The sequence below is a fragment of the Ovis aries genome, chromosome 1 (assembly GCF_016772045.2).
Source record: "Ovis aries strain OAR_USU_Benz2616 breed Rambouillet chromosome 1, ARS-UI_Ramb_v3.0, whole genome shotgun sequence".
Lineage (NCBI taxonomy): Eukaryota > Metazoa > Chordata > Mammalia > Artiodactyla > Bovidae > Ovis > Ovis aries.
Genome location: NC_056054.1, coordinates 233,071,014 through 233,143,102, shown reverse-complemented (window position 1 = coordinate 233,143,102; position 72,089 = coordinate 233,071,014). Strand labels below are relative to the sequence as shown.

Genomic DNA, 72,089 nt, shown 5'->3' with positions numbered 1-72,089 from the left:
TTCTACTGTAACATATTTTCCCTTTGACTCTGTGGAGTTCTTAAGGCTTTTGGTCTTCAGTGCTATAAGATGCAAATAATAAGAGAGAGAGAGACAAAGCATACTTTTTGTTATCAGTGGGTGTCTTGGAGGAAAAAAAAATGAAGTTTTAGAAAGGATTGATTATGAGCAGAGGATATAAAGGGGATTCAGGAGAGACCTCAGAGAGAGAGAGCAGGAATAAAGAGTGCTTGTGTGTGCCTGCATCTTCGAATTTGGAGGAAGTGGTAGGAGGCAATTCTAGAAAGGAATTAGAAAACATTTCCTCCTCCTCTTTCCCCACACAACTACTTCATGATTCTGCGACAAGCTAGCACTGCCTCTAAGGTCTCTAGTGACTTGTCCACCTTCCACATTATTCAATTTATAAATGCAGATGAAGACCTAAGATAACTGCTCCTGGCACAAACCAAAGAAGAGAAATTGAGAAGAGTAAACAAGGAAGCCAAGCCTAAGTGACTCAATGTTTTTTTTTTTTTTTTTTTAATTTTTTTTGTTTTTTATTTTTTAAATTTTAAAATCTTTAGGGGCAAAGAATAATGGATTGGTTCCAAAAAAATGCCACACCACTCAAATGAGGCCACAAGCTGCCTGTTTCCAGGACATTCTTGGGGGTCAATTACTCCCAGGAAGGGACTCTGTTGCATGCAATCCTTTGAAAAGCCAAGCATGCCTCCCTGATGAAACAGCAGATCAGCATGCCAGCAGATTAAGATATTGTTCTGGGACAAAGGGGACATATGTAGGCTATTCTGAGAAGGCTAAAATGTCCTGATTGCCCCACAGATTGGCCCAGACAATTTCATCAGCCTTCAGGGCATTGCAGAAGAAAAATTTTTATTAACATAATTTTCCTTTTTATTTAATACAAGTGTTAATTCTTTTCTAATTATCATAAGTTGATTCAACAAAGAGCAGAAGAAGAAATATTTGCTTTTGATTATATGCAGTGTTGTTTTCTTGGGAAAAGAGATGAGTGGCGGGGGGGGGGGTGAATATTGAAAAGAAGGAACCAGAAGGCATAAATAAGACCATATTCTTGGCTCCCACTTAGAAGGAAGCAGAATATTTGGAGCAATAGCACAGACATCTGCTGAACAGCCATGCTCCTTAGTCTACCACAAATTGGCTCTTTCCAGATTATAAATATATATGTTTTTCCAAAAGAGGAGCATCGATACTATTGCTTATTCATACTATTTTTTTTATGTTAAGTTTCACCAGACATACAATATTTTGAGGAATCTTTTTCAAGTCTTGCCTATTTTTCCTTCTTAGAAAAAGTTGAGGTTGTTGGTGTGAGATTCTTGTGAAACTTATTTTTGAGGCAATTTCTATAAATAAACTAAAACATTGTTTTGTGGACATTTTCTCTCTCAACTAAGACAGTTTACATCAGTTGACATTGGCAGGAAAATATCCATCTATTTCATCTTGATCGATTATTTCCATCAACTAAAAAAAAAAAAAAAAACTTTCAAAGATAATTATGTCCCAGGAGATAGTTAAGCAAAAGGGTAAAATATACAAAAAGAATACCATCTTGTGAGCTGCACTGCTAGAATTACAATAAAACCTCACCCTAGAAAGTAATGCTATGGTGTCTAAGCATGTGCCCTCATGTTGTAATATGAGCCACTGAGTTGTTGGCCCACACTGAGAGGACCACATCCTTTCCCTACATGGATCCAGACATTGTCTTGTCCTTGGGTCCCAAAGGGAATGACTTTTTTAACTCTGTAACCTAGAACCAGATACCCTGGAAAAGCAAATGATTTGGAGAGACTTACCAAGGATTCTAATCTATTTTGGGCAATGCCACTGGGTGTGATATTGAGTGGTTTAGGAAGCCAAAGAAAATTGACTGCATAATGACAAAGGAAAAGCCCAAGGGATTTCAGGTGTTTGCTTCTTGGTTTTAACAAACTTACCCCAAATCTTGAAAATATCAGCTAGGGAATACCAGCTAAAATGTATGAATTGTTCTGAGTCAAGTGGAAGAAGATGTAAACTCAGTAAGCATTTATTATTTTAAAATGCTGATTCACAGTTTAAGGAAGGGTTTAGATAAATTCATCATATAATATACTTCCACAAAACAGAGGCTTAGTTTGAGATGCAAAAGCCTGAAATGTCATGTAGTTTATTCTCTTAATTATGCTAGAGGGAGAAAATATGGTCAAGAGAGGCTAAGTGATTCAGATAAGATTACACAGCCAATTTGTGACTCTCAACCGGATGCCCAACCTGAGGAGCCCAACTTTATTGAGACTATTAAAAACAATGTTGTTAGAGATATATACATATGTATACATATATAATCATTAGAGATTCAAAGTGTGCATTATCATATAAAAATTCCAAGTAATCATATAGTAAAGAAATCTGTTCAGCTTTACTAAACTCAACTTTTCTAAACTCACTTGACCACAAAGCCCTTTTGGACATGCAACAATTATTAAGATCTTACGAAACTAAATCATGAAAATTCTGTGTGAAAACTTCATTTGCATCCATAGTTCTATTGGTTTGCTGGCTCATTTTTTCACCTACTTAATTCAAGCTAGAAATCTGGGCAACACAATAAAATAGATTCCTAAATAAAACCCCACACAATTTTTCACTCATTCAGGTCATTAAAGTAACATTGAAATTCCAAGGTTATGCCTATGCAGATCTGCTGCATGGCTAGAACCAATGGCGGCCTCTGTATTTTTTTTACACACTTGCCAACTAATGCAGCATTGGTTCACTTTTTTAAAGGCAGATAGCCATAGCATCACACATGTACCGACTGATTTGAAGAGAATAGTCTTCAAAACTTATAGGTATTTTGTGTTATAGAGCAAAGTAGTTCATACAACAGAGCCATGTTTGCAGACCTTTAATGTATTGTTGAGAGTATATTTAGTTTGAGCTATATCCTTATCTCTGAACTAAACAAAAAGGAGCTTAACGCCTTATACTAGAGATTTATAAAAGCTTCATTCTATTTTAAAGCCTACTCATCAGTTCCTGTAGCCTTGTCATTTCATCTCTGTGAAGTGAGAATATAAGACTGTCAAATGGTATAGAAATTCTTATATTCTTAAGTGGTTGTGTGATTTTCTGGCTCAAGGAAAACAGATGTTGAGAGGTAGCATTCACTGCTGCCAAATGCTGCAGAACTCTGTTAGGTACAGTAACACTGCTCATTTCATCCTTCATGGCAGAATGATTTCTAGTAGAATCATGCCTAACCAGCCAGGGTTAATGTCAACTGAATTCCTTTGAGATGAGCATACTTCACACACACACACACACACACACCCCAAACTCAAAAATGCCTGGAAAGTACTAACATTCCCTTGGGCTTAAATGTACCCAGCACTAATACTTGACTTAGAGGTTTTAGGAGTTTTAAATGCCTCTCTAGTCAATATTCTGCCCAAATGTCACCTGTAAGCAGGCTCTATTCATGTTGATTCCCTGTAGACTGCTCGTCTTGAAATAAATGCTAAATTAAATTGAAAAGTACCAAAATACTCATATGATTATCATAGTCTAATACTGCTAAACTGAAACTTATGCAATTCAATTTAAGAGGAAATTACATTTATATCTCCAATCAATGAACCAATGTTATGACACATTTGGTAACTAGCACTTCTTTTGACTTTGCCCATCCCTACTCTTGAATGGATATTTTTAGACTGAAGTGGAAAGGATTATTTGTTGTAATCTTGCCCTTAATACTGCTTTGAGTATGTTTCTATATACATAATTGACTCTATGAGAATTGGAGGGTAATAAAATCGTTAAGGAGAACTAAAACCTCTATAGTTGCATAGAAAATGTAAGTTTCAAAGCATTTCTAGAACCTGAAGTAATTTGAAGAGAGGTTTATTTGAAGAGCAGTTTTTCTCTAGAAGAGTTAAAATTGAAGAGTGGTTTTTCTCTAGAAGAGTTAAAATAGAAGAGTTAAAATCAACTCTGATTTCTTTGTAGGTCTGGTAAGTTGAGTAACTGGCTGCCCTGTATTTTAGTTCTTCCAAGACTGCTTGCAAGCCAAAAAGTGAAAAAAAAAAAAATACAGCAAGTAGAACCAGAGTTTAGCTATCTGGGTTAAATCATGAATATAAGCTTGGTGATGTTTTCATTCCCGTTTCTTCTAGAAGCTGTTAATACAGGTACGAATTTCTATTGAGACCAAGAAGACGCTTCATTTGATGTTGCCATTTTAAGATGGTATCCTTACATTTTTAATAGCCAATACCCAATATTCTTCCTTCAGTTCAATTCAGTCGCTCAGTCATCTCCGACTCTTTGTGACCCCATAAATTGCAGCACATCAAGCCTCCCTGTCCATCACCAAATATTCTTCCTACTGGTATCCATTTTAAAATTGTGCATCTATCATAAAACAATCTTTCCAAGAAAGCAGTATTCCTTTTTCAGTTCAGTTGCTTGGTTTGTGTCTGACTCTATGCGACCCCATAGACTGCAGCACACCAGGCCTCCCTGTCCATCACCAACTCCCTAAGTTTACTCAAACTCATGTCCATTAAGTCGGTGATGCCAGCCAACCATCTCATCCTCCGTCGTCGCCTTCTCCTCCTACCTTCAATATTTCCCAACATCAGGTTTTTTTTCCAGTGAGTCAGTTCTTTGCATCAGGTGGTCAAAGTATTGGAGCTTCAGCTTCAGCATCAGTCCTTCCAATGAATATTCAGAACTGATTTCCTTTAGGATTGACTGATTTGATCTCCCTGCAGTCCAAGGGACTCTCAAGAGTCTTCTCCAACACCACAGTTCAAAAGCATCAATTCTTCTGCACTCAGCTTTCTTTACAGTCCAGCTCTCACATCCATGCATGACTACTGGAAGAACCGTAGCTTTGACTAGACAGACTTTTGCGGGCAAAGTAATGTTTCAGCTTTTTAATATGCTGTCCAGTTTGAACATAGCTTGTCTTCCAAGGAGCAAGTGTCTTTTAATTTCATGGCTGCAGTCACCATTTGCAGTGATTTTGGAGCCCCCCAAAATAAAGTCTCTTACTGTTTCCATTGTTTCCCCATCTTATTTGCCATGAAGTGATGGGACCAGATGACATGATCTTAGTTTCCTGAATATTGAGTATTAAGCCAACTTTTTCTCTCTCCCCTTTCACTTTCATCAGGAGGCTCATAAGCTCTTTGTTTTCTGCCATAAGGGTGGTGTCATCTGCATATCTGAGGTTATTGATATTTCTCTTGGCAATCTTGATCTCAGCTTGTGCTTCATCAAGCCTGGCATGTCACATGATGTACTCTGCATATGAGTTAAATAAGCAGGATAATAATATACCGCCGTGACATACTCCTTTCCCAATTTGGAACTGGTCTTTTGTTCCATGTCCAGTTCTAACTGTTGCTTCTTGATCCACATAGAGATTTATCAGGAGGCAGGTAACTGATATTCCTATCTCTTGAAGAATTTTCCATAGTTTGTTGTGATCCACATAGTCAAAAGCTTTGGTGTAGTCAATAAGGCAGAAGTAGATGTTTTTCTGGAACTCTCTTGCTTTATCGATGATCCAATGGATGTTGGCAATTTGATCTCTGGTTCCTTTGCCTTTTCTAAATCCAGTTTAAACATCTGGAAGTTCACAGTTCATGTACTGTTGAAGCCTGGCTTAGAGGATTTTGAGCATTACTTTGTTAGTGTGTGAGATGAGTGCAATTGTGCAGTAGTTTGAGCATTCTTTGGCATTGCCTTTCTTTGGGATTGGAATGAAAACTGACCTTTTCCAGTCCTGTGGCCACTGCTGAGTTTTCCAAATTTGCTGGCATATTGAGTGCAGTACTTTCACAGTATCATCTTTTAGGATTTGAAATAGATCAACTGGAATTCCATCACCTCCACTAGCTTTGTTCATAGTGATGCTTCCTAAGGCCCACTTGACTTCACATTCCAGAATGTTTGGCTCTAGGTGAGTGATCACACCATCATAATTATCTGAGTCATGAAGATCTTTTTTGTATAGTTCTGTGTATTCTTGCCACCTCTTCTTAATATCTTCTGCTTCTGTTAGGTCCATACAATATCTGTCCTTTATTGAGCCCATCTTTGCATGAAATGTTCCCTTGGTATCTCTAATTTTTTTGAAAAGATCTCTAGTCTTTCCCATTCTATTGTTTTCTTTTATTATTTCCTTTATTATTAGTTTCATTGATCACTGAGGAAGGCTTTCTTATCTCTCCTTGCTATTCCTTAGAACTCTGCATTCAAATGGGTATATCTTTCCTTTTCTCCTTTGCATGTAGCTTCTTTTATTTTCTCAGCTATCTGTAAGGCCTCCTCAGACAACCATTTTGCCTTGCTGCATTTTTTTTTCTTGGGGATGGTCTTGATCACTGTCTCCTGTACAATGTCAGGAACCTCCATCCATAGTTCTTCAGGCACTTTATCTATCAGATCTGATCTAATCCCTTAAATCTGTTTGTCACTTCCACTGTATAAGTGTAAGGGATTTAATTTATGATAAATAAATGCATTTATTGATGGCAGAGTAGAAGGACATGTACTCATCTTCTCCTGCGAGAACTCCAAGATTACAGCTTGCTGCTGAACAAGCATCAAGAGAATGTTGGATCCCACCAAATAAATATACCCCATGTCAAAGGGCAAAGGTGAAGCCCCAGAAAGATGGTTGCTGCTGCTGCTGCTAAGTCACTTCAGTCGTGTCTGACTCTGTGTGACCCCAGAGACGGCAGCCCACCAGGCTCCCCCATCCCTGGGATTCTCCAGGCAAGAACACTGGAATGGGTGTTCTTCTCCAATGCATGAAAGTGAAAGTGAAAGTGAAGTCACTCAGTTGTGTCCGACTCCTACTGACCCTATGGACTGCAGCCTACCTACCAGGCTCCTCCATCCATGGGATTTTCCAGGCAAGAGTACTGGAGTGGGGTGCCATTGCCTTCTCGAGCAAGATGGTAGGAGGGGCAAAATCACATTTAGAATCAAACCCATACCCACCTGAGACACTCAGAAGGTTCAAACAAAACCTTCTGCACACCCGGGAAACTCTCCAGAGACTGAGCCAGACCAGCCTTTGAGGGTTTGAGTGTTGCCTATGGAGGTACAGGTCAGAAGTGGCCTGCTGCAGGGGAACGGTTTCTGGGTGCAAGAGACTTGGGTATGGCATAAGCCCTCTTGGAGGAGGTCACCATTAACCCTACCATAGAGCTGCCAGAACTTACACAGGACTGGAAAACAGACTCTCGGAGGGCACAAATAAAACTTGTGCACACCCAGACCGAGGAGAAAGGAGCAGTGACCACATAAGAGACTGACCCAGACTTGCCCGTGAGTGTCCAGGAGTCTCCTGCAGAGATGTGGGTTGGTGTGGCTTGCTGCAGGCTTAGGTCTGCTCAGTGCAACAGTTTATGCATGGGACCTTTAGAAAGAGGTCACCATTATCTTCATTACCTCCATAATAGTTTGATCTCAGGTCAAATAACAGGGAACACAGCCCCACCCATCAACATAAAGTTGGATTAAAGATTTATTGAGCATCCCCCCCAACCCCGAATTTCCACTTCAGTGAGTCTCTCCCATCAGGAAGCTTCCATAAGCCTCTTATCCTTATCGATCAGAGGGCAAACAGAATGAAAATCACAGTCACAGAAAACTAACCGATCTGATCACATGGACCACAGCCTCATCTAACTCAATGAAACTATGAGCCATGCCCTGTAGGGCCACCCAAGATGGACGGGTCATGGTGGAGAGTTCTGACAAAATGTGCTCCACTGGAGAAGGGAACGGCAAACCACTTCAGCATTCTTGCCTTGAGAACTCCATGAACAGTATGAAAAGGCAAAAAGATAGGACACTGAAAGATGAACTCCTCAGGTCAGTAGGTGCCCAGTATGCTACTGGAGATCAGTGGAGAAATCACTCCAGAAAGAATGAAGAGATGGAGCCAAAGCAAATACAAGACCCAATGGTGGATGTGACTGGTGTTCAAAGTAAAGTCCAATGCTGTAAAGAAAAATATTGTATAGGAACCTGGAATGTTATATCCATGAATCAACATAAATTGGAAGTGGTCAAATAGGAGATGGCAAGAGTGAACATGGACATTTTAGGAATCAGTGAACTAAAATGGACCAGAATGGGTGAATTTAACTCAGATGACCATTATATCTATTACAGTGAGCAAGAATCACTTAGAAGAAATGAAGTAGCCTTCATAGTCAACAAACGAATCTGAAATGCAGTATTTGGATGCAATCTCAAAATGACAGAATGAACTCTGTTCATTTCCAAGACAAACCTTTCAGTATCACAGTCATCCAAGTCTATGTCCCCAAAAGTAATGCTGAAAAAGCTGAAGTTGAACAGTTCTATGAAGACCTACAAGACTTTCTGGAACACCCCCAAAAAATGTCCTTTTCATTATAGGGGACTGGAATGCAAAAGTAGGAAGTCAAGAAGTATGTGGAGTAACAGGCAAATTTGGCCTTGGAGTACAGAGCAAGGCAGGTCAAAGGCTAACAAAGTTTAGCCAAGAAAACGCACTGCTCATAGCAAACACCCTCTTCCAACAACACAAGAGAAGACTCTACACATGAACATCACCAGATGGTCAACACTAAAATCAGATTGATTATATTGTTTGCAGCCAAAGATGGAGAAGCTCTATACAGTCAGCAAAAACAAGACTGGGAGCTGACTGTGGCTCAGGTCATGAGTTCCTTATTGCCAAATTCAGACTTATATTGATCACTTAAGAAGACTTTTATCTCTTCTAATATTTTCTCAGGACTTTTCTCCCTCTCTCTTCTCCTTTAGGACTCCTTAAATGCAAATATTAAGGTGCTTGATGTTGTCCCAGAGATCTCTTAAATTGTCCTTATTTCTTTTCACTCAAATTTTTTTGTTTTTTTCCTGTTCAGTGGCAGTGATTTACACTACTGTTTTCCAGCTGACCCATTTTTTCTTCTATAGCATTTAATGTTAGATTCCTTCTAGTGTATTTTTTCATTTATGTATTTTTCTTCTCTGGTAGTTCTTATATTTTCTTACTCTTTGTTAAGAAACTAATTTCTCTCGATGCATCTATCCTTCTAAATTCTTTGATCATCTTTACAATCATTACTCTGAACTCTCACTTAGTTCTTCTTGTGTTTGCTTGTTTTTTTTTTTTTAATATTTATTTACTTGGTTGCACTGGCTCTTAGTTGCAGGCTGCAGAATCTTTGATCTTCATTTCAGCATGCAGACTCCTTAGTTGCAGCTTGTAAGTTCTTAGCTGCGGCATCTGGGATCTAGTTACCTGATCAGGGATTGAACCCAGGCCCCATGCATTGGGAGTAAGTCTTAGCCACTGAACCATCAGGGAAGTCCCTTCTTCTGGGGTTTTTATCTTGTTCCCTCATCTGGAATATATTTCTCTGCTGCCTCATTTAGTTTAAGTTGCTATGTGTGTTTTTATGTATTTGGTAGGTTAGTTATATTTCTTGATTTTAGAGAAGTGGCCTTCTGTAGGAAATGTCCTTTGCATCCAAGCAGTGTTCTACCTTCTCATCACCCAAGCTAAATGCTCTAGGTTTTGCCCCTAAGAGGGCTGTGTGTGTCCTCCTGTTATCATAGACTGACTAGGTAAGCTGTCTGGTAGGCTTGGTTGGCTCCTAATTTGGTTGGTTGTCATGCCCTGCCTTGCATAGATGCTGCTGACTGCTCTTTAGCAGGACTTGGTCATGAGATGGATATTTGTAGAGCCCTAGGGTTCCCTGGGGAGAAGGCAATGGCAACCCACTCCAGTACTCTTGCCTGGCAAATCCCATGGACCGAGGAGCCTGGTAGGTTGCAGTCCATGGGGTTGCTAAGAGTCGGACACGACTGAGCGACTTCAATTTCACTTTTCACTTTCATGCATTGGAGAAGGCAATGGCAACCGACTCCGTGTTCTTGCCTGGAGAATCCCAGGGATGGGAGAGCCAGGTGGGCTGTCATCTATGGGGTCACACAGAGTCGGACATGACTGAAGCAACTTAGCAGCAGCAGCAGCAGCAGTAGCAGCAGCAGGGTTCCCTGGAGCTAGTGCTGGCTCACTGATGGGTGGAGTCAAGGTCCACCAACTGTCAGATGAACAGGTAAAGACAGATCCTGGGGTGCGTGCCTGACTGTTTGCAGGCAAAGCTTGTTTCTAGAGTCTGATTGCAGGGCCCAGGGATCCCAGGGCTTGTTTTAAATCATTGATGGAGGGGGGGAGTTCTTGATACAGTTGAGTTTGTGGTCAATATGCCCCAAAGTTTGCACTGTCTTGCTAATAGGAAAGGCCAGGGCCCAGCTTGTCCTAGGGTATGGTCTGACTTTTTGTTGGCAGTCTCATTCTGTAGGCTGTAGGATCATAGTTTTCTTGCTTCTGGTGTCTATGCTCTGGTAGGTGAGGCTGGTCTAGAGGCCTGTGCAGGCCTTCTGGCTAGAAGGGCTGGCGCCTGCCTACTGATGGGTAGAGCCAGGTCTCAAACCCTCTGGTGGGCAGGACCATGTCTAGGCAACTCTGGGCTCAAGAAATCTTTAGGCAGACTGCTGATGGGTGGGATTGTATCTTAACTCAGTTGTTTGGTCTGAGGAATGGGTGTGTCCAATCTTGGCTCTAATAATGCAACATGGCAGCTGCCAGGAATATTCATGGAACTAAATGTTCACACACATATCTACCACCAGTGTCTATGTTCCCAGTGTGAGCATCAGCCACCCCAATGTCTCCAGCAGACTCTCTAGGACCAGCAGGTAGGTTTGGCCCAGGCTCCTATCAAATTACTGCTCTTGCCCTGGTGTACATGAGATTTTATGTGCACCCTTTAAAGATGAAGTCTCTATTCCTCCCAGTCCTGAGGGCTCCTGCAATTAAGCCTATTGACTTTTAACGTGAAATGCTCTGGGTGCTCATCCTCCCTGTGCCATACGCCTGGGCTGGGGAGACTGGTGTGGAGTCAGAACTGCCACTCCTGTGGGACAACCTCTGCTCTAATTATTCTCCAGTTTGTGGGTTGCCCACCTGGAGGTTATGAGGTTTGATTATATCCCATCTCTGACCCTCGTACCCATCTTGCTGTGGTTCCTTCTCCCAGTCTTTTTCACAAAGGGTGGTTCTGCACATAGTTGTGATTCTTGGTATGCTTGTGAGAGGAAGTGAGCTCAGGTTCTTAATACTCTGCCTTCTTGGTCGCTCCTTCCCTATGCCCATCCTTTCCAGTTTTTACTCTTAAAGTCTTCCTTCACTCCTGTCTTTGTGGAGGTCTCTCCTCCAGTGCTTTGCCTGAGTAAACTTTTCACTAGTTTCTGGTTTTCCTAAGTGGACTTTTCTTTCTTTGTGCTTCATATTTTTTCAGATTTTGAATATTTTTCAGATTTTGAGCTGAAGGAGATGAGGGGAATATATGCTAACAAGAAAATCAATATTGTCTCTTGAAAGGACGGAGAGGGGGGAACCCAGAAATGTAATTTTCTTTTCCAAACCTTCACTAGATGAAAGAAAATTAGTAACGCTTGGTTTACTTATATTAACTTTTTATCCAAAAACCCAAGAGTCCAGTATAAGTGGTGATCTTAGATCAAAAACGTATATCTTACATTAGTGTCTCTGCCTCCCCATACTGTGATTTCTTTCAAGTTGCAGCTGTCTTGTATTTGCTCTTGCATATATTTCTTAATGCTAAGTGAAATCAGATGTGGAAATAATATCACGTCATTGCAAAAAAGATCTCAAAATTTCACAAGTCTTTAAAATTTATAGACCCTACTTTGGTTTCCCAAAGTCTAACACAAAGCAAAGAAATTTACTGTACTATACATTTTTACTTTATTCACTCTGATATGTATATTGTGTGTATATATTATATATTAATATAAGTAATTCCAACAGCAATCAGAATTAAAATCACTATTTATAAATTCTTCAGAGAAGATTTTAAATAGATTTTTTTTGTTTGTTATATTGACTTCAGTGTAAACCAAGGTTGTAGAAAGATGTTTTCTAAAGGCAATATTCTTTTAAATATATATTTTAGTGAACTTGAGCAGGAAGGAGCAAAGCCTCCATTTGTTAACAAAGTTGTTAGTATTTTCTGCTTTTTTACGTTGGTTTTCCATCTCTCTTACCTCTGCTATCTTGCTGTCCCCAAAGGCATATGTGTTGGGGACCCATGAATTATCAATGTGTATATTATAATAACATAGAATTCACCATGACTAAATTAGTGCCAGATTCAGAAAGAGAGCAAAAACATGTAATCTTTGTGTAATCTTTAATTTAAAAAGAAATTCATGGATTTCAAAGAAATAGCCTGTGTTAGTATTTTTGACGTATGTCCAAGCTGAGGTGATATTTTTAGGAAAGTTGGAGAGATGGCTTGGAGACAGTGATTCTCAGACTTGAGCAACTGTACATTAGATTCACCTGGAAATCTTGTCAAAACACTGATTGCTGGGCCTACCCTCAAAGTTTCTGATTCAGTAGCCCTGGAGTCCAACCAAGTATTTTCTAACAGGTTTCCAAATGATGATGATACTACTTGTTAAGGGACAAAATTTTGAAAACTACTAGAATAAGAAATACCCAGAGACTTGGTATAGTTTTATTGTTTTTGTGTTGGTTACTACAAGTGAAATGACACAGAACATACAAGACACACAAGAGACAGACAGGACACCACTCTGGCCAGAGGAACAGAACTGGGCAAACTAATTGCCGTTTATTATTATAAAGCCCTCCTTAGGCAGAATTCCAGACTGTAAGAATAAGCCTTTTCAGTACAGTGCAGGTGCATACATGTTATCGTACAGCAAAGGGGAGTGAAATCTCTGTCTACTGCAGAGTCTGCACAAAGCCCTCATCTCCCTCTTATCTCAAGAAGGGAATGCTCCCTCGTTTGCAAGGGACCATTAAACTCAAGGCTGTATCCAGACTCTTTGGCAGAACGCCTCGTATGCAAGGATGCTCAGCCTGAGCAGAGAGACCCGTTTGCAGGCACATCTCTGCTACCCTATTAACCCTTCATTTTGTTTTTTGGGGTTTTTTTTTTTTTTGGTAGAATTGTATCTGAATTTTTTTTTAAACTGGAAGATAATTGCTTTACAATTCTGTAAATCAATACAACAACATGAGTCAGTCATATTTCTGTTTATATGTATCCCCTCCGTCTTGAGCCTCCTTCCACCTTATTCCACCACTCTAGGTTGTCACAGAGTGCCAGGCTGGGCTCCCAGTGATATACAGCAGCTTCCCACTAGTTACCTATCTTACACATGATAGTATATATATATATATATATATATATATATATATATATATATATACATACATACATATATATATATATGTCAATGCTACTCTCTCAATTTATTCTACCCTCTCCTTCCCCTATTGTGTCCATGAGTTTGTTCTCTACATCTGCATCTCTATCCCTACCCTTCAAATATGCTCATCAGTACCATTTTTCTAGATTCTATGTATATGCATTAATATATGATATTTGTTTTTCCCTTTCTGACTTACTTCACTCTGTGACAGGCTCTAACTAGGTTCATCCACCTCAGTTGAACTGACTCAAATCCATTCCTTTTTATATCGGAGTAATAGTCCATTGTATATATGTACCACAACTTCTGTATCATTCAACTGTCAGTGGACATCTAGGTTGCTTCCATGTCCTAGCTATTGTAAATAGTGCTGCAATGAACATTGGGGTACATGATTCTTTCTGAATTGTGGTTTTCTCAGGGTATATGCCCAGTAGTGGGATTGCTGGGTCATATGGTAGTTTTACTGTTCGTTTGTTAAGGAATCTGTGTGTGTGTGTGTGTGTGTGTGTGTGTGTGTGTGTCTGCATGCTCAGTCATGTCCAACTCTTTGTGACTCCATAGACTGTAGCCCATCAGGCTCCTCTGTTCATGGAATTTTCCAGGCAAGAATACTGGAGCCAGTTGCTGTTTCCTTTCCCAGGGGACCTTCCCAACCCAGAGATCAAACCCACATCACTTGCATCTCCTGCATTGACAGATGGATTCTTTCCATACTCTTCTCTATAGTGGCTTTATCAGTTTACATACCCACCAACAGTGCAGTAGGGTTCTCTATAACCCACATCCTCTCCAGGATTTATTGTTTGCAGTTTTTTATTGATAGCCATTCTGATTGGTGTGAGGTGATATCTCACTGTATTTTTGAGTTGCATTTCTCTAGTAATGAGCAGTGTTGAGCATCTTTGTATGTGTTTATTGATCATCTGTAAATCTTCTTTGGAGAAATGTCTGGTTAGGTCTTCTGCCCATTATTTGATTGGATTGTTTTTCTGATATTGAGCTGTATGAGCTGCTTATATATTTGGGAGATTAATCCTTTGTCAGTTGCTTCACTTGCAATTATTTTCTCCCATTCTGATGGTTGTCTTTTAATCTTGTTTATTGTTTCCTTTGCTGTACAAAACTTTTAAGTTTAATTAAGTCCCACTTTTTTATGTTTCTTTTATTGTCATTACTTTAGGAGGTAAATCAGGCTTCCCTGATAGCTAGTTGGTAAAGAATCCACCTGCAACGCAGGAGACCCTGGTTTGATTCCTGGGTGGGAAAGACCCACTGGAGAAGGGATAGGCTACCCACTCCAGTATTCTTGGGCTTTCCTTGTGGCTTAGCTCATAAAGAAACCGCCTGCAATGCAAGAGACCTGGGCTCAATCCCTGAGTTGGGAAGATCCCCTGGAGAAGGGAAAGGCTACCCACTCCAGTATTCTGGCCTGGAGAATTCCATGGACTGTATAGTCCATGGGTCACAAAAAGTCAGACATGACTGAACGACTTTCACTTTAGGAGGTAGGCCAAAGAAGATCTTGCTGTGATTTATGTCAGAGTGTACTGCTTATGTTTTCCTCTAAGAGTTTTACAGTTTCTAGCCTTACATTTAAGTCTCTAATCCATTTTGAGTTTACTTTTGTATATGGCATTCATAAATGTTCTAATTTCATTCTTTTATGTGTAGCTGTCCAGTTTTCCCAGCACCATATTGAAGAGACTGTATTTTTTCTCCATTGTATATTATTGCCTCCTTTGTCAAAAATAAGGTGTCCATAGATGCATAAGTTTATCTCTGGGCTTTCTATCTTGCTTCATTGGTCTATATTTCTGTTTTTTTGTGCCACTATCATACTGTCATCATGACTGTAGCTTTGAGTCAGGAAGGTTGATTCCTCCAGCTGTGTTTTTCTTTCTCAAGATTGCTTTGGCTCTTCAGGGTCTTCTGTGTTTCCATACAAATTGTGAAATTTTTTGTTGTAGTTCTGTGAAAAATACCATTGGTAGTTTCATAGGGATTGCATTGAATCTGTACATTGCTTTGGATAGTATATTCATATTTACAATATTGATTCTTCCAATCCAAGAACCTGGAATATCTTTCCATGTGTTGTCTGATTTCTTTCATCAGTGTCTTATAGTTCCTGGCATACAGGTCTTTTGTCTCTTTCAGTTCAGTTCACTTCAGTTGCTCAGTCGTGTCCGACTCTTTGTGACGCAATGAATCGCAGCATGCCAGGCCTCCTTGTCCATCACCAAATCCCGGAGTTCACTCAGACTCACATCCATCGAGTCAGTGATGCCATCCAGCCATCTCATCCTCAGTCGTCCCCTTCTCCTTCTGCCCTCAATCCCTCCCAGCATCAGAGTCTTCTCCAATGAGTCAACTCTTCGCATGAGGTGGACAAAGTATTGGAACTTCAGCTTCAGCATCATTCCTTCCAAAGAAATCCCAGGGCTGATCTCCTTCAGAATGGACTGGTTGGATCTCCTTGCAGTCCAAGGGACTCTCAAGAGTCTTCTCCAATACCACAGTTCAAAAGCATCAATTCTTCGGTGCTCAGCCTTCTTCACAGTCCAACTCTCACATCCATACATGACCACTGGAAAAACCATAGCCTTGACTAGACGGACCTTAGTCAGCAAAGTAATGTCTCTGCTTTTTAATATGCTATCTAGGTTGGTCATAACTTTTCTTCCAAGGAGCTAGCGTCTTCTAATTTCATGGCTGCAGTCACCATCTGTGGTGATTTTGGAGCCCAAACAATGAAGTCTGACACTGTTTCCACTGTTTCCCCATCTATTTCCCATGAAGTGATGGGACCAGATGCCATGATCTTCGTTTTCTGAATGTTGAGCTTTAAGCCAACTTTTTCACTCTCCACTTTCACTTTCATCAAGAGACTTTTTAGTTCCTCTTCACTTTCTGCCATAAGGGTGGTGTCATCTGCATATCTGAGGTTATTGATATTTCTCCCAGCAATCTTGATTCCAGCTTGTGTTTCTTCCAGTCCAGCGTTTCTCATGATGTACTCTGCATATAAGTTAAATAAGCAGGGTGACAATATACAGCCTTGACATATTCCTTTTTCTATTTGAAGCCAGTCTGTTGTTCCATGTCCAGTTCTAATTGTTGCTTCCTGACCTGCATGCAGATTTCTCAAGAGGAAGGTCAGGTGGTCTGGTATTCCCATCTCTTTCAGAATTTTCCAGTTTATTGTGATCCACACAGTCAAAGGCTTTGGCATAGTCAATAAAGCAGAAATAGATGTTTTTCTGGAACTCTCTTGCTTTTTTGATGATCCAGCAGATGTTGGCCATTTGATCTCTGGTTCCTCTGCCTTTTCTAAAACCAGCTTGAACATCAGGAAGTTCACGGTTCACGTATTGCTGAAGCCTTTATTCCTAGGTATTTTAATCTTTTTGTGGCAATGGTGAATGGGATTGTTTCCTTAATTTCTCTGATTTTTTCATTGTTAGTGTGTAAGAATGCAAGGGATTTCTGTGTATTAATTTTATGTCCTGTGACTTTACAATATTCACTGATCAGTTCTATTAATTTCCTGATGGAATCTGTAGGATTTTCTATGTACAGTATTGTGTCACCTGCAAACATTGAGAGTCTTACTTCTTCTTTTCCAATCTGGATTCCTTTTATTCTTTTTCTCTTCTCTGATTTCATGGCTCAGACTTCTAAAACTATATTGAATAGCAGTGGCAAGAGTGGGCACCCTTGTTTTGTTCCTGATCTTAGAGGAAATGCTTTCAGTTTTTCACCATTGAGAATAATGTTTGATTTAGGTTTGTCATATATAGTCTTTATGATGTTGAGGTAGATTCCTTCTATGCCTATTTACTGGAGAGTTTTTATCATGAATGAATGTTGAATTTTGTCAGAAGCTTTCTCTGTGTCTGTTGAGATGATCCTATGCTTATCTTTCAGTTTGTTAATATGATGTATCACATTGATTTGTGAATATTGAAGAATCCTTGCATCCCTTGGATAAACCCCATTTGATGATGGTGTATGATCCTTTTAGTGTTTTGTTGGATTCTGTTTGCTAAAATTTTGTTGAGGATTTTCATATTTACATTAATCAGTGATATTGGCCTGTAATTTTCTTTATTTGTGGCATCTTTGTCTGGTTTTGGTATCAGGGTGATGATGGCCTTGTAGAATGAGTTTGGGAGGTTTTCTTCCTCTGCAATTTTCTGGAAGAGTTTGAGCAGGATAGATGTTAGCTCTTTTCTAAACGTTTGGTAGAATTCACCCATGAAGCCTTTTGGCTCTGGGCTTTGTTTTTTTGGAAGATATTTGATCAGTTTTGATTCCAGTGCTTGCAATTGGTTTCTTCATATTTTCTATTTCTTCCTGGTTCAGCCTTGGAAGGTTATACTTTTATAAAAATTTGTCCATTTCTTCCAGGTTGTCCACTTTATTAGCATATAGTTGCTCATAGTAGCGTCTTACGATCCTTTGTATTTCTGCATTTTCTGTTGTAACTTCTTTTTTATTTATAATTATAGATGTAGTTTTAAATTGAAGGAAATTTCTTCGTCAGATTTCTGTTTCAGGACACACACACACACAGCCACACAGACTTTATTTTCTTTACTAAATGATGCAAATTCCACTAGACAGAGCCTAGTGGGAATAACAGTGATAGTAGTGAGTTACTGAAAAGCAGTATATAAGATTTAGAGGGGAATGTATAGGGATGGGTTAAAAAGGTGGTTTGAGGGATAAGTTTTATAATACAGAGTACACTGACTTGCAGGCTTCCAGGGTGGCTCAGTGGTAAAGAATCCGCCTGCCAATTCAGGAGACACAGGAGACATGTGTTTGATCCCTGGGTCGGGATGATCCCCTAGAGAAGAAAATGGAAACCCATTCCAGTAGTCTTGCTGAGAGAATCCAATGGACAGAGGATCCTGGAGGGCTGGAGTCCATGAGGTTGCAAAGAGATAGACAAAACTGAACATACATGCACACTGACTTGACATAAACCAATCCCTACCTAGACAACAAACAATAAAACTTTGTATACTTATACGCAAAGATGATTCATACTACCCAGATCTCTGGTCTGGTTATAAAACACATCTTTATCAGCTTGCTTGGGGAAAAAAAAACATAGCTGTTACACTCTTTTATCACAGTATAGGCCAGACATGAAAAAAGAAACAATAAGTTGAGTGTTTTTGTCAGAGATCAGTCCAATTAATTACAATATGATTGACAATTACTGAGCCTTTAGGTTTCCATCATTCTTCAATTTCTTCTACAAGCGATCACTAGTTCATATACCATCTATCCCAAGGGCATGCATGCATGCTATGTTGCTTCAGTCATGTCCGACTCTTTGTGACCCTATGGACTGTAGCCTGCCAGACTCCTTTGTGCATGGGATTCTCCAGGCGAGAATACTGGAGTGGGTTGCCATGCCCTTCTCCAGGGGATCTTCCTGACCCAGGGAATGAACCCGTATCTCTTACGCCTCTAGCATTGGCCCATGTGTTCTTTACCACTAGTGTCACCTGGGAAGCCCCAAGGGCAGAGGAATTCTAACTATTTTTTCCAAAGCTGGGTATTGAGTCAAGTTACTGTTTCCTAGACTAAGATGATTAATCAGAAGACACTAATGTTTTCACTACCTGGGCTATGACCTTCCCCTAAAAGACAAAATTCCAGTGATAATTGTTGAGCAAAATTATCTCAAGCAGTGAGTTTCAAATGCTTCTCAGTAGCTAAATTTCTTACTTTTACAGCATTGAAAACTCAGATATGGTTTGAAAATGTAACATGGAGCTTTGCCCTCCACTTGACCTTGGATTTGTTTTTCTCCAGGTGATGCATCACAAAACCTTGCTGTCTGCTTTGACTCCATTCTGTTCCTATGACCTGACATGTTTACATATCATGCCCCTTTTCTTCTCAAAAGTTTTCTTGTCACTAACTGTGGCCATAAAATTACAAAGATTGATGAGTTGTTGCTGTTGCTGCTGTTATTGTTTTAAAACCTCTTTGGATTCCTGGATTACAGTCACCACTAAAATGTCCACTGCTTTATTTTTTAACTTTTATCTAAAGTGAATTTTATGTAGATATAGTTTTTATAAAGTCTTCTAAAGGATTGTTTTTACATCATATATAAGTCCCAAGACTGTGAAGCAAAGTCCCTAAAGTTCAAAGTTTTTAAATCATCACTTTCTAGAGACATTTACCAGGCAGTCCCCAGGGAGACTTTCAGAGCTCCCACATCACTCTCACTTTAAGCTGTTTTCAGTGGATACACAGTGAAGGATGGAAGGAAAGTGAATACCTCTGTCGTAGAAAAAGAAGAAAAAGAAAAGGGGGAGGGAAAGGGGAGGAAAGAAGGTAGACTATTGAGCATCTCATACCAAGCAAAGCTATTCAGCATTTTAAATACATGAATATATGGTCTGCATGTGTGCTAAGTCTCTTCAGTCACATCAGACTCTCTGCAACTCCACGGGATCCCACCAGCCTCCTCTGTTCATGGGATTCTCCAGGCAAGAATACTGGAGTGGGTTGCTATGCCCTCCTCCAGTGGATCTTCCTGACCTGAGAATTAAGCTCACATCTCTTATGTCTCCTGCATTGGCACATGGGTTCTTTACCACTCATGCCACTTGGGAAACCCAAAGGTACAGTCTAATGGAATATGAAAATATAAGCAATAGATATGTGCAGCAGCATAAATAAGGTCTAAGTCATTTGCTGTAAGAGTACAATGCTGACTACAGCTCTGTTAGGCTTAAATACAGACTTCAAGATGGAATTGACTATAGCAGAAATAATATACAACATAACATAGTCATCTCCAGGCTCAAAAAGAGATTTCCTGGGTTCAAGTTCTAATACCCAAGGAGATTTCTTGGGTTCAAGTTCTTGGTACAAGTTCTGATACAGTCTAACTGTGTGACTAGAGCTTGTTACTTAACCTCTCTGAATCTTTCTTCATCTTTAAATGGACATAATAATCACCCTAATTAAGAAGGCTGTCCTAAGGAGTAAGTGAGCTAACACATGCAAAATGCTTAGAACAGTACCTGGTATGTGATTCAGAGCCGTTGGTAAAGAATTTAAGTTATGCTGAGCTGGTAACCAGCTATGAAAATTTGGACAAGTCCACCTTCATAAGTCTCATAACACACACCTAGATACACCTACCTTTCATGAGAATCAAGCAAAATAATGTATAAGACAGTATTTTTATAATTATACAAGCTATTTTGTAGTTGAGCTGAAATGATTTTGGATTGATACCCACTAAAGTGCTAATAGTGGTTGGCTACCTCTGAGGAATGGAGTAGAACTGGAGACAGGTGAAGGGAATCTAAGCTTTTTACTTCTGTATTGCTTGAAATGTTTGGGAAAAGAGGTCATGTTTTACACATGTATCTTTTCAGTTCAATTCAGTCGCTCAGTCATATCCAACTCTTTGCAGCCCCATGAATTGCAGCACGCCAGGCCTCTCTGTCCATCACCAACTCCTGGAGTTCACTCAGACTCATGTTCATCGAGTCAGTGATGCCATCCAGCCATCTCATCCTCTGTCTTCCCCTTCTCCTCCTGCCCCCAATCCCTCCCAGCATCAAAGTCTTTTCCAATGAGTCAACTCTTCACGTGAGGTGGCCAAGTACTGGAATTTCAGCTTTAGCATCATTCCTTCCAAAGAAATCCCAGGGCTGATTTCCTTCAGAATGAATTGGTTGGATCTCCTTGCAGTCCAAGGGACTCTCAAGAGTCTTCTCCAACACCACAGGTCAAAAGCATCAATTCTTCAGCGCTCAGCCTTCTTCACAGTCCAACTCTCACATCCATACATGACCACTGGAAAAACCATAGCCTTGACTAGACGGACCTTAGTCGGCAAAGTAATGTCTCTGCTTTTCAATATGCTGTCTAGGTTGGTCATAACTTTTCTTCCAAGGAGTAAGCGTCTTTTAATTTCATGGCTGCAGTCACCATCTGCAGTGATTTTGGAGCCCCCCAAAATAAAGTCTGACACTGTTTCCACTGTTTCCCCATCTATTTCCCATGAAGTGATGGGACTGGATGCCATGATCTTCATTTTCTGAATGTTGAGCTTTAAGCCAACTTTTTCACTCTCCTCTTTCACTTTCATCAAGAGACTTTTTAGTTCCTCTTCACTTTCTGCCATAAGAGTGGTGTCATCTGCATATCTGAGGTTATTGGTATTTCCCCCGGCAATCTTGATTCCAGCTTGTGCTTCTTCCAGCCCAGCATTTCTCATGATGTACTCTGCATATAAGTTAAATAAGCCGAGTGACAATATACAGTCTTGAAGTACTCCTTTTCCTATTTGGAACCAGTTTGTTGTTCCATGTCCAGTTCTAACTGTTGCTTCCTGACCTGCATAGAGGTTTCTCAAGAGGCAGGTCAGGTGGTCTGGTATTCCCATCTCTTTCAGAGTTTTCCACAGTTTATTGTGATCCATACAATCAAAAGCTTTGGCATAGTCAATAAAGCAGAAATAGATGTTTTTCTGGAACTTTCTTTTAGTGATAGTCTTTTTCATATGTTATTGTTAGTGAGAACTAGGTAAGCATTGAAAACCTTTGACATATAGGGATTTTAGTTTTACTTCTAAACATGAGTATCTCCATATAGTGATTTACAATGTGAAAATCCTCAACTCACTCTCTATCTGCAGATACAGAGAAGGGTTTAAAGTTCTATGTCCCTTTGCTTCTTGGAGGAGACTCATGTTGAGACAAAACTGAAAATCTGGAAGGAAGTAGTTGTATAAAATATAGGTTCTGGGAAAGGCGGTGAGGTATGTTAGGGCCAAGAGTGGTTCTTTTCTGGAATGGAATGTACAAAATGGGCTTAGAGCAGGCAGCCCAGATATAGCTGATCAAGAACCTTTAAGTTCTGTGATACAAGATGCCTTTATACCAAGGGACTTAGAAATCTAAGAACTTGACCACATTGCATAGAATGAGACTTAAATAATAGAAAACAGAAAAGAAGTTAGAGAAAGGAGATAAGGGTGATCTTGCTACAGAATTTAACTGTGGAGTTCAAGAAGCATGAAAATAGTGTTGCCCAGAAGAAGCAAATGTAGGTTGATGATTTTCTTCTGAAATTTGGTGCATCTCACAGTATAGTTGGAAAAAAACTGTAATTTGGTGATCATATAGCATAGCTGAAAAGCAATTTTGAATCAAAGGACATAGGTTCAAGTTCTGGTTATATCAATATTAACTATATAATCATGAACAAGTCTCAATATCTCTGCACTCCTGTTTCCACAGCATGGAGATGATGACAACATCTACTTCAGGGAGTTGCTGGATGCAATAAATAAGAATGTATGTAAGAAGTAATGAGGAAAATTATGATATTAATAATAACTAAAATAATCCTTTATACTAGTTGGACATTTAGTAAGTGTTAGATGCCCTGGTGGCTCAGTCCTTAAAGAATCCATCTGCAATGTGAGAGACCTGGGTTCGATCCCTGGTTGGGAAGATACCCTGAAGGAGGTCATGGCAACCTGTTCCAGTGTTCTTGCCTGAGAATCCCATGGACAGACGAGCCTGGCGGGTTGCAGTCCATGGGGTCATAAAGAGTTGGACATGACATGACTAATCACTAGATGCTGTGCTAAGAGCTTCATACACTTGTATCTCATGAGGCTGTTGGATTAAAGGTAATGTTTAGGCATTCATTCATTTATTCTTTCCATTCCTTTGACATATATCTACTGGATATTTTCTAGTTATACTCAATGAATCCTACATTGTCACATATCCCATATTTAAAATGTTTAGTACCTAGTGAAAGGTTGCTGCTACAAGTAGTGTGCCAGGATTAGTGACCTCCAGAGGAGAGGATTTTGATCTGGGGCCAGAGACCAGGCTTGATCACTTGCAACATTTTGTGTAACAGAATTTTATTAAAGTATAAGAAAGATAGAGAAAGCCTCTGACATAGACATCAGAAGGAGGCAGAAAGAATTTTGCTATTTTTTAGCAAGGTGTTTTATGTCTGTTCATGGGCTGCTAATTAGATAAGAGAGGCACCTCAAGGCTGAGGGAGTTTCACCAGGCTCCTCTCCCACAATATGCATTTTTGAGATAGAATGCATGAGGTATGTCATCTCCAGCCATGAAACAATTGACAAGAATACTGGTTTGTTGAGTCATTATCATCCCAAGGCTTGAGAAAAGAAAAAAAGGTAGTTTTAGGTGGAACTACTTTGGAGAAAGGCAGTTTCCAAAGCAAATACATAGTTTCATTAACATAGCTTAAGAAAAATATTTCCATAGGAAAAATGAATTGGTTAGTTCAAGGCAGAGCTAGGTGTTGCCAACACAGAATTAAAAGACGTGTCTTTTAATTTTGTATAGAGAAGGGAAGAAAAACATCTGCCACTTGTAGTTTATTTCTTCCTGCAGCTTGGGGACCTCTGGCCTTCCTACCTGTTACCCTCTCACTAGTAAGGTTTCCATTCCCACTGCTTGATTAAGGATGCTAAAGGGAAAAGTTCTCATTTAGGAAGAACAAAGAAGCCGAGGGGTGGGTGGATGGGGGATGTGTGTGTGTGTGTGTGTATTTGAAGGTGTGGGTGGTCAGAGAAAACTGTGTGTGTGTGTTTTTGAATGCGTGGGTGGTCAGAGAAAACTCTTACCAAGATGGTAATGTCTAAAAATACTGAATTTTAAGTAATGTGTTTCAAACTGTGGGTCAAGCCACTGATTCTGAAACCATTTTGGTGAGTTGAAAATTGTATTTTTTTAAATTGGAGGATAATTGCTTTACAGTGCTCTGTTGGTTTCTGCCATCAACATGAATCAGCCGTGAGTATGCATGTGTTCCCTCCGTCTTTACCTCCCTTCCATGGCACGTCCCCATCCCACCACTCTAGGCTGTCACAGAGCACTAGGTTGAGTTCCTTTTTATACAGCAACTTCCCGCTAGCTATCTGTTTTACATGAGGTAATGTATGTGGCATAGGCAGCACTGTTTGAGAACTCCACAAACAGCAACTTACCCATAGACCACAACTATGAAAGCTGTGATGGGAGAGATGGGGAGAAGTGGGAAGCCATCCATAGTGCGGGGGAGAAACAGTGGGGTCCTGAAGAGGAGAAGTGGTGACTAGAGGGAGCAGACATATATGTACCATCCTGGGCTCCTCATCAAGAGAGAGGCAACCACCAGGGGAGTTTGAACTCCCAGTACTAAAGGTGATCCCATTACTTTACATAGGCTACTGAAACCAGAAGTGAAGTGTTGGTTCCATATCGCCTGAGTGTAGGAAAAGTGAACGGATATTAAAGAAAAAGACAAGAGCAGAAATGGAAAAAAGAAACTAGATGAATCTGGCTGCTTGCTTAAAATGGTGCTTATAGTCTGACTCCAAAGCAATCTGTCCATTGATTGTCAACAGGTTCAAAATCAAGTTTCTACCTTTAGAAAGATAAATGAGGAATACACCCAATGTCTACAACATGCTGATGAGCTTAGCATGTTTGTTAGACTAAAGAACTGTATTTTCGAAATCAAAATACACCCTATCCTGAGTATACCTTCACATGGTGTAGCTGAGAGAAAATGTGCTTTGAGCACATCACTATGCAAACCACTGAGAAGCCTATTTCCATTTACTTTTCACTTCTGGACCAATTTTATAGAATAAGTAACTTACAAAAACTCTAAATTATTTCTCCATGATGCTGTTTCATTCAGCATCAAGATTCCAATCAATGTCCTATTTCTTTTAATATTCATAGGCATAGACCCTTAAAAGAACTTTGACAGATATATATTTGTGTTGTTTGGAATTTTGAATTTATAAGAGCATATATGCCCGGCCCAAGAAAATGACTGAAAATGAACTTAAATCTAGAACAATAACTAAAGTGTTAAACTCTGGACTATTTCTGACCTTCTGAAAAAATCCACAGCTATGGGCCCACTCCAGATTCATGATGATTTGTAAGAAATTGCATACCCATCTCACTCTTCGCAAACCAAGAAATCACTTTAAAACAAGAGTGGAACGAAAGTAAAATATTCATTCCTCTCAATCTCTGGGAAATGACCAACTAAAATAGTATTCTTCAGCTTTTGGTGTCCTTTCTTTTCCTATAAAGGAATCTTAAGCGAGTACATATTTTAAGCGGAATTCCTCTGCTTGTCCAAAAAGAAAGGAAAGAAAAAATGAGAGATCATGTCTGAGAAATAATAGTAGCAAAAATAAAGGATAGCAAATAAAACAGTAAACGTAGGAGATAATTTCCTCAGAAAATAAAAAGAGAAAATTTATTTAATTACAAGATCTACAGATGGATATTGGAGCAATCCCTGCATATCTGCAGGGGATTGATTCCAGGACCCATGCAGATACCTAAGTTCACAGATGTTCAAGTCCCCTGTATAAAATGGCATAGTATTTGCATATAACTTATGCACACCCTCCTGTGTACTTTACTTTTTATGTATCTAATTTTATTTAATTTTTATTTTATATTGGGGTATAGTCAATTTACAATGTTGTATTAGTTTTAGGTGTACAGCATAGAGGTTCAGTTATGCATATATCCATTCATTTTCAGATTCTTTTCCCATATAGGTTATTGCAGAATATTGAGTAAAGTTCCCTGTGCTATACAGTAGATCCTTGTAAGCTATGCTAAGTCACTTCAGTCATGTCCGACTGTGCGACCCATAGACGGCAGCCCAACAGGCTTCCCCGTCCCAGGGATTCTCCAGGCAAGAATACTGGAGTGGGTTGCCATTTCCTTCTCCAATGCATGAAAGTGAAAAGTGAAAGTGAAGTTGCTGAGTAGTGTCCAACTCCTAGAGACGCCATGGACTGCAGCCTACCAGGCTCCTCCATCCATGAGATTTTCCAGGCAAGAGTACTGGAGTGGGTTGCCATAAGCTATATAAGCTATATCATATATCTTTCTCTGTCTGACTTCACTTAGTATGATCATCTCTAGGTCCACACATGTTGATGCAAATGTCATTATTTCCTCCTCCTTTATGGCTGAGTAGTATTCCACTGTATATATGTACACACCTTCTTTATACATTCATCTGTCTTTGGACATTTAGTTTGCTTCCATGTCTTGGCTATTGTAAATAGTGCTACAGTGAGCACTGGGGTGCAGATATCTTTTAGAATTATGGTTTTCTCCAGATAACTGCCCAGGAATGGTATTGTTAAATCATATGGCAATTCTGTTTTTGGTTCTTTAAGGAACCTCTACTGTTTTTCATAGTGGGGTTACCAATTTACATTCCCACCAATGGTGTAGGAGGGTTCCCTTTTCTCCACTCTGTCTCCAGCAGTTATTATTTGTAAATGTTTTGATAATCATCATTCTGACCATTGTGAAGTGATAGTAATATCTCATTGTGGTTTTGATTTGCATTTCTCTATTATTAGTGATGTTGAGCATCTTTTCGTGTGCCTCTTGGCCATCTGTATGTCTTCTTTGGAGAAATGTCTATTTAGATATTCTGCCCATTTTTTTAAACTTTTTATTTTGTATTGGGGAGAAGGCTCTTGAGAGTCCCTTGGACTGCAAGGAGATCCAACCAGTCCATCCTAAAGGAAATCAGTCCTGAATGTTCATTGGAAGGACTGATGCTGAAGCTGAAACTCCAATACTTTGGCCACCTGATGCAAAGAACAGACTCATTGGAAAAGACCCCAATTCTGGGAAAGATTGAAGGTGAGAGGAGAAGGGAACAACAGAGGGTGAGATGGTTGGATGGCATCACCGACGTGATGGACATGGGTTTGAGTAGGCTCTAGGAGTTGGTAATGGACAGGGAAGCCTGGTGTGCTGCAGTCCATGGGGTTGCAGAGAGTCAAGACTGAGGAACTGAACTGAACTGACTGACAGCCAATAAACAATGCTGTGATAGTTTCTGGTGAACAACGAAGGGACTCAGCCATACATATACACATATGCATTCTTCCCCCAAACTCCCCTCCCTTCCAGGCTGCCACATAACACTGAGCAGAGATCCATGTGCTAATCAGTAGGTCCTTGTTGGTTATTCATTTTAAGTATAGCTGTGTGTACATGTCCATCCCAAACTCCCTAACAGTTCCTTCTCCCCATCCTTCCCCCAGCAACCATAAGCTCATTCTTGAAGTTTGTGAGTCTGTTTCTGTTTTGTAAATAAATTCATTTGTATCATTTCTTTTTAGATTCCACATATAAGTGATGTCATGATATTTTCCATTCTTCTACTTATGTCACTCAGTTTGATACTCTCTACGTCCATCCCTACTTCTGCCCATTTTTAATTGGATTTTATTTTTTATATTGAGCTATCTAAGCTATTTGTATATTTTGGAGATTAATGCCTTGTCAACCTCTTCATTTGTAAATATTTTATCCCATTTTTCGTTTGGTCCATTGTTTCCTTTGCTGTGCAAAAGCTTTTAAGCTTAATTAGATCCCATTTGTTTTTGTTTTTATTTTCATTACTGCTAGAGGTAGATACAAAAAGATATTGCTGTGATTTATGTCAGAGTGCTCTGTCTCTATTTTCCTCTCAGAATCTTATAGTATCCAGTCTTACATTTAAAAGTTTAATCCACTTTAAATCATTTCTAGGCTGCTTACAATACCTAACACAACATAAATACAATGCAAATAGTTGTAAATACAATGTAAATCTATGTAAATTGTTACTGGCATGTAGCAAATTCAATTTGAGGAATTTTCTGGAATTGTTTTCCAAATGCTTTGTTTTGCAGTTGATTGTATCCACAGAGCAGAACTTGAGGGCACAAAGGGCCGACTGTACTTGAAAACGCTGCTACAGGTCTTGCGCACAGGGATCTCACCTCTAGCCTTCTGTTCTCTAGGGAATTGCCTCAGCTCTACCAGGTTTGGTTGCTGATGACGAGTTTCCTTAGATATTTCAGAACTCACTGGAATTTCTTTCTTTTCCCAGACATAGTAATAAAAAGCTTTAAGAGGTTCTTATGTTTTATGTCTTAATACAGGGTATAGAGAAATTAACATTTTTAGCTCTGACATCAATACATACCTTGAGAGGGAGGGGCCATGAGTGAGGGCTGTGATGTAAGGTGGGAATGCAACCAAAATGATGAACAGTTAACTCAGTCTTCTTCTCAAATAATTACATCTGCACTTATGTAAGCTGAAGATTTTGTAAACTTAAAGCATATAAGATTCTATGCCTTGTGAAATCTGTATGCTGCCACCTACCTATTCCTACTGTTCACAGATCACTAATCACTTCTTTGAGAATTCCAATCCAGCTTACATTGCTCCAAAGACATCTAGAAAGTTCAAAGTTAGAACATTAACACTGTGCATTCAAGAATCTTGGAAGGGGGAAATAATTACCCATTTATTAGTTGTATGACACATTTATTAGTTGTGTATTTTGATATTTTGTGCTATGACTTAGAGAGATGAGAAGTATATTCATTCATAAAGGGCTTAAATTTGACAGAAAAATTCACATGTATGAAAATATGAGTGAACAAATAATATGTCATTAATACTTCATGTAATTAAAAAGTATGATGTAATATAAGCTCATACAAAGTGCTGATTTTCTGTTGTAGCAATAAACAGAAACATGATTGAGGTTTACCAATATAAGCTGTCATTGATCAGGGTCTCATGTACCAAAGAAGTACATACACACACCCATATATATGATAGGTATGTTTCTAAACTTCTGTGATGACAAAAATTACCTGGGGAATGTATTTCTTAATAGGCCTTCTCTTGACCTACTTAAATGAACTCTCCAGAGCAGAAGTCTGAGAATCTGTCTTTTTAACAAATGATTCCATTGTTTAAATTCAGGCAGGCTTAGCAAACATCGCAGTCTTCACAACAATTCCATGAAAACATTCTTTTATAGTTGAGAAAACTAAGGTTAAGAAGATTAACTAACTCCTCAAAGGACTCCTAAACTAGAAGACAACAATCTGACTTCCAAAACTTTTGTTCTTTTCACTGCACTAAGCTTTCTTTGTTCTCTGAGCAAATGATCAGGTTGGATATGAAAACATAGCATTAAAATAATTATAGAAAAATTCATTTCTACTACTGCTTGAAAATAACATCACAATCTGTTTTAAAGTATTAAAGAATATTGAGCTCTTGAAGTAAGAAAGTCTTTGTTCAAGGTGGAAAGTTAAGATTTGTGGGAATGCTGAAGCTTGTGTGTTTCAGGGGAAAGTTGGACACACATTTGAACAAGAAACGAGATATCCTATAGCTTCAAAACACTAAGGGAAAGGCCCAGCATGTAGGGAGGAAAAATACTCCAGACTAAAGAAAAGAAAGTTGTTCTGACAAAGTACATAGGTTACCTCAATCTTGTTTTCTAACTTTCTAATCTAATATCAGAACTCTGTGGTATAGGGGTATAAAAATGTGAGAAAGCTGACAGGTCATGCAGGAATGGTATCAGCAGAAAGAAGTAGAGAAAAACCCAGTCTCTAGGAAGAAAGCTAAAATATGAGATGATGTCCTTAACCCAAGTGAAAGCAGAGCCCAGTTGTAAAGATGCCTGGAGCCTTCAGAAGGTTGGTGACAGCCCACAGGCTGCTTCACCTAGCAAGTCTTTTAATGGATTTCAGGAAATCCATTGAAATAGCATCTACAGTTTTGTTTGAATGTATGTGTTCTGAGAAAGCTATGGCTTTCATGGGTTTCTCATTAAAGTCTATCATACAGAAAGAGGTCAAGGGAATAGAACAACCATATTTTTAATTAATTCAAACAGTATGAAGAAGGGGGCAAATGCTAGATGGTTTTGAAACCCTTACACACCTCTGTCAGGGAAGTCTAGAGGATTCAGGTCAGCAGTATCCTGGTGAATGTTTAAAAACCTGCTGTCCAGTGGGGGAAAGCCCTGATTTATAGTACTTGTTGATTTCCGTGGCCAATTTAAAGCTGCCAATGAGATGGAGACTAACTTAGAAAATTCCTGAAAATTTAACAATTAGCTTTCACAAGACTACAGGTGCCAGATCCAGTGGTCCTCTGATTCAGGATGAGTTCAATCTTCTCAAGTCATGAGAAAACTAAGATTAGGTCAAGTTGTTCATGAGAATGGTTGAGCCTAATTTTATATACATTTTCTGTTAGCATTTTAAAAATAAAACAGACTGCTTTAAACGACTTTTTAAAAAAGCTTTTTTGAGATGTTTAATCAAGTCGATAAGATAAAAATTACTGAACAAAGCCAAAGCTTTCCCTAACTTTTTTGATAAGAGATTTTCCTTTTCTACAGAAAAATTAGTTGACTAGAAAAGGATGCTGTAGTTAATGAGGAAGAAACTGGGGCACTGATCCCATTCATGAGGGCTCCACATTCATGCTCTAAGCACCTTCCAAACTTCACCCCCACTGCCAAATACCATCAACTTTAGGGGTTAGGTTTTCAACTTAAGAACCTTGAGGGGACACAAATACTCAAACCATACACTTCTGGAGCAGTGGTTTTCAAACTATGGATTTTGGACCAGGACCATCAGCATTACCTGAAAACTTGCTAGAAATGAAGTTACGAAGTTCTCAGCCATTTGTGGCTCCTCTGTTTCGGTATTTTTAATACACGCAGGTATGTGTGTATGTTGGCATAGCCCCTCCTTTCTTCCACAAAAGAGAGCATAGATTGTTTTGTACCTGTTTGGGGTTTTTGTTTCTTCCGGAGATGACATCATATCACTGTATAAGGAACCCCCCTTATTCATTCCTTTTTCTGCTGGAGTGGGTTGCCATTCTCCTGTGTAAGGGATCTTGCTGACCCAGGGATCGAACCCAGGACTCCCACATGGCAGACAGATTCTTTACAATCTGAGCCACCAGAGCAGAGAAGCCCTTTACAGATGCTTAAGTGCCACAATATGTAGATTGACTACAGTTTATTTGGTTGGTCTTCTATTAATAGATAATTTGGCTTTTTCCAGGGTTTTGCTCTAAATAGATTATGCTATAATGAATAGACTTGTGCATATATGGTTTTGTATTTTTACCAGTGTATCTGAGGAAACATCAGTATTCTTAGAGGAGGAATAGCTGGGTCAAAATTTAAATGCGTATGTAATTCTGGTCCTTTGATTGCTAAATACCCCCAAAAGTATTGTATCATTTTGAATTTCTAAAAACAATATACAAGAGTACTTATTTCCCCGTGGCCTTACCAATATATACTGTCAAATATCTTCATATTCCCCATCTGACAGGTGAATAATGCCTCTCCCGTACAGAGTTAATTATAGTTCTGTTATTATGTAAGAGTTTTAAGGGACAAGTTTACATTTACGTTGTGTTTTCTATGAACTATCTCTCTTATTTCTAGCTCATTTTTTTCTGTTTAATTTACCAAATGTTTTCCTATTGCTTATGCATTTTAAGTCATAGTTAGAAACATTTTTCTTACTCTCAGGTGATAAAGAAATTAATCCATATTTTCCTATAGTTCTTATTTGTGCCCAGAATTTTAAATAGGTTTCTGAAGAGATTCTTAGGTTCAAAGTAACAGTTTACAAATGCAAGTTTATAAACTGATGTCAAACATTGCAGTTATTTACATGAGAAACATTTAATAATCTGTCATTTCATGCTTTTCTCAATTCTTCTAAATGATGTCAATCTGAAGTCTTCTGGCCTGCATGATAAAATGTTCTGTTAGTAAAACAAGTAAGATTATTCCTGGAGTAATGTATACTCTTAATGAATAAACATTCAATTATTGAAAACTGTACCTTTCTAAGAGAAGACAACATACACCATTACGATGCATCCCACAATCCAGCCAATTAAGAGAAGAATAGGGACCACAAAGCGAGATAATGTAGCCTCTGCTGAAAAACAAGAGAAATCAGATTAGAATGGTCATGTTGGTATTAAATATTCTGAATCAAGAGGGTAAGAGGAAATCTGATATAATATCAAGGGAAAAAATACACTCTCTAATGACACCCATACATGATTATTATTTTCTTTTCTACAAAGGGTACTTGTGACTCAGCTGGGTATTTGAAAGAGAAGTGTGTGTGTGAAAGTCTGGTGGCTCAGATGGTAAAGAATCTGCCTTCCACACAGGAGAGACAGGTTCAATTCCTGGGTTGGGAAGATCCCCTAGGAAAGGGAAAGGCCACCCACTCCAGTGTTCTGGCCTGGAGAATCCCATGGACAGAGGACTGTGTTCAAACCATATGCCTTCCTTTTACAGTTAGGTGACCTTGGGCAATCCTGAGCTTGAACTTCCCGATTTGTAAAATACAGAGAGTGAAACTCATGATATCCACCTCCAGGAATTGTTCTAAGAATCAAATGACATTGAGTAAGTGCCAAGACTTTGTAAACTCTAACCACCATGTGTGTGTTTGCTGTATACAGAACACATTACTGCATTTGTTCAACAACACAGAGACCAGCTGTTTATATAGAAACATTGGAAAGTGAGCTAATTCCTACTAAATAATCATAAAGTAGGGAAAGGTGTTGAAAACTGTTCTTAGATTTGATAGCTGACTTTATCATAGGAAAAGAAAGCATTACACCTTACGTAATCATGTAATCATTCCTGAACAGAGCACAGAGATTCTACTTTTTCAATTGGTTCAGTATAGCAACCAACACTGATCCAACACACACATAGAAGACAAAAGTATAATAACTCCTCTTGTGTTTCCTACTGTTGTGCCCAAGTCGCGAAATCTCCCAATGACCACCAGGGAGCCAATATCCGATGCAAAAGCAAGAGAGTTTTTATTACTAAGCTCGAGCTGGGGCTCCCACCGTTACCGATGCAGCGGCTATAGGGAGGAGCCCCAGGTTTTGGATTACATTGCTTATATAGGGAGTGTTCATGAAAAAAAAGAATTTCTAGGTAGGGGGACATCTGATTGGTCACTTTCTTTCGAAGGGTTGTGTGTTGGCTTCTGATTGGTCCCTATTACCTAGGTAGACCACAAGTTCCTGAACCTTAAGTCAGGAGATTCTGGTCTGGGGTCCGATTGGCTCATGGGTGGTGGGGTGAGGTCAGGGGATTTCCAAAGGCTCTTTTCCCAGAACCTTACAAAATGGAGGTTTTCTGTTAACAAAATGGAGTAGCTTAGGTTCTTCACCACTTATACCCTTACCTGTAAAAAGGCAACTTATAAAAGTATTTTTTCACTGCATCTCAATCTTATTTCAGGCACCATACAAAATAGTTCAAAACACAGAAAGACATCATATAGAATAATGCCCTGTGTTAAAGGCTCAGATATATTCTTAACTGAAAGCGCAATTAAATTTTATGCAATTAGCTAACAAAGAAAATACATATTCTTAGCAACTGCATTCCTATTACAATTTCTATCACTCTAAAAGTAAAGTTTTTTTGATGCTGTTAAAATCATCAAGAAATGAGACACTTCTAAAATTTGGAGACATAATAGCAAATCTCCTGAAATTAATATGACTTTTAATAGCTTATGTTTCCAAAATTGTTGGCGTGTCTCAACTCTCACAAGTTCAACAGCTTTACTTAACTTCTCCGTCACACTGTGACCTTGAACAAAGCATTAACCACAACAATGTGAAAAAATTTTTCTCTTTACCTGCCATGTGGCATTGCCACATGATGATATGCTCTTTTTACTCTGATTTGGATAAAAGCCTTTTTATGAATTAAGGTACCATTACACTGGAAGTCATAATAATTTTTTTGAACTGTTTCTATATTGATTTAGTATTTTTTCCTGATTTCCCAGAACTTAGAATTAATACCAATATTTTAACTGAGCATTTATATTTTATACAAGCATATTTTAATACAGTTCTAAAATGTACATATATACCACTACTTTTAGCACTTTATAGTATCTCATTATTTATTATTCCTTGAAAAAAAACCATTGATACTCAAAGCATACTTGCATTTGTCTTCTGTTAACATTAGTACTTTAAGTTTTATTATAATCTGTAGCATTGGTTCGAAATAGAAATATATAGGAACATAACATTTGCATATGTCACTTACTAATAAGCACAAAATCTCTTTTTAAATGTGAAGAACAATTTCAAAATGCTTCTCTCCGATCCTGAGTATGCCCAAGCAGGTAGACTTATACATAAAAGAACACTGTGCTCTGGGATAAGACTATCCAGGTTTAAAACTCTGGGATAAGACTATCCAGGTTTAAAACCTGGTGCCCCCACAAGCAAGTTACTAAATTTTGTTATGCCTCAGTTTCCTTATCTGTAAAATGGAAATGGTGATATCTCATGAGATTATTGTCAGGTTTAAAAGCATTAATTTCCATAGACATTTAAAGCTTTCTTGGACACTATATATGTTCAGCCTGTCTTATCAATTATTTTTCTTAGATGTAAAAAACATTTAAAAACCAGAAGAAAAGAAATTCAGATGTGAAGCATCTTAGAAATGACTAAGCCTGTTCTATTTATTTCTGACAGTCAGAAAACAGACACAGAAAGGTAGAGGGATTTCCCCAAATTCACATGGCCATTTAGTCACACATCCAACACAAAATTAAAATATCCTTAATTCTAGCCCAGCACACCACCGTACTTCAAATCCAGTACAACACTGGAGAATAACCTGCTTCTAACTCAATTTTCAAAACAAGCATGAACAAATTAAACTCTTTTGTTTCTTTGAGCGTTTCAAAGTTACTCATTTAATGTATAGATATGGTCCATAAATTGCATATCCAATGCATTTTTGCAGTCACACTAACATAATGTGGTTAATGCTCCTTTAGAAGAGATACCATGCTCTTCAGAATAACAGGGAAACAGGAAATAAACCTGGGAGCCCGGAATGTGTTTTGCCAAGAGAGTTGGATGCCTTAAATCTTACCTTTTTCAGCCATTCTTCCTGTTGTTGGGTGGGCTGGTCAGGGACACGCTTACCTCTTTGTTATTGTTATCCAGTGTCTCTTTGAACTTTAAATAGATACATGGAGAGTGTGGCAGCTGCCTGACTCCTGGCTGCCAACTGTCTGGGTGATGTAAGGCATTGGAAAGCAGAACTCCTCTGTCTTTTTCTTTATCCTATTATTATGGAGGAAACAAAGGACTACAAGATCTTAAGTTAAGCTGAATAATTCTAACTCAGAGATATGCAAATTTTTTTACTCAATGCCTCAGACAACATGAAGGAACTCTTCAGGGAAGTGGATGTACAGAGGAAAGATGACATTGCAATTAGACAAGTCCTATTAAAGAAGAAGGGTGGTATGATGGAGAGAAAGGACTTTGAAGTTGCAGAGACCTGGCTTCAAATTCCAGTTGCTATTTCTGTAATAAATGAAAGTAGCTTAACTGAGCATCAGCTTCTTTAGTTTTAAAATGAAGATACTAATACCTACCCAAGGAAGAAGTGTCAAAAAGATGAAAAAGCTATATGAAATTTAGACAATTCTTTATTACATTATAGAATGCAAAAGGTAAAATAAATGGTGCCCTTTCCTATGAACCAATCTAAAAACAGAAAATTATAATATAAATGTCCTAGAAATGAAAACAATAAAAAAATGTGGTATTACCTAGACTTTTCAGAGAACAGTCATAATCTTGTTTTTATTAGCAATGTATCAAGATGGGACATCCCATTTTTAAAGTCCAACCGGTTTATGTAACATGACCTAGACTATGCTCTAGATTCTTATTGGAGTAACTTTTAGGTCTGGATGGAAAAGTTTTGCAAAATGACCTATAACTGACTTTGAAAAAATCCAGCACAAAACTGAGCTGAGCTCTTCTAAAGACAGACTTATCTGATTTGATCCACCTTCAGAGTTCCAAGAGTAATGTTTCCTGCAAACGACCACATCTTATCACTCATCAAAATCCACCAATGGTTCTCCATCTCCTAGACAATAAAAAGCAGGTTTCTTTTTAGATCCCTAAAAAATCTCACTCCCCTAATTTCCCATTTGCAATGATGCTTCAGCCACACTGAACTTGCTATTGTATGAATCCAGGACACTACCACCCACACAGGCAAGGATAACCTATGAATTTCTACCTACAGATTAGAGTGTGCAGCCAAAAAAATCTGGTAAGTTTACTGCATGTTTAATATCACTTAAGCCAAGCTGTCATCTCTCTCCAATTTAATATTGAAAGAATGACTGGCTTTACCAGATAAGAAGAGAGGTTATGTAACAAAATGCCTGGTAAAGTCAGGAGGTGTTTTCCCAATATTAAATAGCTATATATTGAACAAAACTTAATTGAGGGCAAGATAGATAGAAAAAGAAGAAAAGCACAATGTTAGATCTCATTAAAAGCTGAACATTTTAAACAAATAGGCTCAGATGAACACTCTTAAAAAAAAAAAAAAAGATATTCAAAAGAAACAGTAAAGTACCATCCAAAGAACAAACAAAGATACATATGTATTAGGGTAAAATAATCTGCCTGAAATGGATAAAAATAGAATGTATGAAAGTATATACATTAAAAATAGTTATTTCCATGTCAGATGTCTTAAACTCTTTTCTAATGTGGTATATTAACATTATTGCACAAATTTTGATTCTGAGGGATTACTTTACAACTCATTATTTTCTTTAGTTTTCTATGAGTAAGGGAGTGATAGTCGCTCAGTTGTGTCTGACTCTTTATAACCCCATAGTCTGTAAGCTGCCAGTCTCCTTTGTCCATGGAATTTTCCAAGCAAGAATACTGGAGTGGGTAGCCATTTCCCAGGGGATCTTCCCGACTCAAGGATCGAACATGGGTTTCCTAGGCACTTTTCAATTGCAGGCAGATTCTTTACCATCTGAGCCACCAGGGAAGCCTACTATTAAGAAACATTTCTAAGTATAAAGACAAGTCAACTTATAAAGTATCAGCAGATACATGTTTGACTTCATTTTATAATCTGCAGACAACATATTAGACCCTGGGATTGAACCCAGGTCTCCCACATCGCAGGTGGATTCTTTACCATCTGACCTACCAGGGAAGCTAGTTTTCTGTAGAGAGAGGGAAAAAAAGAAAAACTAATTCAATGAACATGAATTGCCCAGATCTCAGAGAAAGGTTCAATCTAAAATCTCATTTCCTTGGTATCAGTTTTTTTTAAAGTTGTATAATATTTATTCAGGAAAAAATGTTTTATTCATTATTAGACTAGTTTGCTTTAAACTCATAAACCCAAGGGCCTATATTTGACCATTTTCTCATCATCTTCTTAGGGCATATCACTTAGGTATATAGGTACATTTTCTAGTTTTAATTTGCAAGTTTTCTTGAATATTTAGATCTCAGTTCCTTTATTATCAGGTGACATTAGTTTCTTCTAGTGTATTTAAGCTAAAAATTTTTCAAATACTTGGCTCCTTATTCAAAAGAAGGCAGAATTCTTCATTTTTCAAACATTTTTTTATACCCAGAATTATAGATATACTATAGATATTAGTTATTATAGGTCAATATTATAGATCTGCCTATGGACAAATTCCTATAAAGAGACAAACTTCCAAAAGTGACTCAAAAGGAATAGCATATCTGAATAGACTTATAAAAGTAAAGAAGTTGAAGTCATAATAAAATATCCCACAAACCAAAGTCCTAGAATAGATGGCTTCACATGAATACTACCAAACTTGCAGAGTTAATACTAACACTTAAAAACTCTATGCAAGCATAGAAAAGGAAGGAAGACTCCCCAACTCACCCTATGCTGCCAGTGTCATCCTAAAACCAAAACCAAAGATCCTATAAGAACACTACAGACCCAATCTTGCTAATGAAATTAGGTGCAAAAATTCTCAGCAATAAACCAACAAGCCATATCCAGTAGCATAAAAATTATACACCATGATCAAATAGGATTTACTTCAGGAATATGTAGTCAATACAACTTTCAAATACCAGTTAATATTATATGCCACATTAATAGAATAACAAAAACCACATGATCATCTCAGTAGATGCAGAAAAAACATTTGATAAAAATCAAATACTACTTCAAGATAAAAACACTCAATAAATGAATGAGAAATAAATTCTCCTCAACTTCATGAAGGGGATCTATCAATATAAAAATCCCATTGCTGGAGGTGGGATGAACTGGGAGACAGGGCGTGATGTATACACAGTACTATGTATAAAATAGATAACAAATGAGAACTTACTGTATAGCACAGGGAACTCTACTCAATGCTACGTGCTAACCTACATGGAAAGGAAATCCAAAAAGAGCTATATGTACATATATAGTTGATTCATTTTGTTGTATAGCAGAAACTAACACATTTCAAAGTAATTATACTTCAATAAAAAAAAAAGTATATCTTAAAAAAAAACACACCACTACCATCATCCTTAATTGTGAAAGACTAGATGCTCCCCCCTACCCAACATCATAAATTTAACCAAAGATATACAAGGTCTGTAACTGAAGACAAACAAAACATTGCTGAGGAAAATTAAGGAAGATCTAAATAAGTGGATCAAGAGGGAAGAAAGAAAGAAAGTGAAGTCACTCAGTTGTGTCCGACTCTGCAACCCCATGGACTGTAGCCTACCAGGCTCCTCCATCCGTGGAATTTTCCAGGCAAAGAGTACTGGAATGGGTTGCCATTTAAGGGACATGTGTATATCCATGGCTGATCTATGTTGATGTATGGTGAAACCAACACAATGGTGCAATTATCTTTTTCAATTTAAAAGGAGAAAAAAATAAATGGAAAGATTATTCATTATGTTTTCTAATCTATAGATTAAAGCACTTGATAATGTTAAGGATGGCAATACTGCCAGAAGCAACCTACGGATTTAATGTCTCTCTGGGCTTCTCTGGTGGCTCAGTCAGTACAGAATCTGCCTGCAATGTGAGAGGACCTGGGTTGGGAAGATCCCCTGGAGGAGGGCATGGCAACCCACTCTAGTATTATTACCTGGAGAATCCCCATGGACAGAGGAGCCTGGCAGGGCTGCAGTCCATGGGGTCACAAAGAGTCAGACAGGACCAACTGACTAAGCACATATAATGTATTTCTACCAAAATACCAATGACTTATTGCTTTTTTGGTTGTTGTTGTTGCAGAAATGGAAAACCTCACCTCAAAATACATACAGAATTGCAAGGGACCCTAAGTAATCAAAACAATCTTGAAGAGGAAAATAATGTTGGAGAACTCACATTTAACTGATCTCAAAACTTAACTACAAAGTTACAGTCATCAAGAATGTGTGGTACAGGTATAAGGACAGACATGCAGATCAATGGAATAGAACTGAGAGTTCACAAATAAACCCAAGTATTTACAGTTAGTTGATTTTCAGTGGGCTGCCAAGACAAAATATTAGGTAAGGAATAGTCTTTTCAACAAAGGGTACTGGGACAACTAGTTTTAAATATGCAAAAGTATAATACTAGACTCCCTACCTCATAACATATTCAAAAATTAACTCAAAATGCACCAAAGACCAAAATGTTAGATCTAAAACTATAAAATCAGAAGAAAACAGGGATGAAACAGGCAACTATTTCTTGGATATAACACCTAAGTAGAAGCAATCAAAGGGAAAATAGATAAGTTGACCTTCATCCATATTTAGAACTTTTGTACATCACAGAACATCATCAAGAAAGTAATAAAGCCATCTTTGGAATGGAAAAAATATTGCAAATCATACATCTGATAATGCTTTAGTATCTATATTTTTTTAAAAACCTCTTAAATAATTAAGAAAAACCAATTTTTAAATAGGCAAAGAATTTAAAGACATTTATCCAAAGAAGATATACAAGTGCCCAATAAACACATGAAAATATACCTAAAACACTAGTCATTAGGGAAATACAAATCAAGACCATAATGAGCTACCACTTCACCTCCACTAAGATGAGTATAATAAAAAAAAGACAATAACAAGCACTGGCAAAAATGTGGAGAAACCAGAACATGGCGATGCTGGTGGGAATGTAAATGGTACAGTCACCTTGAAAAACAATTTTGCATTTCCTCATGATAGGTATGGAATTAACCTTAAGACCCAGCCATTTCATCCTTACATGTATACTGAAGCGAATTAAAAACAGGCGTTCAAATAAATACTGTACACAAATGTTTATAACAGCATTATCAAATAGTCAAAAAGTAGAAAAAAACTGATAAGTAAGCCAAATATGTTATAGCCATACAATGTGATATTGTGCAGCAATAAAAAGGAGTGAAGGTCTGGTATATGCTGAAACACGTCTGAAACTTGAAAATATTATTATCTTAAATGAAAGATGCCATATTCTATTATATGATTTCATTTTATGAAATATCCAGAACAGGCAAATCTATGGGGACAGAAAGTGGATCAGTGGTTACTTGGCAATGAGGGAGATGAAAATGGGGAGTGATTGCTAAGAGCTATGATGTTTCTTTGAGGAGTGATGACAATATTCTGGAATTAGGTAGTGATGATGGCATTGTCTTAAGAATGCTCAAACTACTGCACAATTGCACTCATCTCACACGCTAGTAAGGTAATGCTCAAAATTCTCCAAGCCAGGCTTCAGCAATACGTGAACTGTGAACTTCCTGATGTTCAAGCTGGTTTTAAAAAAGGCAGAGGAACCAGAGATCAAATTGCCAACATCTACTGGATCACCAAAAAAGGAAGAGAGTTCCAGAAAAACACCTATTTTTGCTTTATTGACTATGCCAAAGCCTTTGACTGTGTGGATCACAATAAACTGTGGGAAATTCTGAAAGAGATGGGAATACCAGACCACCTGACTTGCCTCTTGAGAAACCTCTATGCAGGTCAGGAAGCAACAGTTAGAACTGGACATGGAACAACAGACTGGTTCCAAATAGGGAAAGGAGTACGTTAAGGCTGTGTATAGTCACCCTGCTTATTAAACTTATATGCAGAGTAGATCATGAGAAACGCTAGGCTGGAAGAAGCACAAGCTGGAATCAAGATTGCTGGGAGAAATATAAATAACCTCAGATATGCAGATGATACCACCCTTATGGCAGAAAGTAAAGAGGAACTCAAAAGCCTCTTGATGAAAGTGAAAGTGGAGAGTGAAAAAGTTGGCTTAAAGCTCAACATTCAGAAAATGAAGATCATGGCATCTGGTCCCATCACTTCTTGGGAAATAGATGGGAAACAGTGAAAACAGTGTCAGACTTTATTTTTTGGGGCTCCAAAATCACTGCAGATGGTGACTGCGGCCATGAAATGAAAAGATGCTTACTCCTTGGAAAGAAAGTTATGACCAACCCAGATAGTATATTGAAAAGCAGAGACATTACTTTGTCAACAAGTGTCCATCTAGTCAAGGTTATGGTTTTTCCTGTGGTCACGTATGGATGTGAGAGCTGGACTGTGAAGAAAGCTGAGTGTAGAAGAATTGATGGTTTTGAACTGTGGTGTTGGAGAAGACTCCTGAGAGTCCTGTGGACTGCAAGGAGATCCAACCAGTCCATCCTAAAAGAGATCAGTCTTGGGTGTTCATTGGAGGGACTGATGCTGAAGCTGAAACTCCAATACTTTGGCCACCTCATGCAAACAGTTGACTCATTGGAAAAGACCCTGATGCTGGGAGGGATTGGGGGCAGGAGGAAAAGAGGACAACAAAGGATGAGATGGCTGGATGGCATCACTGACTGGATGGACGTGAGTCTGAGTGAACTCTGGGAGTTGGTGATGGACAGGGAGGCCTGGCGTGCTGTGATTCATGGGGTCACAAATAGGCGGACACGACTGAGTAACTGAACTGATGGTTGTACAACCTTATGGATATACTAAAATCACTGAATTGCATGCTTTGAAAGAGTGAATTTTATGGTATGTGAATCCTATCTTAATTTTTTAAAGTTCAAATTGGTTCTTGAAACAGGAAAGATTTAGAGAAGAACCCCCAGACTTGCAAGGTGGAAATGGGAAAGGGAGACAGAACAGGACCGGGAGAAATGCCAGGCAAAATAGCAACAAGTTGAAATTTTTTTTTTAATTAAAAGATAGTTGCTTTACAGAATTTTGTTGTTTTCTGTCAAAACTCAACATGAATCAGCCATCAATTCAGTTCAGTCGCTCAGTCGTGTCCGACTCTTTGCGACCCCATGAATCATAGCACGCCAGGCCTCCCTGTCCATCACCAACACCTGGAGTTCACTCAGACTCACGTCCATCCAGTCAGTGATGCCATCCAGCCATCTCATCCTCAGTCGTCCCCTTCTCCTGCCCCCAATCCCTCCCAGCATCAGGGTCTTTTCCAATGAGTCAACTCTTCGCATGAGGTGGCCAAAGTACTGGAGTTTCAGCTTCAGCATCATTCCTTCCAAAGAAATCCCAGGGCTGATCTCCTTTAGAATTGACTGGTTGGATATCCTTGCAGTCCACAGGACTCTCGAGAGTCTTCTCCAACACCACAGTTCAAAAGCATCAATTCTTCGGCGCTCAGCTTTCTTTACAGTCCAACTCTCACATCCATACATGACCACTGGAAAAGCCATAGCCTTGACTAGATAGACATTTGTTGGCAAATAATGTCTCTGCTTTTGAATATACTATCTAGGTTGGTCATAACTTTTCTTCCAAGGACCAAGCGTCTTTTCATTTCATGGCTGCAGTCACCATCTGCAGTGATTTTGGAGCCCCAAAAAATAAAGTCTGACACTGTTTCCACTGTTTTCCCATCTATTTCCCTTGAAGTGATGGGACTGGATGCCATGATCTTCGTTTTCTGAATGTTGAGCTTTAAGCCAACTTTTTCACTCTCCACTTTCACTTTCATCAAGAGGCTTTTGAGTTCCTCTTCACTTTCTGCCATAAGGGTGATGTCATCTGCATATCTGATGTTATTGATATTTCACCCAACGAATTTGATTCCAGCTTGTGTTTCTTCCAGCCCAGCATTTCTCATGATCTACTCTGCATATAAGTTTAATAAGCAGGGTGACTATATACAGCCTTGACGTACTCCTTTCCCTATTTGGAACCAGTCTGTTGTTCCATGTCCAGTTCTAACTGTTGCTTCCTGACCTGCATAGAGGTTTCTCAAGAGGCAGGTCAGGTGGTCTGTATTCCCATCTCTTTCAGAATTTCCCACAGTTTATTGTGATCCACACAGTCAAAGGCTTTGGCATAGTCAATAAAGCAAAAATAGGTGTTTTTCTGGAACTCTCTTCCTTTTTCAGTGATCCAGTAGATGTTGGCAATTTGATCTCTGGTTCCTCTGCCCTTTCTAAATCCAGCTTGAGCATCTGGAAGGTCATGGTTCACGTATTGCTGAAGCCTAGCTTGGAGAATTTTGAGCATTACTTTACTAGCGTGTGAGATGAGTGCAATTGTGTGGTAGTTTGAGCATTATTTGGCATTGCCTTTCTTTGGGATTGGAATGAAAACTGACCTTTTCCAGTCTTGTGGCCACTGGTGAGTTTTCCAAATTTGCTAGCATATTGATTGCAGCACTTTCACAGCATCATCTTTCAGGATTTGAAATAGCTCAACTGGAATTCCCTCACCTCTACTAGCTTTGTTCATAGAGATGCTTTCTAAGGCCCACTTGACTTCACATTCCAGGATGTCTGGCTCTAGGTGAGTGATTACACCATCATGATTATCTGGGTCTTGAAGACCTTTTTTGTACAGTTTTTCTGTGTATTCTTGCCACCTCTTCTTAATATCTTCTGCTTCTGTTAGGTCCATACCATTTCTGTCCTTTATTGAGCCCTTCTTTGCATGAAATGTTCCTTTGGTATCTCTAATTCTCTTGAAGAGATCTCTAGTCTTTCCAATTCTGTTGTTTTCCTCTATTTCCTTGCATTGATCGCTGAGGAAGGCTTTCTTATCTCTCCTTGCTATTCTTTGGAACTCTGCATTCAGATGCATATATCTTTCCTTTTCTCCTTTGCTTTTCACTTCTCTTCTTTTCATAGCTATTTGTAAGACCTCCCCATTTTGCTTTTTTGCATTTCTTTTCCATGGGGACGGTCTTGATCCCTATCTCCTGTACAGTGTCATGAACCTCAGTCCATAGTTCATCAGGCACTCTATCTATCAGATCTAAGCCCTTAAATCTATTTCTCGCTTCCACTGTATAATCATAAGAAATTTGATTTAGGTCAAATGTGAATGGTCTAGTGGTTTTCCCTACTTTCTTTAATCTAAGTCTGAATTTGGCAATAAGGAGTTCATGATCTGAGCCACAGTCAGCTCCTGGTCTAGTTTTGTTGACTGTATAGCGTTTCTCCATCTTTGGCTGCAAGGAATATAATCAATCTGGTTTCAGTGTTGACCATCTGGTGACATCCATGTGTAGAGTCTTCTCTTGTGTTGTTGGAACAGGGTGTTTGCTATGACCAGTGCATTTTCTTGTCAAAACTCTATTAGTCTTTTCCTGCTTCATTCTGTATTCCAAGGCCAAATGTGCCTGTTACTCCAGGTGTTTCTTGACTTCCTACTTTTGCATTCCAGTCCCCTATAATGAAAAGGACATCTTTTTTGGGTGTTAGTTCTAAAAAGTCTTGTAGGTCTTCATAGAACCGTTCAACTTCAGCTTCTTCAGCGTTATTGGTTGGGGCATAGGCTTGGATAACTGTGATATTGAATGGTTTGCCTTGGAGATGAACAGAGATCATTCTGTCATTTTTGAGATTGCTTCCAAGTACTGCATTTTGGACTCTTTTGTTGACCATGATGGCTACTCCATTTCTTCTGAGGGATTCCTGCCCACAGTAGTAGATATAATGGTCATCTGAGTTAAATTCACCCATTCCAGTCCATTTTAGTCTGCTGATTCCTAGAATGTCGACGTTCACTCTTGCCATCTCTTGTTTGACCACTTCCAATTTACAGCTGGGTATTGTTTTTGCTTTGGCTCCATCCCTTCATTCTTTCTGGAGTTATTTCTCCACTGATCTCCAGTAGCATATTGGGCACCTACTGACCTGGGGAGTTCCTCTTTCAGTATCCTATCATTTTGCCTTTTCATACTGTTCATGGGGTTCTCAAGGCAAGAATAATGAAGTGGTTTGCCATTCCCTTCTCCAGTGGACCACATTCTGTCAGACCTCTCCACCATGACCCACCCGTCTTGGGTGGCCCCACGGGCATGGCTTAGTTTGAGTTAGACAAGGCTGTAGTCCTAGTGTGATTAGATTGACTAGTTTTCTGTGAGTATGGTTTCAGTGTGTCTGCCCTCTGGTGCCCTCTTGCAACACCTACTGTCTTACTTGGGTTTCTCTTACTTTGGACGTGGGGTATCTCTTCGCGGCTGCTCCAGGAAAGCGCAGCCACTGCTCCTTACCTTGGACGAGGGGTATCTCCTCACTGCCGCCCCTCCTGATCTTGAGCATGGAACAGCTCCTCTCGGCCCTCCTGTCCCGCACAGCCACCGCTCCTTGGACTTGGGGTTGCTCCTCCCGGCCGCTGCCCCTGGCCTCGTGTGTGGGGTCGCTCCTCCTGGCTGCTGCCCCTGACCTCAGACGTGGGGTAGCTCCTCTCTGCCGTCCCTGAGCCATCACAGCCTGGCACTCTCGGCCACTGTCCCTGACTTCAGATGTGGGGTAACTCCTCTTGGACGCCACCCCTCGGGCATGGGGTCCTCCTGGCTTCTACCCCTGACCTCGGATGTGGGGTAGCTCTGTGCCGGTTGCAGCTGCCTGCGCTAAGAAGAATCCTTACATCCCTGAAATAAACCCAACTTGATCATGGTGTATGGGCTTTTTGAAGTGTTGCTGAATTCTGTTTGCTAAAATTTTGTTGAGGTTTTTTGCATCTATATTCATCATGGTACTGGCCTGTAGTTTTCCTTTTTTGTGTTGACTTTGTCTGGTTTTGGTATCAGGGTGATGGTGGCCTCATAGAATGAGTTTGGAAGTGTTCCCTCCTCTGCAATTTTTAGAAAGAGTGTTAGGATAGGCATTAGTTCTCTAAATGTTTGATAGAATTCTTTTGTGAAACCATCTGGTCCTGGGCTTTTGATTTTTGCGAGATTTTTGATCACAGCTTCAATTTCAGTGCTTGTAATTGGGTTGTTCATAATTTATATTTCTTCCTGGTTCAGTCTTGGAAGATTGAACTTTTCTAAGAATCTGTCCATTTCTTCCAGGTTATCCATTTTATTGCCATAAAGTTGTTCATAATACTCTCTTATAATCCATAGTATTTCTGCATTGTCCGTTGCAACCTCTCCTTTTTCATTTCTAATTTTGTTAATTTGATTCTTCTTTTTTTCTTGATGAGTCTGGCTAAAGGTTTGTCAATTTTATCTTGTCTAAGAACCAGCTTTTTAATCTTTACTACTGTTTCTTTCATTTCTTTTTCATTTATTTCTGTTCTGTTCTTTAGGATTTATTTCCTTTTACTAATTTAGGGGGTTTTTTCGTTCTTCTTTTTCCTGTTGTTTTAGGTTTAAAGTTAGGTTGTCTATTTGATGTTTTTCTTGTTTCTTGAGGTAGGATTGCATTGCTATAAACTTCCCTCTTAGAAATGCTTTTGCTGCATCCTACAGGGTTTGAGTTGTCGTGTTTTCATTGTCATTTGTTTCTAGAAATTTTTTGATTTCCTTTTTGATTTCTTGAGTAACCTGTTATTTAGAAACATACTGTTTAATCTCCATGTGTTTGTGTTGTTTTATAGTTTTGTTTGTTGGTTGGGTTTTTTTGTAATTGATATCTACCTCATAGCATTGTGGTCAGAGAAGATGCTTGATATGATTTCAATTTTCGTAAATTTACTGCAGTTTGATTTGTGACCCAAGATGTGGTCTATCCTGGAGAATGTTCCATGTGCACTTGAGAAAAGGTGTATTCTTCTGCATTTGGATGGAGTGTCCTGAAGATATCAATGAGATCCATGTCATCTACTGTATCATTTAAGACTTCTCTTTCCTTATTAATTTTCTGTTTTGAGGATCTGTCCACTGGTGTGACTGGGGTGTTAAAGTCTCCTACTATTATTGTGTTACTGTTGATTTCTCCTGTTTTGTCTGTTAGCGTTTATCTTATGTGTTGAGGTGCTCCTATGTTGGGTGCATAGATATTTACAATTGTTATGTCTTCCTCTTGGATTGATCCCTTGATCATTGTGTAGTGTCCTTCCTTATCTCTTGTAATCTTCATTTTAAGGTCCATTTTGTCTGATATGAGGATTGCTACTCCAGCTTTCTTTTGCTTTCCATTTGCATGGAATATATTTTTCCATCCTCTCACTTTCAGTTTATATGTGTCTTTAGGTCTGAAATGGGTTTCTTGTAGACAGGATATATATGGGTCTTGTTTTTGTATCCATTCAGCCAGTCCGTGTCTTTTGGTTGGAGTATTTAAGCCAGTTACACTGAAAGTAATTATTGATATAGATAGATAGATAGATAGATAGATAGATAGATAGATGCCATTTTCTTAATTGTTTGGTGTTGATTTTATAGACCTTTATCTTCTCTTGTATTTACTGACTATATAAGTCCCTTTAACATTTGTTGTAAAGCTGGTTTGATGGTACTGAATTCTCTTAACTTTTGCTTGTCTGAAATGCTTTTGATTTCTCCATCAATTTTGAATGAGATCCTTGCCAGGTACAATAATCTTGGTTGTAGATTTTTCCCTTTCAGTACTTTAAATATATCCTGTCATTCCCTTCTGGCCTGCAGAGTTTCTGCTGAAAGATCAGCTGTTAAACATATGGGGTTTCCTTTGTATGTTACATGTTGCTTTTCCCTTGCTGCTTTTAATATTCTTTCTTTGTGTTTAGTCTTTGTTAGTTTGATTAGCATGTGTCTTGGCATGTTTCTCCTTGGGCTTATCCTGCATGGGACTCTTTGCACCTCTTGGACTGGATTGACTATTTCCTTTTCCGTGTTGGGGAAATCTTCAACTGTAATCTCTTAAAAAATTTTTTTCATACCCTTTCTTTTTCTCTTCTTCTTCTGGGACCCCAATAACTCAAATGTTGGTGCATTTGATATTGTCTCAGAGGTCTCTGAGGCTATCCTCAGTTCTTTTCATTCTTTATTTTATTCTGCTCCTCAGAAGTTATTTCCACCATTTTATTTTCCAGCTCACTGATTCATTCTTCTGCTTCAGATATTCTGCTGTTGATTCCTTCTAGAGTATTTTTAATTTCAGTAACTGTTGTTTGTCTCTGTATGCTTATTCTTTAATTATTCTAGATCTTTGTTGATTGATTCTTGCATTTTCTCCATTCTGTTTTCAAGGTTTTGGATCAACTTTACCATCATTATTCTGAATTCTTTTTCATGCAGTTTGCCTATTTCCTCTTCGTTTATTTGGACTTCTGTGTTTCTAGTTTGTTCCTTCATTTGTGTAGTATTTCTCTGCCTTTTCATTATTTTTTTTTAAACTTACTGTGTTTGAGGTCTCCTTTTCCCAGGCTTCAAGTTTGAATTATTTCCTCCTTTTGGTTTCTGCCTTCCTAAGGTTGGTTCAGTGGTTTCTGTAAGTTTCATATAGGGTGAGATTTGTGCTGTTTTGTTTTTGTTTTTCCTCTGATGGGCAAGGCTGAGTGTGTGGTAAACCTGTCTGCTGATGATTTGGTTTGTATTTTTGTTTTGTTTGTTGTTTAGATGAGGCATCCTGCACAGGGTGTTACTGGTGATGTGTGATGCCAGATCTTGTATTTCAAGTGGTTTCCTTTGTGTGAGTTCTCACTATATGATACTCCCAATGGTTAGTTCTCTCGTAGGCTAGGGTCTTGGAGTTGGTCCTCCCACTCCAAAGGCTCAGGGCTTGATCTCTGCTCAGGAACAAAGATACCACAAGTGGTTGGTTATGGCATTAAGTGAGATTAAAACAAATACCCAGAAACGAGAAAGCAAAGATGAATCCCAGAAAAATAACAGTTATAAAATCAGGCAAGTAATAATGAAAATATGGAATATACACTTATACATATATACCCATAAGCAAAATCAAAACAGTCCAACAAAAATACAATAGATTGACCTGGCAAACAAAGGAAATCAAAAATTATATCTACCAGGTAAGAACAAAACTAACTAAAGGACAAACTGTAAAACAAAACTAGAGCAATATGCCAAGAGGAAAGGAAAGAAAGATAGAATAGATATGCAAAGTTAGATAGAGGTAGATAAAGAAGATTTATATACATTAAAGATTAACTGCAAAGGGCAAAGAACAGTAGGAAAAGCAAACAAAGGAATAAATGTAGAAAAAAATAATGTTTTTAAAAATTAAAAAGAGAAAAAATAAAAGAAGAAAGAAAAGAAAAGGAAAACCCCACAGAGCTGCAAATGCCCAATGTAGAGGCAGAGGTTTATAACAACAATAAAAAATGTGACTGAGGGGGGAAAAAGCTCAAAAGCTTAGATTTCAGAGTGCCAATAAAATCGACAATTACACCAGCGGTTGGGAAAAGGAGAGAAAAGTTAAAAAAAAAAAAAAATCCCCAAACTACAGAAGTAGTCAAAACATAAGGATAATGAATGTTTTTCTTGAGTCACTGCTGTCAGAGTCCTTTCCCACGCTGGGAGTCACAGTCCACCTCACCTCCCTAGGATGCCCTCCAACACTGTGCTGGTCCCTGGACCTGCTGTGGGGGCAGCTCAGATTCTAATCTGGTCCTACTCCTGTGTATTCTAGCCTCCAATGTCAACCACTATCAAAACTAATGTTTTCTTTTGTGGGAGCTCTCAATGATCTTTTATATATTCCATAGACACAGAGTGGATTTAATCTGTAGCTTGTACAGCTGGTGGGAAGGTTTGTGTCTTCTTCCTTAGCCACACTGCCCCTGGGTTTCAATTGTGATTTTATTTCCACATCTGCATGTGGGTCGCCCACTGGGGTTTGCTCCTGAAGCTGCCCTGGTGGACTTGGGTTTGCCCCTGTGAGGGCCAGGTGTGGAGGTGGTGCAGCTGCTTGGGTTGCAGGGTTTCTGGCAGCACCAGGTACTCAGGGGGGTTGGTGGCTAGGGCAGCAGGAAATATAGTGCTCATGCAGATGACACAACCCTTATGGCAGAAAGTGAAGAGGAACTAAAAGTCTCTTGATGAAAGTGAAAGAGGAGAGTGAAAAAGTTGGCTTAAAGCTCAACATTCAGAAAACAAAGATCATGGCATCCGGTCCCATCACTTCATGGGAAATAGATGGGGAAGAGTGGAAACAGTGTCAGACTTTATTTTGGGGGGCTCCAAAATCGCTGCAGATGGTAACTGCAACCATGAAATTAAAAGACGCTTACTCCTTGGAAGGAAAGTTATGACCAACCTAGATAGCATATTCAAAAGCAGAGACATTACTTTGCCAACTAAGGTCCATCTAGTCAAGGCTATGGTTTTTCCTGTGGTCATGGATGGATGTGAGAGTTGGACTGTGAAGAAGGCTGAGCGCTGAAGAATTGATGCTTTTGAACTGTAATGTTGGAGAAGACTCTTGAGAGTCCCTTGGACTGCAAGGAGATCCAACCAGTCAATTCTAAAGGAGATCAGCCCTGGGATTTCTTTGGAAGGAATGATGCTAAAGCTGAAACTCCAGTACTTTGGCTACCTCATGCGAAGAGTTGACTCATTGGAAAAGACTCTGATGTTGGGAGGGATTGGGGCAGGAGGAGAAGGGGATGGCAGAGGATGAGATGGCTGGATGGCATCACTGACTGGATGGACATGAGTCTGAGTGAACTCTGGGAGTTGGTGATGGACAGGGAGGCCTGGCGTGCTACAATTCATGGTGTGGCAAAGAATTGGACATGACTGAGCAACTGAACTGAACTAAACTGAGAAGGGTATGGAAACCAGTATTGGCCAATACACTATTAAATTTTAAATACTCCAGTATTCTTGCCTGGAGAACCCCCCTGACAGAGAAGCCTGGCAGGCCATGGTCCACAGGGTCACAAAGAGTTGAACATGAACAAAGCGATCCTGCATGCATAGATGCAAGACTATTTTTTTGCCTGTGGCAGCTCTAACCTACTGAGGGCTAAGTGTGAAGGTAGCACAGCTGCTTGGCTTGCAGGGATCCTGGCAGTGCCAAGAGTGCAGGGACATAGACTGCCTCCACCACCGGAGTTATGACCTTATCAGAGTCTTTTTTCAAGCCTCTTGTAGCTGGCAATCAGAAGGCCTCTTTGGCCAGTCTTTCTCCATAGCTGTGCCTGTTCACACACTTAGAGGGCTCCCTTGTCTGGGGTTCTTCTCTGTTGTTCTGCATCAGACACATAGAGGAGCCCCCCTGGCTGGGGTCCTACTCTGTAGATTGGCATGTTAGGCACTTAAAGGGGCGCCCTGAGTGGGGTCCTACTCTGTAGTTCAGTGTGTCAGGCATTTGATAGGCCAACCTCTCTATTGTTCAGCTGCTGATGCTGGCTAATGGGGGGAGAGAGGCTATGGTGATGGCTCCACCCCCTACACGTGACTCAGCAGTATCACCTTGCTTCCATGGCTGCTTGGCTTTCCTCCACAGACATTTCCCACCACGATCTCTTCCCTCACATCCCCTTGATTGGTCTCTCCACAGTCAACAGCAGCCCTAGCCCTGGGATTGCTCCACAATCCCTAAACTTCAGCTCCCAGCAGCTGCACCTTCTAGGGGACCTGCAGCCCTGTCTGGGGTATGTATGGCTGTGGCAAGGACTGTCTGATTCTCATTCCATTTAGGTTCCCACAGATCAGCTGTTTCAGCCTTAAATGTTTCTCCTTTGACTCAGATAATTGCCCCAATGTGGGGATCAGACTCCTGCTTCAGTTCCCCCACCCACCAAAGGCAGGTCTAGTTCTACTGACACTCCTGTTTTCCCCCATAATTCCTTCATCCTACTGAGTTTTGCATGGTTTTATATTTTCTTTTCTGCTGGTCAGGTACTCCTATCTACTCTCAGCTGGTGTTCTGCATGCACTTCTGTGTGTGAAGGTGTATTCCTGATGTATCCATGGAGAGAGATGTACTCCATGTCTACCTACACCTCCACCATCTTGTTCTTTCTAAATTTTTGTTTTTTAAAAAGATGTTTGTAGAGTACCTACTGTGGGCCAGACCCTATTCTAGGCACTTGCAAAACTTCAATGAAGAAGATCCCTGCCCTCTCAGAGTTATGATTCAGAAAGGTAATAATAAATGCTATGAAAAAAGAAAAAGTAGGGCTGACTAAGGTTAATAATTAGGTTGATCTTAGGGCTGGCTTTTCCTGGCAGGACTGTTTGTGTGGCTCCAGCAGGGTGAACAAGGAAGTGAGCTATAAGGGAAGAGGTCAGAAGTGAGTAGGGAGGGCTTTATCAGCCATTGTTAGGATGTCAGATTTTTTCTCTCTGAGTGAAACACAGAACCAAAAGAAAGTTTTAAAGAGAGAACTAACATAATCTGACTTAACATTTTTAAAGTATCATTCTGGCTGCTGTGATTGAGAGCAAAGATAGAAGCTGCTGCTGCTAAGTCGCTTCAGTTGTGTCCGACTCTGTGCAACCCCATAGATGGCAGCCCATCAGGCTCCCCCACCCCTGAGATTCTCCAGGCAAGAATACTGGAGTGGGTTGCGATGGAGAGCAAAGATAGAAGCAGAGAGACTTATATTGTAATAATTCAGACAAGGGTCAGGAGATGATGGAGACGCAGACCAGGGTGGTACTTGATTGATTCTCAAGAAGGGGGACTATCAATGAGGCCAAAGTAAGGTGGGCATTGTGGTGGGTCTGACTAACTTTCCTATTATTAGCTTACTGAGTTGCTATGTGGAGAGGTTTATATATTCAAATTCCAATCAATCAAAGAGTTTAGCAAACTGCAGTAGAATGTATTGAGTAAGATTTATCCAATCTGAGATATCAAAAGTGTGAAATGTATCAAAACCAACAAATAAGAGTCAACAAAGCTTTACAGCCTACCTGATCTCCTTCTCTGGGATCCCTTCTTCATGTCATCAAAACGGAAGGGTGGTTCAGAGCACAAAATGGCACTATGATGATGGAGAAGCAGGAACTTGGGATCAATTCAAGTGCAGGGGTCCCCAACCTCTGGGCCATGAACCAGTACCTCCTGTTGGATCAGCAGTGGCATTAGATTAGGAAAAAGTACACAATAAATGTAATGTGCTTGAATTGTCCTGAAACCATTCCCCTCCCCACCCCAGACTGTGGAAAAAATGGCTTCCACCAAACTCATCCCTGGTGTCAAAAAGGTTGGCAACTGCTGAAGTAGAGGGCTCATATATGTTGGCCCTCAGGCCCCAGCAGAAAAGGGGTTGAAGGAGTCTATTTTTTGGCTTCTACTCATTCTTCCATGCAAATTTTCATTTGGCTTCAGCCTGCATCTCTCCATTGAAACAATTTATTTTGAAGACCACTAAGATCTAAGATCATGTGACTTCCGTGTTGCTAAAGTCAATGGAAATTTTTTAGTCCTGATCCCACTTACCTGATGGTCTCTTGGTATCACTTGACACCATCAATTACTTTATCCTCCTTGAAATCTTCTCTTCTTTTGGCTTCTTGGCATCAGACTCTTCTGACTTTTCCCAGTTTTGACAGTTCATTCTTAGCCTGGTAGGTTTATCCTCATCTACCTACACAATAAATAATGGCTTCTTGATAAAAATATCAGAATTGAGCTTTGATGATATGGGAAGATGAATTGGAGAGAGGTGGTAAGTGAGATTTATCATGTGTATTTACAGAGCCTGAGATTTCCTCCCAGGGAGAGCTTACCAGGCATGCAACCTGTATAGTCACTTAGGACTCCAAGCTGAGAAGGACCTCATGTTTGTTTTAATACTCTCTGCTCTCAGTGCCTTGTAATTCTTAATAATTTTATCTTTTAACTTGAGTTTTGTCAGCAGTGATGGAACGGTGGAACATGCACACAAGCATAGGTGGTACAGGGAGGCAGCACATCTGAGCTGTAGTGGTCCTCTAGCAGTCAGTGGGTATGCAAGCTCAGGCTCCAGGCACTGCAAACTGTGTCCACAGAGAAGTCAGTCCTGGGTGTACATCAGGGCTTGGAATGGTCCAGAGATGCAGAGTGTAAGGATGAGGAACCAGGCCAGGACCTGGGCACAGAATGCCAGTGGGATGGCAGCAGGCATGCCTGGATGAACTGCTGGTGGATAAGTGGACAGTTTCAGCAGTAAACTGTGAAATCTGTTTTCAAAATTGCTACAACCTTGCAAGACAAAATATTCACAGGTTTTGAAACAGAAATTAAGTAAAGATTGCCATGTTCAATGGAAAATAACAATATTTTCACAGGAAGCTTTGGATGAACCAAATATTAAGAAGAGGGCAAAAATTTTTTCTTATAAATGAAGATAAGACAATAGGATGCATAACAGATATTTTGAAATACATACAAATTGTATAGCTATTTTTGATTTCTTGCACAACGTCCATAAATTACCAAAAATGTCAGAAGAAATACTGAAATGCCATTGTATAAATATACATTCAAAATTAAATTCAAAATAAAAAAATAAAAAAAATTAAATTCAGACTTACACAGAATTGATTTGTATGGAGAGTTAAATCTTTATTATTTTTTTAGAAAATCAGCTCCAGATGTACTAAAATTTATGTTTTGATGGGTTTTTATATAAATTTATCAGAAATGTGTCCTAATACTGTCACCACCTATCAAACACTCTTCATATTCTCCAGTAACAGTTACATCAACAGAAAGATATTTTTAAAAATTATCAAAAGTTATTTGCAATCTTGCATTTGTCAAGAGTGACTAACATTGTTGTCAATTTTATAGTAAATGAAATTGCTTAAAATATAAATTCTGATGATCCAATGTATAATTTGCAGAAAAGTGAGCCAAAATAATCTTATGGTCAATAAAGATATGAAATTATTAAAGTGTTATTATATATTATATTACATAAAATTATGGCACCTGAAATATTTTTTGCAGTTTTTTTAAGTTTATGCTAATACTCATATGTTACAACTACCCCTTTACACTTAATGTCATCAAATATTTTTAAAGGAAAACATTTCATAGCACATTTAATGCCACTCTTTAATCTTTTGAATAGCATTTCTGAATTTTCATCTTGCACTGGGCCCTCCAGATCTTGTCGTCAGCCCTGATTCTTCCCCTAAGGAAAAGAGACAATGGGGTAGGAAGGAGGCAGGGCCTTCCACATCTGTTTCTTTCTCGTTTCCTGTAACCATAGTGTTCCCCATGCTTACAAAGCTTAGATACCTCCCATCTGCTGCAATCACACATATAGGAAGAAACACGCTAACATACAGAAGAGTGAAGTGACTTTTCTGTTTTTCCTAACTTAGGCTCAGCCTCCTGACTCCCAACCTCTAACCTTCATGCTATTTTCCTGGTATTCATGACTCATCCTGGTGACATGACATGTTTAGTGATTACATGAGAGCCCCTTTTCTGGGAACCCAGTTTGGAAACCCTCTATTATTAGCTTCAAACCCTCTATTATTTACTTCAAATGTAAAACAAGAAAGAAGGTTGGCAGGAGAAATGCCCAAATATGAGCATCTATTTATCTATTTCTTAATCCAAGAGACATTCCCTAAACTTCAAGTCACTGATACCAAGATCCCTAACTTGCAAAGCAGTTTATAGAATATGCTCCCTGCCTAAACCTTCCTGTTTCTCAAATGTTTTAATATACATACAGACAGAAGTTAAAAAAAAAAAAAAACAGGTGCCATTTAAGTGCCATTTTTTAAATTGGAGTATGGTTATTACTTAAAATAATAGCTTCAGGTATATTACAGTGGTTCAATATTCTTATAGATTATACACCATATATAGTTATTATAACACATTGGCTATATTCCCTGGGCCATACATTGCTTCCTTGTAATCAAGGGGTTACTATCCAAAATAGATAATGAACTCATACAACTCAATATCCAAAAAAAAAAAAAAAAAACCAAGACATTTTAAAATGGGCTGAAGAAGTATCAGGCATTTTTCCAAAAAAAAAAGACATATAGAGGACCAACAGACACATGAAAAGATGCTCAATGTCATTCTCACTGCCATGTTCATACTCCTGAGATCTGTGTTCTCAGCAGTCTCCACTAATGTGAAAACAAAAGGTGCTATTACTTCAGATTGATGTTTATTGATTGATTCAGATGGTTTTGCCATCCAGAGAGCCCTTGTGCTTCAGAGATGCCTTGGCTATGAGAGATAACTGTCTGCACAGATCTGATAGATTCCAACATTCTTTATGAATAAAAAACAAGTTAACATTACTGAATCATTACAAAGGGTCGACTATCAGGGCTGGTTCATACAGTGACAGGGGTCCAAATCTTTGCTCCTCTAACTAATATTGCAGGACCTTGGGGGCAGGCTACTGTCAGAAAATTCTCCAAACTCGGAAAGAAAGCAAAGAAGTGGAGGTAGATTCTTTCAGTATCACAGGGGGACAAAGGATCACCCAAGGAGTGCCAAGACCTGTACTTACTTCATTTCATTTTTACTATTGATTAAAGTTTCCATACATAAAAAAAAAAAAATTACTTGCTAACTTGTAGTTTTTTGTCCAGTAGGGATACAAATAATTTCCATGCAGTAAAACAGATAACCCCCCAAATCAAGGGCCAGCTGAACATTAAATAGTTCTATGTCTAACTCTAGGGGCTTCCCTGGTGGCTCAGATGATAAAGAATCTGCCTGCAATGCAGGAGACTGGTGTTCAATCCCTGGGTCAGGAAGATCCCCTGGAGAAGGAAATGGCAACTCACTCCAGCATTTTGCCTGGAGAATTCCATGGACAGAGGAGCCTGGTGGGCTACAGTCCGTGGGGTCACAAAGAGTCAAACATGGCTGGGTGATTAATAGATCTCACATGTCTAACTCTGCAATCTCACCCAAACAATTCTTTAGAAAGTGAAAGTGAAATCGCTCAGTCCTGTCTGACTCTGCGATCCCGTGGACTGTAGCCCTAAGCGTGGGCGGCTGCGACCAGCACACTAAGCATGGCCAAGAGGAGCTACCCCACATCCAAAGTCAGGGGCAAAAGCCGGGAGGACCCCATGCCTCAAGGGTGGTGGCCAAGAGGAGTTGCCACATGTCCGAAGTCAGGGGCAGTGCCGAGAGTGCCAGGCTGTGATGGTGCAGGAACAGCCGAAAGGAGCTACCCTGGGTCTGAGGCCAGGGGCAGTGGCCAGGAGGAGCAACCCCAAGTCCAAGGAGTGGTGGCTGCATGGGAGCAGGGGGGCCGAGAGGAGCTATCCCACGTTGAAGGTCAGGAAGGGCAGCGGTGAGGGGATACCCTTCGTCCAAGGTAAGGAGCAGCGGCTGCACTTTGCTGGAGGAGGCCTGAAGAGATACCCCACGCCCAAGGTAAGAGAAACCCAAGTAAGATGGGAGATGTTGCAAGAAGGCATCAGAGGGCAGACACACTGAAACCATACTCACAGAAAACTAGTCAATCTAATCACACTAGGACTACAGCTTTGTCTAACTCAGTGAAACTAAGCCATGCCCGTGGGGCCACCCAAGACGGGCGGGTCATGGTGGAGAGGTCTGACAGAATGTGGTCCACTGGAGAAGGGAATGGCAAACCACTTCAGTATTCTTGCCTTGAGAACTCCATGAACAGTATGAAAAGGCAAAATGATAGGATACTGAAAGAGGAACTCCCCAGGTCCGTAGGTGCCCAATATGCTACTGGAGATCAGTGGAGAAATAACTCCATAAAGAATGAAGGGATGGAGCCAAAGCAAAAACAATACCCAGCTGTGGATGTGACTGGTGATAGGAGCAAGGTCTGATGCTGTAAATGGCAATATTGCATAGAAACCTGGAATGTCAGGTCCATGAATCAAGGCAAATTGGAAGTGGTCAAATAAGAGAGGCAAGAGTGAACGTCGACATTCTAGGAATCAACGAACTAAAATGGGCTGGAATGGGTGAATTTAACTCAGATGACCATTATATCTACTACTGCGGGCAGAAATCCCTCAGAAGAAATGGAGTAGCCATCATGGTCAACAAAAGAGTCCAAAATGCAGTACTTGGATGCAATCTCAAAAACGACAGAATGATCTCTGTTCTTTTCCAAGGCAAACCATTCAATATCACAGTAATCCAAGCCTATGCCCCAACCAGTAACACTGAAGAAGCTGAAGTTGAACGATTCTATGAAGACCTACAAGACTTTTTAGAACTAACAACCAAAAAAGATGTCCTTTTCATTATAGGGGACTGGAATGCAAAAGTAGGAAGTCAAGAAACACCTGGAGTAACAGGCAAATTTGGTCTTGGAATGCGTAATGAAGCAGGGCAAAGACTAATAGAGTTTTGCAAAGAAAATGCACTAGTCATAGCAAACACCCTCTTCCAACAACACAAGAGAAGACTCTACACATGGACATCACCAGATGGTCAACACCGAAATCAGATTGATTATATTCTTTGCAGCCAAAGATGGAGAAGCTCTATAGAGTCAACAAAAATAAGACCAGGAGCTGACTGTGGCACAGATTATGAAATCCTTATTGCCAAATTCAGACTGAAATTGAAGAAAGTGGAGAAACCACTAGACCATTCAGGTATGATCTAAATCAAATCCCTTATGATTATACAGTGGAAGTGAGAAATAGATTTAAGGGCCTAGATCTGATAGATAAAATGTCTGGTGAACTATGGACTGAGGTTCGTGACATTGTACAGGAGACAGGGATCAAGACCATCCCCATGGAAAAGAAATGGGAAAAAGCAAAATGGCTGTCTGGGGAGGCCTTACAAATAGCTGTGAAAAGAAGAGAGGCAAAAAACAAAGGAGAAAAGAAAAGACATAAGCATCTGAATGCAGAGTTCCAAAGAATAGCAAGAAGAGATAAGAAAGCCTTCCTCAGTGATCAATGCAAAGAAATAGAGGAAAACAACAGAATGGGAAAGACTAGAGATCTTTTCAAGAAAATTAGAGATACCAAGGGAACATTTCATGCAAAGATGGGCTCAATAAAGGACAGAAATGGTATGGTCATAACAGAAGCAAAAGATATTAAGAAGAGGTGGCAAGAATACACAGAAGAACTGTACAAAAAAAGATCTTCATGACCCAGATAATCACGATGGTGTGATCACTCATCTAGAGCCAGACATCCTGGAATTGAACTCAAGTGGGCCTTAGAAAGCATTACTATGAACAAAGCTAGTGGAGGTGATGGAATTCCAGTGGAGCTATTTCAAATCCTGAAAGATGATGCTGTGAAAGTGCTGCACTCAATATGCCAGCAAATTTGGAAAACTCAGCAGTGGCCACAGGACTGGAAAAGGTCAGTTTTCATTCCAATTCCAAAGAAAGGCAATGACAAAGAATGCTCAAACTACCGCACACTTGCACCCATCTCACATGCTAGTAAAGTAATGCTCAAAATTCTCCAAGCCAGGCTTCAGCAATACATGAACCATGAACTTCCTGATGTTCAAGCTGGTTTTAGAAAAGGCAGAGGAACCAGAGATCAAATTGCCACATCCGTTGGATCATGGAAAAAGCAAGAGAGTTCCAGAAAAACATCTGTTTCTGCTTTATTGACTATACCAAAGCCTTTGACTGTGTGGATCACAATAAACTGGAAAATTCTGAAAGAGATGGGAATACCAGACCACCTGACCTGCCTCTTGAAAATCTGTATGCAGGTCAGGAAGCAACAGTTAGAACTGGACATGGAACAACAGACTGGTTCCAAAGAGGAAAAGGAGTACATCAAGGCTGTATATTGTCACCCTACTTATTTAAATTACATGCAGAGTACATCATGAGAAACACTGGACTGGAAGAAACACAAGCTGGAATCAAGATTGCCGGGAGAACTATCAATAACCTCAGATATGCAGATGACACCACCCTTATGGCAGAAAGTGAAGAGGGACTAAAAAACCTCTTGATGAAAGTGAAAGTGGAGAGTAGAAAAGTTGGCTTAAAGCTCAACATTCAGAAAACGAAGATCATGGCATCTGGTCCCATCACTTCAAGGGAAATAGATGGGGAAATAGATGGGAAAACAGTGTCAGACTTTATTTTGGGGGGGCTCCAAAATCACTGCAGATGGTGATTGCAGCCATGAAATTAAAAGACGCTCACTCCTTGGAAGGAAAGTTATGACCAACCTGCATAGCATATTCAAAAGCAGAGACATTACTTTGCAAACTAAGGTCCGTCTAGTCAAGGCTATGGTTTTTCCAGTGGTCATGTATGGATATGAGAGTTGGACTGTGAAGAAGGCTGAGCACCGAAGAATTGATGGTTTTGAACTGTGGTGTTGGAGAAGACTCTTGAGAGTCCCTTGGACTGCAAGGAGATCCAACCAATCCATTCTGAAGGAGATCAGCCCTGGGATTTCTTTGGAAGGAATGATGCTAAAGCTGAAACTCCAGTACTTTGGCCACCTCATGGGAAGAGTTGACTCATTGGAAAAGACTCTGATGCTGGGAGAGATTGGGGGCAAGAGGAGAAGGGGACGACAGAGGATGAGATGGCTGGATTGCATCACTGTCGATGGACGTGAGTCTGAGTGAACTCTGGGAGATGGTGAAGGACAGGGAGGCCTGGCGTGCTGCAATTCACGGGGTTGCAAAGAGTCGGACACGACTGAGCACCTGAACTGAACTGGACTGTAGCCCACCAGGCTCCTCCATCCATGGGATTCTCCAGGCAAGAATACTGGAGTGGGTTGCTATTCCCTTCTCCAGGGTATCTTCCCGACCCAGGGATTGAACCCAGGTCTCCTGCATTGCAGGCAGATGCTTTAGTCTCTGAGCCACCAGGGAAGCCCTACACTAGCTTCTTACAAGCTCTTTGAACTCATCACATCTTTTCCCCTCCTTAACTAATAAATTCAATAAAATATTTGATACCTTTCCCTTTTTATATTAGGGCTTCCCTTGTGGCTCTGGCGGTAAGGAATCTGCCTGCACTGTTGGAGACCCAGGTTTGATCCCTGGGTCGTGAAGATCCCCTAGAGAAGGGCATGCAATGCACTCTAATATTCTTGTCTGGACTATCCCATGGAGAGAAGAGCCTGGCAGGCTCCCGTCCATGGGGTCGCAAATAGTCAAGACACAACTGAACAACTAACCTTTTCCCTTTCCTTTCCTTTTTATATTTGCCCATGAGTTCTGATTTTATCTTTTTGAAAATTACACTTTGGCACGATTAACTCTCTTGGCCTCAGTTTCTTATCTGTAAAATGAAGATAAGACCTACAAGAATTGAGTGGTAGGGCAAGCCAGACACTTAGCACAGCACCTGTTGACAAGGAAATGCACATGAGACCTGGAGCTTTGGAGCTTGAAATCTGAGTTTCTAACGAGGGTATTAAGGCAGCTGGAATCAGGGCTGTGGTCCAGGCCCTCACTGCTTGACTTCTGCTCCTTTCCTGAAACACATATTACAAACTTGCCTGAAATGATTCTTCTGCTTCCATAAGCACATTCTTTAAAATCTTATTTGCTGACTCTCTGCTAATTATATACCTCACACCTCATGGAAATAATGCCCACTAGGAAGTATGTGTAAGAGTTGGGTGACCTTCATCACTGAAAGCTTTCCAATGGTTGTTTCCAATAGGGCTCAGGCAGGCAAAAGGTTTAAAAAGCCCACAGTGTTGTCAGTAAAGTACATTTAAACCAGAAGACAAGAAAGGATTTTCTCAGAAACTTTGCACTAGCATTTCCATATTTCAAATGGAAAGTTTTCAAGAGACAAAAGGGTGGCATGAGATATAATATTTTCAATGAAGAAATGCTGAGAAGATATATTCACTTGAAATCATATGCTGTACAATGTTTTAACACTTTTCCCTCACTGAGAGCTCTCAAAACTATACTATGTGCTGTGCTTAGTCGCTCAGTTGTATCTGACTCTTTGCAACTTCTTAAACTGCGGCCCACCAGGATCCTCTGTCCATGGGATTCTCCAGGCAAGAATACTAGAGTGGGTTGCTATGCCCTTCTCCAGGGAATCTTACCAGCCCAGGGATTGAACCCATGTCTCCTGCACTGCAGGCGGATTCTTTACCATCTGAGCCACCAGGGAAGCTCTGGAAGCTCAAAACTATAAGGTCTTCATATATTCAAATTTCCAAAAATGTATTTCCCTTTTCCCACCAAAATGTATACACCCTTTCCCACTTCCACACTGCAACTAAAAGAGCCCCATTTTACCCATCAGAGTCTAAGCATGTCTTTGAGGTTGAGAATACCTGGCTGTTTCCACCTGGCAGCAAAGTAACAACTGCCAGGAACTGGGCTGAGTTCCCTGGAACCCCACTGTTTCCAAACTCTACATGGAACAGCAGAACAATGCTCCTTCCAAAACGCCCACTCCATGCAGTCTTTGAGAAATATACATATAGGTTGAGTAGCGTAAAATGTCAGAAGACAAACAGTTAAATAATAGCACTTTATGAACTACCCAAAACTCCTGAATAAACTGATATAACTTCTTTTAAGGTAAAAAAGAGCAACTTAACAAAAAACTGAAAGGAGTGAATAGTCACCATGCTTGAACAGCAGAACCGTTCTGGGCCTGAACAACATACACTCTGATACAGCGACGCATTTTTCTCCTGGACCTTTAAATAGGTGTAGCCCCTGGGGATCAGATCGCCCCCTTGCTAACCCACATGGCTCCTGGCTGGAAAGCCTCTGGCCAGCAGAGAACTCTCACAGGAAGTGGAGCCAACTTTCTGGGCAGCCTTACAGGTCAGGACACTAGGACACACTAGACAATCTGGGAAATTCACCCCAGGAGCAACTCTGCTCCTCACAACCAACCCTTCCCACGGGCATTCTGGTTCTTGAAACTATTACGGAGACAGAAGTCTTTCATTCTATAATGAAAGTTATGCTCTAAAGATCCTACAGTTTCATTAGTTTATTCTAAATTTCTCTATATACTATACATGATGAAGATTTTAAAAATTATCTCAATGTTGAGATAATTTTACTAATTACAAAATTTTCATTTTTGCAATCTGCTAGTCAATCATCAATCAATCTTATTTTCTGATTTGTTTCAAAATAAATTGCAGATATCAATCAGTGCACTTTGCTCCAAATGCTTTAACAAGGTACTACTGTATAGCACAGGGAACTATATTCAATATTTATATTCAATATCTTGTAATAAACTGTAATGAGAAAGAATCTGAAAAATTACATATATATATGTTTCTGAATCACTTTGCTGTACATCAGAAACTAACACAACATTGTAAATCTATACTTTAATAAAAAAATTAAACATAAACAAAATATTTTAGTAAGCATGACTTTGGACTAAAGTCTAATACATTTTCATGGATTTTTTTCTTTCAAAATAAACTTCACATACAATGTGCAAGAAATGTACAGATCTTAACCATACGTTCATTCAGCTTTGACAAATACGTACACCTTTGTAACCCAAACTATTGTCAAGATCTAAACTAAATCTATTGACTTGCTGCTGCTGCTAAGTTACTTCAGTCATGGCAGACTCTGTGCGACCCCACAGATGGCAGCCCACCAGGCTCCCCCATCCCTGGCATTCTGCAGGCAAGAACACTGGAGTGGGTTGCCATTTCCTTCTCCAATGCATGAAAGTGAAAAGTGAAAGGGAATTCGCTCAGTCGTGTCCGACTTTTCGTGACCCCATGGACCGCAGCCTACCAGGCTCCCCCGTCCATGGGATTTTCCAGGCAAGAGAACTGGAGTGGGGTGCCATTGCCTTCTCCGATTGACTTGCTAGCTTTTACTAATGATCTGCCTCTTCATACCCTAATAACAAACTGGTTTAAATACCCCAGCTTTACAACCAACAAGGGATTAATCTCCAAAATATACAAACAGCTTATGTGGCTCAATATCAGAAAAACAACCTTATCAGAAACTGGGTAGAATATCTAAATAGACCTTTCTCCAAAAAAGACATACAGATGGATAAAAAACATATGAAAGGGTGCTCAACATCACTAATTGTTAGAGAAATGCAAATCAAAACTACCATGAGGTATCATCTCACACCATTCAGAATGTCCATCATTAAAAATTCTACAGTCTACAAGCAATAAGTGCTGGAAAGGGTATGGAGAATACACAGCTGGTGGGGATGTAACTTGGTATAGTCACTATGGAGAACAATGGAGTTTCCTTAAAAAACTAAAAATAGAACTACCGTATCATATGACCATGCAAGCCCACTCCTGGACATCAACCTGGAGAAAACCACAACATGAAAAGATACACGCACCCCAATGTTCAGTACATCACTATTTATAGTAGCCAGGCATGAAAGGAACCTAAATGTCCATTGACAGAGGAATTGATAGAGAAGATGAGGTACGTATATACAATGGAAAATTACTCATCCATTAAAAACAATGAAACAATGCCATTTGCAGCAACATGAGTGGACCTAGAGATTCATGCTCAGTCAGTCAGAGAGAGACAAGTGTAGGATATCACTTACATGTGGAATCCAAAATGTGACACAAATGAACATGTCTACAAACCAGATACAAGCTCATAAACTTCAAAAACAAACTTATCATTACCAAAGGGGAACAGTGAGGAAGGAGGAGCACATTAGGAGTTTGGGATTAACATATACATACTACTATACATAAAATAGATAATCAACAAGGACCTACTGTATAGCACAGAGAACTCTCTTCAATATTCTGAAAACAACCTATATGGGAAAACAATCTGAAAAAGGATGAATATATGTGTACGTATAACTGAAACACTTTGCTGTACATCTAAAACTAAAACATTGAAAATCTATACCCCAACATAAAATAAAAATTAAAAACATAAAAATTCTAGCTTTAAAACTTTTTAAAATCTGCATCTCATTCCTCTTCATTACTCTTATTTTCAGAATTATTTTGATTATTATGGCATGCTTAATTTTCCTCTTAAATTTTCAAATCACTTAGTTCAAAAACAGTAAAGGAAAGAAAAGGAAAAACTTGTTATTATTTTTAATTGACTTACATTATGTAGAGTGATTAATTTGGAGATATAAGAAACATTGTAATTTTCAGTCTTCCCTTTCAAGAATCAGTTCAGCTCAGTCATTCAGTCGTGTCTGACTGTTTACGACCCCATGGACTGCAGCACACCAGGCTTCCTTGTCCATCACCATCTCCTGGAGCTTGCTCAAACTCATGTCCATCGAGTCGGTGATGCCATCCAACCAACTCATCCTCTGTCATGCTCTACTCCACCTGCCTTCAATCTTTCCCAACATAAGGGTCTTTTCCAATGAGTCAGTTCTTCGCATCCAGTGGCCAAAGTATTGGAGCTTCAGCTTCAGCATCAGTCCTTCCCGTGAATATTCAGGACTGATTTCCTTTAAGGTTGATGTGTTTTATTTCCTTGCTGTCCAAGGGACTCTCAAGAGTCTTCTCCAACACCACAGTTCAAAAGCATCAATTCTTCAACACTCAGCTTTCTTTATAGTCCAACTCTCACATCCATACATGACTACTGGAAAAGCCATAGCTTTGACTATACAGACCTTTGTCAGTAACGTCTCTGCTTTTTAATATTCCTTCCAAGAATAGCAGGTACTTTTCCATTTATTCAAGCCTTCTTTTGTGTGTTATAATTTTCTTCATAAAATTCTTACACATTTCTTAAGATTATTCCTTTTTAAAATATTTATTCATTGTTATTATTAATATGTTTTTCCCACCATAGTTTTTACATGAATTTTGTATACAAACAACTTACCAATTTTCTTTATGGTCAATAGGAATTTTTTAATTGATTCTTTTAGGTTTTACTATATAAATTATTGCTTATAAACATTAATTTTACCTCTTTCTTTTAAATTTCTGTCTTTTTTTTCTTACCTTTATAATTGCATCTAAATGCTAATGCTCTCATAAGGAATCATTAGTGTTTTAAACAAATTTCATCAATCTCTTGTATTGTAAATGAACTCTGAATAAATGGCCTTCTTCTGAGCATGGTTTTAGCAATTTACCTATTTCTAAAAATTATTCCATTTCACTTCAGTTTTGAGTTAAACAAGAATCAATTATTTCCATTTCCGCTGTATCTATCATCATTTATCCATTCTTTTTTTGGGGGGTGTGGGGAGAAGAAAATTTTTAATAATGAAAATACAAACTATCATTTATTGAAACTTTATCTCATTCCAAGATATTCTGATAAATCCTTTTTAAGGATTAGTTTCCTTGTTCTCACCATGACTCTCTGAAGCCATTATTATGAACATCCCCATTTTTGCAAGCAGGGAAAATTGAGACTATGAAGATTTAAAAAATAATCTGTACAAGTTAACATTTACCCATCCTTATTTCTTATTTTGTGCTTTTCTCCTTTTAACTAGCTTTTCAAAGAACCAGTTCTTGAATTAGTTTTTCAGGCTTATGGTTTTTCTGTTTTGCATTTCATTAATTTTTGCTTTTAACTTGTGAATTCTTTCATTCAAGTTTTCTTTAGGTTTATTGTCGTGTCTTTGACTAATTTTTTTAATTGATGCTTAATTCATTTAGTCTCCTTCATCTGTAAAAACACTGAAGGTTGTGTTTTACCTCTAAGCATGGTTTTAGCTGTATCCCATGGGTCCTGAAATTTAATGTTTTAATTAATGGTATTTTCTAGATATTCTGACATTTTACTTTGGTTTTTCTCTTTGACCAAGAATTGAGAGAATTTAAAATTTCCAGGTGGCACTTTGCTTTTAAAATGAATCTGTGACATTTTTGTAGGACAAAGACTTTAATGTCAGGTACTATGTACTTACACATCTACTTAAGGAGCTTTGTCTCCTATAACGATTTTTTTTTTCTACAAAATACTCCTACTTAATGTATGCATATATATATATATATATATATATATATGTGCATACATAAATATAGGCTTCCCTGGTGGCTCAGATGGTAAAGAATCTCCCTGCAATGTGGGATACCTGGGTTCGATCTCTGGGTTGGGAAGATCCCCTGGAGAAGAGAATGGTCACTCAGCATTCTTGCCTGGAGAATTCCATGGACAGAGGAGCCTGGTGGGCTACAGTTCATGGGATTGCAAAGAGTTGGACATGACTGAGTGACTAACATTTTCACTTTCATACTTTAGTATATTTTAACTGATAGATGTTAAATACTATGTGCTAGCATTTTATCTGTGACCTAAATGCAATGATTAATTTTTTTCCTTAACTATCCTCCTATGTTTGGAGGAGGAAATGGCTAGCCACTTCAGTATTCTTGCCTGGAGAATCCCATGGACAGAGCAGCCTTTTGGGCTACAGTCCATGGGATTGCAGAGTCAAACACAACTGAACGACTAACACACACACATATCCTCCTTTATTATAGAAGATTAAGTCTCAGAGGGATGAAGCAACTTGTCAAACACCACACAGTGAGCCTCTGAATCAAAACAGTAGAATGTGGATGCCTGCCAGGTGTGTCTGATTTCAAAGATGACACAATTCTACCTCCTAGACTATATCACTGGAACCACATGAGAAAGCAAAGTGCAAACTGCAGACCATCTATAGAAAATATATACCGAACACACTGCCACCACATGTGATCCTTTAGCATGTTAGGAATGCCTGTTGAGGAATGTAGATATGTTATTTCACACTTCCGGAAAGCTTAAGGCTTTAGTAGATTTCAGATGTGGAGAGCACTCCAGGAGAATCATTCTGCTTTCGGAGTTCTTTCAGATTTTAAGGTATTCCTTTCAATGTTTTACTCTCACCATCAGGAAATTCCTCTTCATATCAACCTAATTATTTCATGCTGAGGCTTAGCCCTCTCTTTGGGATTCTTGAGAGATGGAGAACAGCTGGTCCCTATTCTCTGCAAATAATAACCCTTCATAAACTTGAAGCCTTCCCTAGGAATTGTCTCTGAGATAAATACTCCTAATCTCTAAATCTGATCTTTTTCTTTCAAAAATGTTTTCTAAAAGTGTGGTTATTTTTATGCCAGGAGAGAAGGATGCTATTTATGAGGCCTACATAAAGTTGTTATGTTGACCTTTAAGGGGCTATTGCATAGAGAAGTGATGAGGTGGCTGTAATATGACTACTTTATGATATCTATGAGTCTAGTCTGTTCATGCCTCTTGAGGCCTTTTAACCTAGGTCAGAAGATTCCAGACACTAGCCATCCATCTCTCACACTCAACGTGCTCAGGAAAATCAAAACTGCACAAGTCGAAGAAAAGCATATGAACAGCAAATGAATTTGAGAGCTTTGCAATGTTTTGTGGAGTGCATTTATTCTTATTTTTAAAAGTCAGAAAAATTTGAGAGTAGAAAAATAAAATGAACACCCAAGTTCTATAATAACAATAGAAAATACTTTTTAAGTAAAGGAAAGAAAGATAGTCCATCAAAGTTGCTTCCTGTTTTGAAACAATAGAATGATTTCTGAGACATTGGCATCTCTAGAAATAGTCTGTTAATGATGGAAATCTAGTCACATGTTATTGACAACAAAAAGTGAAGAGATTTATTGGGACTGAGTCACTATACAAAAAAAATTATAATTACAAATGTGATTTTTATAAAGATAAAATCATCGGTTCTTATAGTATACTGCTTGAAAGATTAATTCTATAAGGTATCACAAATAAATATTAATAAGAGATAACAATTATCAAGAACTTTACTAGGTGCCAGGCACTGTCTTGGGCATATGACAAGCATTAACATTTAATTCTCACAGTTCAGTTCAGTTCAGTTGCTCAGTTGTGTCCAACTCTTTGCAACCCCATGAAAAGCAGCACTCCAGGCCTCCTTGTCCATCACCAACTCCTGGAGTTTACCCAAACTCATGTCCATCGAGTAGTGATGCCATCCAGCCATCTCATCCTCTGTCATCCCCTTCTCCTTCTGACTTCAGTCTTCTTTCCCAGCATCAGGGTCTTTTCATATGAGTCAGCTCTTTGCATCAGGTGGCCAAAATATTGGAGTTTCAGCTTCAACATCAGTCCTTCCAATAAACACCCAGGACTGATTTCCTTTAGGATCATAATTCTCACAACACTCTATCAAATAGAGTTTCTTGATACAATTTTTACACATAAGAAAACTGAAGCAAAGAAGTTTAAATTATTATATGGTGAAAGTCACACGGGAGTACATGGCAGATTTTGAATCTCAACACTGGTGGTCTGACCAAAGGGTCTTTAGTCACACTGTCTACTAATATCATAAGACTTAACCAAAGACTGATCTATTGAATCCACTAATTCAACAAAACCATTTCCAAGCATTCAGAGAAATGAATTTCAAATGCAATATTTTCTGTGCTCTGATCACAGATTTGATTAAGGAAGACCATACTTGTAGTTGGGTTCTAAAAGAGGACCTCCCCAGATCTGTGCTGCTGGTTCAGATGGAGATATTCTTTTAACCCTCTCCACTAAATGCACATGGATAACATACTTCAACCCCAGTATTTCTAGTCTGAATTTAGTCACTCCAGTGTCCCTGTCTTTTTACCCAATTCTTCTAAGTATTACTTGAGGCTGCATCTGTTTCCATCACTAAATGGCAAATGCCTAAAAGAACAAGGACTCTGCCCTCTTTATCCTTGTATTATCAGACATTCAACTATCTGTACTGTTTCTCCACAAAAGCAGGGGCCAATGGAGGGTATTCCCAGGCAAGTGTTCAACTTCAGTGAGAGCAAAGTGCCTTAAACATCAAGGGGACCTGGTGTATAAGATCAGGTGCTCAGTACTGAGACCTGAGGATGCCTCTGCTGAGCCACACAAATAGTCCAAACACTATACTGCCTAGTCCAGAGATTGAGGTGGGAAAGAGGAAATAAACTCAGCAAGGGAGAAACTAGGCATAGGAAAAATGAATTAAGACTAAGGAAGGTAAAAGTAAAATGTACTTTTGTATATCAGCAGACAAGCATCTATCTCATTCAGCTTCCATAGTGAACAGTTCAATGAAAATCAAGGACAGGTCACGGAAGAAAGACAAGATGGTGAAGTAGAAAGACTTGAGCTCCCCTCTTGTCACAAAAACATCAAAATCACAATGAACTGCCAAATAATCAGTGACAAAAAGACTCAACCCTACCAAAAAAAGATATTCTACATCCAAAGCAAGAGGCCACAAAAGAGATGATAGCAGGGGCACTTTCTCAATATAATCAAATCCCATATCCACTGGGTGAGCAACACCCCAAATGGAAAATAATCATAGCAGAGAGGTTTGCTCATGGGAGTGAGACTTCTGAGCCCCACATCAGGCTACCCAGCCCGGGGGTCTGGCATTAGGAGGAGGAGCCCCCAGAGCACTTAGCTGTGATGACCAACAGGGCTTATGTGCAGGAACTCTACAGAGCTGGTGAAAACAGAAACTCTGCCTCTGAGGGTGTATATAAGGTTTCACATGCTTTGGGACCCAGGGAAAACCACAAGAGTAGGGGCCAGACCTATCTGTGGATCTTGGAGGGACTCCTGGGGAGGCAGTGGATGGCTGTGGCTTACTGTGGGGCAAGAACACTGGTGGCAGAGGTCCAAGGGACTATTCATTGACATGAGCCATCCTGGAGGGCTCCATTTAGCCAGTGAGACCTGGCCCCACCCAACAGCCTCTAGACTCCAGAGCTGGATGCCTCAGGCCAAACACCCAATAGAGTGGGGACACAGCCCTACCCATCAGCAGTTGTTCAGTCCCTAAGTTGTGTCTAACTTTGCAATCCCATGGACTGCAGTCAGACTTCCTTGTCTTTCACTCTCTCCCTGAGTTTGCTCAAATTCATGTCCACTGAGTCAGTAATGCTATTTAACCATCTCACCCTCTGTCATTCCCTTCTCCTTTTGTCTTCAATCTCTCCCAGCATCAGGGTCTTTTTCAATGAGTCAGTTTTTTACATCAGGTGGCCAAAGTATTGGAGCTTCAGCATCAGTCCCTCTGATGAATATTCAGGATGGATTTCCTTTAGGATTGACTGATTTTATCTCCTTGAAGTCCAAGGGACTGTCAAGAGTCTTCTCCAGCACCACAATTCAAAAGCATCAATTTTTCAGTGCTCAGCCTACTTTATGGTCCAACTCTCACATCCATACATGGCTACTGGAAAACCATAGCTTTGACCAAGTGGACCTTTGTCAGCAAAGTAATGTCTCTGCTTTTTAACATGCTATCTAGGTTTGTCATAACTTTTCTTCCGAGGAGCAAGTGTCTTTTAATTTCATGGTTGCAGTCACCATCTGCAAAGATTTGGAGCCTAAGAAAATAAAGTCTATCACTGTTTTCATTGTTTCCCCATCTATTTGCCATGAAGTGATGAGACCAGATGCCATGATCTTAGTATTTTGAATGTTGAGTCTTAAGCCAGCTTTTTCACTCCTCTTTCACTCTCATCAAGAGGTTCTCCCGTCAGCAGATAGGTTACCTAAATTCATCCTGAGCCAACAGCCACCTATAAGCACACTCCTTGACATGGCCCTACCCACCAGAAGAACAAGAACCAGGTCCACCCACCAGTTGGCAAGCACCAGTTTCTCCCACTACGAAGTCTGCACAGGCCTTTTAGACTACCCTCACTCACCAGGGCACAGACACCAGAAGCAAGAGGAATTACAGCCTTGCAGCCTGAGGAACAGAGACTACAAACACAGAAAATTTTTTCACAGAATGAGACAGCAGAGATATATGTTCCAGACAAAAGAACAACATATAACTCCAGAAGAATAAGTGAAGTAGAGATAGGTAATCTAGCCAAAAAAGAATTTAGAGTAGTAATAGTAA

The 72,089-nt window shown here is 39.4% G+C and overlaps 1 protein-coding gene and 1 long non-coding RNA gene across 2 annotated transcripts; both read right to left on the bottom strand.

Moving 5' to 3' along the window:
- Positions 1-28,766: 28,766 nt before the first annotated feature.
- STRIT1 (small transmembrane regulator of ion transport 1) lies at positions 28,767-35,324 on the bottom strand. The gene is made up of 3 exons (XM_027959167.3): positions 35,260-35,324; positions 32,150-32,248; positions 28,767-32,052 (listed from the first exon to the last, which is right to left on the bottom strand). Exons 1-2 carry the CDS (start codon positions 35,270-35,272, stop codon positions 32,154-32,156), a joined length of 108 nt encoding a protein of 35 aa, XP_027814968.1. The 5' UTR covers positions 35,273-35,324; the 3' UTR covers positions 28,767-32,052; positions 32,150-32,153.
- Positions 35,325-46,684: 11,360 nt separating this feature from the next.
- LOC132657306 (uncharacterized) lies at positions 46,685-65,475 on the bottom strand. Its single transcript, XR_009595285.1, has 3 exons — positions 65,315-65,475; positions 53,753-53,900; positions 46,685-53,374 (listed from the first exon to the last, which is right to left on the bottom strand). It is a non-coding gene; the product is annotated as an uncharacterized LOC132657306 (long non-coding RNA).
- Between the last annotated feature and the right edge of the window lie 6,614 nt (positions 65,476-72,089).